Genomic DNA, 72,089 nt, shown 5'->3' on the forward strand with positions numbered 1-72,089 from the left:
ATAAAGATGTATTCATTTAAAGGATGGGAAGCTGTATAAAATATATAATTTTACAACAAATACAGTCAAAAGCAGGACAAAAGAACAATTTTCTTTCTTTCTCTTCCATGCCTTATAGGTAAATGTTAGCATGATAATTAGCTCTCTTCATGATGAATTATCTCCATTCTGGTATAGGAACAAAAGTGGGTTCTCTGGACTGTTAACTTGGAGAAACCAAGATAATCTCCATCTTCCCAACATCCAATTTACTGTAGTGGAAAAATTCTTCAAAAGAGACTCAAGTGAAATAAGTTCTAATGTAGTCTTTATAATTTACTTGCTACATGACCTAGGTTCACTTGATTTTGCATCCCCTTCAATAACTATAACATATTAACAGGATTTTTCCAAGTCAGCTTCTAACTTGAGAATGACAAAACAGCAAGCCAGAGAAAAAGTGCCAGTATTCAGGTAGATATTTAATGATTTCTTTTCACTATAAGGAGCAGATTTTCCAAACGGGAATACTCCTGAGAAGAATTCCACCTTAGTGAAGTGAAAACAGAGATTATGTACATAAATCACAAGTAAGAAGGGGATGGGGAAGAAGGATTACAAACAATTTTTCCCAGGGACAGAGTAACTTCTCATGACAAACCCACAGATGTAAGACAATACAACAATTCTGGAGTTCTGGGGGAACAATATTGCTCAAATTCTTTGTGGTCCTTATTTAGTGCATCACAGAACCAGAGTTCTGTGACAAGAACAAGTTCTACATTCTTTGATTCTTTTCAAGTCAGGTATGCCAGCAGAAAGATGCCAGTGATTGTGAATCTTGTCAAGTTTTGATTGATCAGTTCAAGCTGCATTGTAAGTCTGACTCATACGATAGTAAAGGCAATTCTGTAATATCTAATCTATTAATATGTTCATTATACATATCATATTGATTGTTATAAAAATAAGAATTCCCTCCATAACTACATATAATTTGATTTCCCTACACAAACCCCAGTCTCTCTCTACAAAAAGCATTTAAAGTATTTTAAAGATCACATAGAAGTTTGCTGTTATCGATTTATTAAACTTGAAATTAACTCCTTAGTTACTTTTCCTTCAGCCATTTCTTTTTCTGTCTGCTCTTTACTAATCTACTACACAATCATCACTACTACTACTACTCTTCTTTCTCTACTTTGTCTATTTCTTAATGAACTTTTGTTGCAAAGGATGAAAGGATCATATCTAGCATAGGCAGGAATTAGTTGGAAGATTTTAAACTCTATTTTCTGTTGATTCCATACTCTCTTATCTCTGGTTAGCCGCCTATGCAACCATTGTATGAATACAAAACGTTGCACTCCGGTCTCAAGTAATCAGACATGACTTTCCCATGCTGTAGGGCCTTATCATTGAAGTACATTACCCTTCCCTTGGGAGGCACGATTGCTTTGGATTTAATAAGCTCTATAAACTGAGAAACTGAGGTGGAAGGTCTGACAGGAAGAATGTGTGTCTTTCCTATCTCCACCTCACAGAAAACCACCTGGACCTCCTCATCACTTGGATGTACAAACTTCTGCTTGAGATGAATAGGACTGGGGCCCAAACACTTGTCAGACAACTTTGTTTCAGCATTTGGGGCCCTGTAGAGTGAAGGAAGCATCAGTGTTTTTACAGGATCTTTGGTTTTAGCGATAATCTTTTCATTAATCTTCTTTGTCCTGTCTTTCCGCTGGGCAGTGATTTTCGTTGACTCTTGTCCTTTAAAATGCACATTCACCTAGACAGAGAAAACAAAGGAGTAGATATTTTAAAAGCTCATAACTTGCTTCTTGCCACGTTTGAGGTCTTTGATCAGTTCAGCATTTGAGGCCTTCCACAATGCAACAGCATTTTCCAGGAACTGTGCCCTAACCAAACTGGGCTATTGGCAATCTCTGTTGTATCTGATCTCTTCTTTCTTTCCTCTATTCTTTTGCTTACCTCATTCTTTCTACATGAAATGCCCTTTCCCTATCTCTGACATTTGATATCTTGCCCATCATTTCAGATCCAACTCATATGACTCCAATCCTCCATGAGTACTTTCACCAGTCAGAAATTGTCTTTCCTTTCTCATACATTTTGTGTCTCTGAAGGAAATATTTTATAATTCTTGGATGCACCTACAATGATCTATTCTTCTTATCCTAATTTGTGGGTGTGTCTACTAGATTAGAAACTAACTTCAGTTTAGCACAGTACCTGCCCCAGAATATACACGTTCTTGATAAATGTGTATTGACTGACTAACCTTGAGGCAGAAATTATTCATTTTGCATTTCCCTCAGTGCTTAGCACAATGATGGGCTTAGAACAATTTTTTGAAATGTCTGTTAAGATTCTAATGCCATTTTCTCTCCCCGGATTGGCTTCTCTTCCCTTTCATTCAGAAAGCTTCATAAAGCTTTTAGTATGTGCCATCACTGGGGTTATGGCCAGAAAGACATCATTCTTGCCTTTGAAGAGCTCCTCTACTCTAATCAAAAATTCATAGTTTGTTAGAGCTCATTGTTAGGGTACCTCCATCCAAACCTGTCCCCCTTTCTAGCAAGCACTCCTTGAATGACATTCCATTTAGATTTTCCCATTGTCTCCATATTGCCCTTCTTTACACAAGGTTAGAGCTCCTCTTCTGGAATTGCCATCAGAGTCAGTTCACAAGCTTGATTGGCAGCCACACAAGATGGCTATGTACTGGTTTCACTGAAAATCAGATTGCTCGATTTGATTACTTGTTTTGTTTATCTGATTTGTCTCAGAATGTCTTCAAGAAGTTATCAAAAATCAAATCCATTCCCCAAAAGATGGAGATTTTCCACTATTGAGGCTCCTCCAAGGAACATGTGACTCTAAAAGCATCTCTAAAAGGAGAGCTCCAAAATGGCTTTGAGCAATGACAGCTTCATTGGAATACTTTTTATGCCTCCCTGAGTCCAGCTTTGAAGGACAATGCTTATCTGGATGAGCAGATTCTAATCTAACTAATTATGTTTTTTTCCGCTCTTCAGTGTCATTGGCACCATATTCAGCTACATTTCTTGGTGTACTGTTGGTCTAAGCTTCTCTGTCTATACCTGGTATAGTTAAGAAGCCACTTACACTCAGGAAGAATTGAGTTCCAATCCTGCCTTACACTGTCCTTACTGCATGACCCTGGGCAAATTGTTATATGTCTCTCATCTTCAGTTGCCTTATCAGCAGAATGAGGTTACCTAACCCACAGGAGTGTTGTCAGGATCAAAGGAAATGATATATTTAAGGTACCTTGTTAATCTTAAAGCAACATGCAGCTTTTTATAAACTAGCTAATGCTAGTCCTGAGAATTAAGCCTCTTACCACCTAGCAGCCTGTTCTTGGGTCTGCCTGCCTCAAATCTGTCTCCACTCCAATCTAACTTTCTGATTTCCCTTAAGCCCAGGCCCAACCATGTCATTCCCCTATCTATTGCCTCTCGGATCAAATGCAAAATACTCTGTTTGACATTCAAAGCTCTTCATAAACTCATCTCCTCCTACCTTTCCAGTCTTCTTACACCTTATTTCCTACACACACTCTGCAATCCAGTGACACTAACCTCCTCACAGTTTCAAAATCAAAACACTTCACTTCTCAGCTATGGACATTTCCTTTGGCTGTTTCTCATGCCTGGAATGATCTCTTTCTCCATATCCACTTAGTGCCTTCCCAGGATACCTTTAGTCCCAATCAAAATTCCATCTTCTATAGGAAGGCTTTCCTATCCCCTCTAACAACACGCAGATACCTAGGTACTTAGAAGATATATCCAGAGTAGAGTAAGGTCATCTGAAAGAGGAAAGCATTAGGAACTAGGCTGACTGGGAAAGGACCCCTCAAAATCCTGCAGCAAGATTGTGGAGAGACTGTTACCCCATCTGAGGTCTCTTGACTCTTTGGCCAGTGCTGCTTATCATCCTCCAGGCGTCTCTGTGCAAACGAGTACCCATACCTAGAAACAACAACCTGAATCTTCTTCATTTGAGAATTTGTGTTAGATGGCCGGGAGTCAGATTGCTGCTTATTTCCTCCATCCTCCATCTTCCGTAATACCTCCTGTTCCACAACACTTGGTTGCACTACCTTCTGCTTGAGGTGAATAGCTGGACTGGGGGCCAAACAGTTGTCAGTCAACTTCTTTTCTGGGTTTCCATCCTTGGAGCCTGGGAGGAATATTTGGCTTTTTACATTGCCCTTGATCTTAGTGCTCATCTCTTGGTTCATCTTCATGACCCCATCATACTTCTGGGAAGGGATTTCCCTTGACTCTTGCCCTTTGGATTGTACATTCACCTAGATAGCAAGAACAAAAGAGTAGATATATTAACAACTCATTATTTCCTTCTTGCCATCTTTGAGGGCACCAATCGCGTTACCATTGGAGGTGTTCCACAAGGTAACAGCATTGTTGCAAGGACAGCGCCCAAACCAGACAGGTCTACTGTCAAGTTGTGCTGTATCTGATCTCTCCTCTTTTTTCTCCATTCTTTTGCTTACCTCATTCTTTTCATCTGAAATGCCCTTCCCATATTTCTGACACTTGATATCTCTCCCATCATTTAAGATGCAACTCATAAGCCACCAGTCTTCCATGGGGCCTTCCATGATTCCCCCAGTCAGAAATTAACTTGCCTACTTTAGGGATTTTGAGTCTGAAGAGGACACACTTTATATCTCGTAGATACATTGGAAATGCTTTGTTTTTTATATCCTATTTTCTGGGTGTGTCTACAAACTTACAAACTACCGTGAAATTAGCCCACTACACAGGCTATTAGTAATTTGTATCCACTGACTTATTAATCTTGAAGCAGACATTATTCATTTTGCATTTCCCACGATGCTGAACCCAGTGCTGGCATTAGAACAGCCCCTTGAAAGGTCTCTTAAGTTTCTAATGCCATATTTTCATCCCAGGAATTGTTTCTCCTCCCTTTCATTCAAAAAGCTTTTAATACATGTCATCACATAGGTAAGCACAAACAAGACAAAGTTCCTGCCAAATCAAAGATTCCTAGATCGTTGGAACTGAAAGGACCTTTGGAAGGTGAATGGTAACACCAAACTCCCCCATTTTATATAGAAGAAATTTAAGTGCAAACAAGGCAAATTCAATGTCTTCATGATGAATTATCTCCATTGTGATATAGGAACAAAAAGGGGATATCTTGACTGCTAACTCGAAGAAACCAAGATAATCTCCCTTTCCTCAACAGTAGGGGCAGAATTCTTCAACAGAGAGTCAAGAGAATTAAGTTCTACTGTAGTCTTTATAATTTGCTTGCTACACAACCTAGGATTAATTCATTTTGTATGCCCTTAAATAACTACAACATGTTAACAGGATTTTTATGAACCAGTTTCTAATCAGGGAATGACAAAAGAGCAAGCAACAGGCAAAGTGCCAGTAATCAGGTAGCTGTTTCATTAATTAGCTTCACTATGAAGAGCAGATTTGCAAAACAAGGATTCTCCTGATCAGAATCAAACTTGCTGAAGTAAAATCAAAGATTATATACATAAATCACAAGTGGGAAGGAAGAGAGGGAGATGGACTAAAAACAATCTTTACCAGGGCCAGAGTGATTTCCCATGACAAACCTACAAGTATAGGACAAATACAATTCTGAAGTCCTGTGGGAGCAAAACTGCTCAAATCCTTGGTGGTCCTTACATGGTGAGACACAAGACCAGAGTTCTGTGATAAGAGCAGGTTCAATAGTCTTTGATTCACTTCACTTCAGGTATACAGGCAGAATGATGCCAGTGAAGGTGAACCTTGTCAAGGTTTGATTGATAACTTCAACCTGCATTGTGAGTCTGATTCACAAGCTAGTAAAGGTAATTATGTAATATCCAATCTATTAGTATATTCATTACATGTGTCATTGATTATTATAAAAATAAGAATTCCCTCCACATCTGAACGTATTTTACTTTACTTAGGCAAACACAGCTCTCTCTCTAAAAAAGGCATTTAAAGGATTTTAAACATAACATTAGAAATATACTGTCACAGAGTTATTAAGCTTGAAATGAATTCCTTAGTTATATTTCCTCCAGCCATATTTTTTCCTGCCTGCTCTTTACTACTGTACTATGCCACCACCACTACTACCACTAGTCTTCTTTCTCTACTTTGTCTATTTCTTTCTGAATTTTCGTTGCAAAGTATTAAAGGGCCATGTTTTTCATACATAGGAGTTAACTGAAAGATTTGGAATTGTATTTTCTGCTGGTGCTAGGCCCCCTTATCTCTGGGTTAGCCCCCTATACACTTCTTGGCTGAGAAAAAAGTGTTGACATTTGGGATCAAGTAATCAGTCATACTCTTCCCATACTCTAGCACCTTGCCATTGTAGGACACATTCTCTACCTTAGGCAGCAAAGTTGTTCTGGCTTTAATAACCTCTATAAACTGAAAAACTGAGATGAATGGTTTGATATGAAGAGTGTGTTTCTTTCCTTTATCTGCCTCAATCAAAAACATCTGCATCTCCTGCTACTCAACCTGCTGGTTGAGGTGAATAAGTAGACTGGCTTCCAGACAGTTGTTGAACAACTTTTTTTTGAGTTTTGGGCCTTGGAGCCCAAGAGGGACACTTGGTTTTCTACAGGGACCTTAGCTTTAGATCTCAGCTGTTAGTTAATCTTCTTGACCCCTTGATCATCGTTCTGGGCAATGATTTCCATTGGCTCTTGCCTTTGAGAAAGAACATTCACCTAGACACAAAGAACAAAGGAGTAGATATTTTAAAAGCTCATGACTTGCTTTTTGCCACTTTTGAGGTCATTGATCAGGTTTTTGAGGTCCCCTACAACGTAACAGCATTGTTACATGGACTGTGCCTTAACCAAACAGGACTACTGGCAATTCCTGCTGTATCTAATCTCTCCTTTTTTTCCTCCATTCTTTTGCTTACCTCATTCTTTTCATTTGAAATGCCCTTCCCCTGTCTCTGACAGTTGATATCTTTCCTATCATTTAAGATCCAACTCATATGCCACCAATCCTCTATGAATCCTTCCTTGATGCCCACAGTCAGAAATTGTCTTTCCTTCCTCAACATTTAGTGTCTCTGGGGGAAGTATTTTATATCTCTTGGATGTACTTGCAATGCTCTATTTTCATTATCTTAATTTGTGAATGTGTCTATGAGATTACAAACTATGCTGAGGTTAGCACAAAGCCTGCCCCAAAGTGCACAGGCTCTTAATAAATGTGTATTGTCTAACTAATCTTGAGGCAAACTTTATTCATTTTGCATTTCTCTCAGTGCCTAGGACATTGCTGGGCTTAGAATGCCTCCATAAAAGATTTGTCAAGTTCATAATGCCATTTCTCATTCTTGGACTGGTGTCTGCTCACTTTCATTAGAAAACCTAAAAAAGCTTTTAGTATGTGCCATCACTGAAGTTATGGCAAAAAAGACATAGTTACTGCTGTTCAGGAGCTCTTCTCTACTAAACAAAGATTCATAGATTATTAGGGCTGAAAGTACCTTTGGGAGGAGACTGGTAATGCCAACCTCCCTCACTTTATAGAGAAAAAAATTTAATTACAGACAAGGCAAATTCAGTCAATTAGACTTCCTATGTGAAAGGCAATGTGTTAAGGGTTGAGCTGGTATGGCAGGTAGGCACTGGAACTGGAGTCAAGAATGACCTCAGTTCAAGTCTAGCCTTAGATACTTACCAGTTTTGTGACCTTAGACAAGTCACTTGATTGCCTTCTGCCTCAATTTCCTCATCTGAAAAAGAGGACTGATAAAAGGACCTGCCTCTCACCATTACCATGATAAGGTGAGATAATATTTATAAAGCATTTTATGAATCTTCAAGGGCTCTATAAAAACTCACAATTATCATTGCTATTAGAAAGACAAGAAAATCAGTTCCTGGCCTCAAGGAGCAGACCTTCCAAGGGGGAAACAACATGCAAATAGCTAGGTACTTAGAAGATGTACACAGAGTAGATTAAGGTAATCTGAAAGAGGAAGGCATTAGAAACTAGGGGGACAAGGAAAGGCCCCTTCAAAATCTTACAGCAAGTTTGTGGCTAAGCTGTTACCCAAACTCAGGTTTCTTGTCTCCTTGGCCAGTATGGTATATATTCCACCAGACACCTCCATGCAAACCTATCCCCTTTTCTAGATAGTACTCCCAGAATGACACTCCATTCATATTGTCCCTTTGTCACCATAGGGCCCTTATTTAGATATTGTTAGAGTCTATCTTCTGGAATTGCTTTCAGAGCCATTTTACAAACCTGATTTGCAGCCATACAAGAAGGCCATAAGCTGGGTTTGACCAGATTCCTCAATTTGATCTCCTGCTTTGTTTATCTGATTTTTCTTTGAATGTCTTCAAAAAGTTTCCAAAAATCAAATCCATTCCCCAAAAGATGGAGATTTATCACTATTGAGGCTCCTCCAAGAAGCTTGTGGGTCTAAAAGCACTTCCAGGTGTGTGGCAGAGCCAAGATGGTGGAGTGAGAGCAACAACTCACCTAAGCTCTTAGACAAACTCCTTCAGATACTTCTAAAAAGAGAATTTGGCCAAATTTTATAGATGGATAATCTCATAGGAGACAGATTGTGGCAGATTCACAGCACAGGACAGACTGGAAGTTTGATGGGAAGGATCTGATCTGCGGGGGTGAGCCCACAGCACATAGTGCAGTGTATCCAGAGCAGCAGAGCAGGAGAAGTCCCTGGGAGACCTGAGGCAGCAGCAGGAGGAATGTGAGAGTGGCAGCCCAGGGCCAGAGACCAGCAGAGGCAAATGAGAAAAGGAGATGCAAAAGTTAACGGAAGAAAATAATTTGATAAAATTAGAATTGGGCAAGAAGAAACTAATGACTCTATGAGACATCAGGAATCAGTCACACAAGATCTAACGAATGAAGAGATAGAAGAAAATGTAAAATATCTAATTGGAAAAGCAACTGACCTGGAAAATAGATCCAGGAGAGAAAATTTAAGAATTATTGGCCTACCAGAAAGTCACAATGAAAAATAGAGCCTGAACAATATCTTCCAAGAAATAATCAAGGAAAACTGCCCAGAAGTGCTAGATCCAGAAGGCAAAATAGTCATGGAAATAATTCCCCGTTTACCTCCCAAAAGGGATCCCAAAATAAAAATTGGAAAAAACATTGCTGCCAAATTCCAGAACTATTAAGTGAAGGAGAAAATACTACAGGCAGCCAGAAAGAAACCATTCAAATATCGAGGAGCAACAGTCAAGATCACACAGGGCTTTGCAGCTTCAACACTAAAATATCAAAGGAATTGGAATATGATATTCTGTAAGGCAAAGGAGCTGGGACTAGAACCAAAGATCAATTACCCAGCAAAGTTCAGCATAACATTTCAGGAAAGGAAATGGACATTCAATGAAATTAGGAATTTCCATACCTTCCTGACAAAAGGGCCAGACAGAACTCAACAGAAAATTTAATCTTCAAATGCAGGTCTCAAGAGTGGTATAAAAAGATAAACAAAGGGAAAAGAAAAAACTTGTTACTCAATTTTGGCAAACTGTTTACCTCCCTATAAGGAAAGATGATCATTGTTAATCCTGAGAACTGTACATCTGTTATGAATATAAAAGGGGCATACATAGAAGGAACAAGTATAAAGCCAATGATGTGATGATAAAAATATGATTTAAGCATGTGAAAGGATAATAATAGGAGATGTGAAAAGGAGAAAGCAGAAAATGGTAAATTACTTCCCAAGAAGAAGTACAAAATTATAGTAGAGGGAAAGAGGGGAGAGAGATTAGCATTGTTTGAGAGGTAATCTCATCTGATTTGGTTCAAGGAAGGAATAATAAATGTAATTAAATATATAAATTCAGCTAGCTCTATAGGCAGTAGGACGGGAAGAGGGAAGAAAGGGGAGGGGAAGCTAAAAGGGAGGGAAGAAGTAGTAAAGGTAAAGGGGAGTAAGAGGGAGGGGGGATGAAAGAAGGAAGGGAAGACTGTGGGAGGTGGTGGGGAAAAGTAAAAACTCTATGGAGGATGGGGAGGAGGACAGGAGAATTAAAAGCACAAACAGTGGGAAAAAGGATAGAGGGAAAGACACAGATTGTAATCATAACTGTGAATGTGAATGGAATGAACTCTCCTATAAAATAGAGACAGATAGCAAATGGATTAAAAGCCATAATACAGCAATATGTTATTTAAAAGAAACACATTTGAAAAAGGGGGATACACACAGGGTAAAAGTGAAAGGTTGAAGCAGAACATATTGTGTGTCAGTTGATGTAAGAAAAGCAAGGGTAGCAATCCTAATCTCAGACAAAGCAAAGCAGAAATAGATCTAATCAAAAGAGATAAGGAAGCATAGACAATGAAGGAATATCATTACTAAACATGTATGCTCCAAGTGGTATAGCATCCAAATTCTTAAAGGAGATGTTGGGGGAGTTGAAGGAAGAAACTGACAACAAAACTATACTACTGGGGGAACTCATCCTCCCCCTCTCTGAACTTGATAAATCTAACCTCAAAATAAACAACAAAGAGGTTAAGGAGGTAAATAAAACTCTGAATAAGGTAGATATGATAGATCTCTGGAGAAAATTGAATGGAAATAGAAAGGAATATACCTTTTCTTCAGTGGTAAATGGCACATATAGAAAAATTGACCATGTTCTAGAGAATAAAAACCTCACAATCCAGTGCAGAAAAACAGAGATAGTCAATGTATCCTTCTCAGATCATAATGCAATAAAAATTATACGTAATCAAAGACCATGGAAAGATAAACCAAAAATTTATTGGAAATGGAATAATCTAATCCTGAAGGAGTGGGTTAAAGAACAAATCATAGAAACAATCAACAACTTCATTCAAGAGAATGACAATAATGAGACAACCTACCAAATCTTATGGGATACTGCAAAAGCAGTTCTTAGGGGAAATTTTATGTCTTTGAATGCCTATTTGAATAAAACAGAGAAAAAGGAGTTCAATGACTTGGGCACCCAGCTGAAAAAACTAGAAAAAGAACAAATGGAAAATCCCCAAGTAAATACCAAATTAGAAATATTGAAAACCAAAGGAAAGATTAATAAAATTTAAATTAAGAGAACTGTTGAACTAACAAATAAAACCAATAGTGGGTTTTATGAAGAAACTAATAACACTGATAAACATTGTTCAATTTGATTAAAAAAAGAGAAGAAAACCAAATTAGTAATGTCAAAAATGAAAGGGGTGAACTCACCTCAGGAGGAAATTAAAACAATAATTACAAATTACTTTGTCCAACTTTATGCTCATAAATTTGACAGTCTTAATGAGATGGTAGAGTATTTCAAAAAACATAAATTGCCCAGATTAACTGAAGAGGAAGTTGAATACTTAAACAACACCATTTCAGAAAATTGAAGAAGCCATCGATGAACTCCCTAGGAAAAATATCTCCAGGGCCAGATGGATTTACAAGTTAATTTTATCAAATTTAAAGAACAGTTAAATCCAATATTATACAGACTATTTGGGAAAATTGTGGAAGAAACAGTATTCCCAAGATCTTTCTGTGATACAAATATGGTTTTGATACCTAAACTAGGAAAAGACAAAACAGAGAAAGAAAATTATAGACCAATATCTCTAACGAATGTAGATGCAAAAATTTTAAATAAAATTTGAGCAAAAAGAATACATCAACTTACCACAAGAATAATATGTTATGATCAGATAGTATTCATACCGGGAATGCAGGGCCGGTTCCATATTAGGAGAACTATTAGCATTATTGATCATATCAGCAACAAAACTAACAGAAACCATATGATTATATCAATAGATGCAGAGAAAGCTTTTGACAAAAACCACACCCATTCCTATTAAAAACATTGGAGAGCATAGGAATAAAGAAAACTTTCCACAAAATAATGAGTAGTATCTAACTAAAACCTTCAGCAAGCATTATATGCAATGGAGATAAGCTAGATACATTTCCAACAAGATCAAGGGTGAAAAAAGGATGTCCATTATCACCACTATTATTTAATATGGTACTAAAAATGTGAGCTAGAACAATTCAACAAGATAAAGAAAATGAAGGAATTAAAATAGGCAAAGAAGAAACTAAGTTATTACTCCTTGCAGATGATATGATAATATACTCAGAAAATCCCACAGATTCAAGTAAAAAACTACTTGAAAAAATAAACAACTTTAGCAAAGTTGCAGGTTACAAAATAAACCCATACAAATCTGCATTTCTTTATAGTAGTAACGAAGCCCAACAGCAAGAGATAGAAAGAGAAATCCCATTTAAAGCTAGGGTAGACACTATAAAATATCTGGGAGGTTACCTGCCAAAAGAAACTCAGGGACTATATGAATGCAACTGCAAGACATTTTTCACACAAATAAAGTCAGATTTAAGTAAGTGCAAAATCATCAGTTGCTCGTAGGTAGGCAGAGCAAATATGATAAAAATGACAATTTTCCCTAAGTTAATTTACTTATTTAGTGCCATACCAATTAAACTATCAGGTAATTATATTCTAGAACTGGAAAAAATAGTATCAAAATTCATCTGGAAAAACAAAAGGTCCAGAATATCAAGGGAACTAAGGAAAAGAAATCTTAGGGAAGGTGGCCTAGCTCTACCAGATCTCAAATTTTATTATAAAGCACCAATTGTCAAAACCACTGGGTACTGCCTGAGAAACAGAAAGGTAGACAAAATCAATAGGCTAGGTCCTCAAGACAGAGTAGAGAATGAATATAGCAATCTACTATTTGATAACCCAAGGACCCCAGCTTCTGGAACAAGAACTCAGTGCTCAATAAAAATTTCTGGGAAAACTGGATAACAGTATGGTAGAAACTAGTAGACCAATGGCTGACACCATACACAAGAATAAAATCCAAATGTGTACATGATATAGGTATAAAGATTGATACTCTGGACAAATTGGTGGAGCAAGGAATAGTGTATCCATCAGATTCATGGAGAAGGAAAGAATTTTAGACTAAAGAAGCAATAGAAAGCATTATGAAGTACACTATGGATAATTTTTCTTACAAAAGTTTTTGTGAAAAGTTTTTGCACAACCAAACCCAATGCAACCAAAATTTGGGGAGATGTAGAAAACTGGGAAAGAATTATTACAGTTCATGTTAGGGAAAAAGGCCTCATTTCTAGAATATATAGAGAACTCAGTCAAATGTACAAAAATACAAATCATTCCTCAATTAATAAATGGTCAAAAGATATGAACAGGCAATTCTCAGAAGAAGAAATTAGAGTTATCTATAATCACATGAAAAAATGCTCTAAATCACTTTTGATTACAGAGATGCAAATCAAAACACCTCTGAGGTCCCACATCACACCTATCAGATTGCAAACATGACAGAACAGGAAGATGATAAATGTTGGTGAGGATGTGGGAGAGTTGGAACACTACTACACTGTTGGTGGAGCTGTGAGCTGATCCAACCATTCTGGAGAGCAATTTGGAACTATGCCCAAAGGGCTATAAAAATGTGCATGCCCACTGACCCAGCAATATTGCTTGTAGGACTGTATCCCCAAGAGATCATAAAAATGGGAAAGGGTCCCACATGTACAAAAATACTTATAGTAGCACTCTTTATGGTGGCCAAAAACTGGAAATTGAGGGGATGCCCATCAATTGGGGAATGGATGAATAATCCATGATATATGAATTATAGCACTATAATTATAGTGTTTCTTATACTACTATTGTGCTATAAGAAATGATGAACAGGAAGACTTCAGAGAGGCCTGGAAAGACTTCTATGATCTGATGGTGAGTGAAAGGAGCAGAACCAGGAGAACTTTGTGCACAGCAATGATCATAGTGTGTGAGAGTATTTTCTAGTGGACTTGGAAATTCATTACAATGCAAGGACTTAAAAAAAAAATTTCCCAGTTATCTTTTAAGGCAAAATGCCTTCCACATCCAGAGAAAGAATTATGAAATTCAATCACAGAATGTAGCAGATCATTTGTGCATGTGTGTGTTGTGTGTTGCTTTCTTAGATGATTTCTCCCACTCTTTTTAATTCTTCAACACAGCATGAATATATTGAAAATATATATAATAAGAATGTATGTATAGAACCTACACAAAATTGTATGCTGTCTAGGGAAGGGAAGGGGGACGAAGAGAGAGGGAGGGGAAAATAATAATCTTTGTTATATGGTACTGATTGTAGAACACTGAAAATAAATAAAATTAATTAATTAAAAAAAGAAAGAAAGAAAAGCATTTCCAAAAGAAGAGTTCCAAAATGGAAGTATCATTGTAGTACATTTTAAGCCTCCCTGGGTACAACTTTGAAGGACAATGCTTATCTGGATATCCAGGTTCTAGTTTAACCAGTGTTTTTTACCTCATCAGTGTCATTTGCACCATAATCAGCTATACTGCTTGGTCTATTATTTTTCTAAGCTCTTCTGTCTATACCTGGTGCAGTTGAGAGCCACTTGGAGTCAGAAAGAACTGAGTTCAAATCCTCTTTTACATTGTACTAGTTGTATGACCCTGTGCAAATGGTTTACCTTTTCTCATCGTCAGTTCTCTCATTAGCAGAATGAGGATAGCTAACTCACAGGGTTGTTGTCACCATCAGAAGAGATGACATATTTAAAGTACTTTATAAATCTTAAAGCATGATGTAACTTTTTATAAACTACATAATCCCAGTCCTGAGAATTATGTCTGTTTCCCCTAGTAGCATGATCTTGGTTCTGCCTGCCTCAAATCTGTCTCCACTCCATTCTAAACTTCTGATTTCCTTAAAGCACAAGTCCAACCATGTCATTCCCCTCCATGATAAACTCCAGTGGCTTCCTATTGCCTGTAAGATCAAATGCAAAATGACCCTCCTATCCTCTACCTTCTTACCACTGCAGTACTCGATCTCAGGCTTAGGGGGCATAGTTATTGTGGCTTTACTTACCTCCTTCACTTGAGACACTGAGCCTGATGGTTTGACATGAACTGGGTCCTTTTTTCTTTTATCCACCTTGATCTGAGGCACCATTTGCTCCTCATTACTTGGTTTCACCACCTTCAGGATCAGGTGAATAGTTGTACTGGGGTCAATCCCGTAGTCTGACAACTTTTTTTCAGGGTTTAGGGTCTCTGAGCCCAAGAACAGCTTCTGGTTTTCTATAGGCACCTTGATTTCTGACATAATCTGCTCCTTAATCTTCCATACCTTGTCATCCTTCCAGGCACTGAATTTCATTAATTCTCCTTCATGGCCTTGCACATTCACCTAGAGACAAAGAACAAAGGAGATAATGTTTTAAAAGTTCCTGGTTTCCTTCTTTCTACCTTTGAGGTAATAGATCAGGTTACATTTGAGGTCCTCCACCATATAAAAGCATTATTCCATAGACTGTGCCCTAACCAAACAGGACTACTGGCTATTCCTGCTGTATCTGATCTCTTCTTTCTTTCTTCCATTCATCTGCTCACCTCATTCTTTTCATCTGAAATGCCCTTTCCCTGCCTCTGACGGTTGATATCTTTCCCATCATTTAAGATGCAACTCACATGCCACCAATCCTCCTTCCTTGATACCACAGTCAAAAATTATCTTTTCTTCCTCAGATATTTTGCATCTTTGGAGGAAGCACTTTATATCTCTTGGATATACCTGAAATGCTCCATATATTTAATCCTAATTTGTGGGTATGTCTATAGATTACAAACTTCCTTGAGGTTAGCACAGGACCTGCCCCAAAGTACACAGGTTCTTAATAAATGTGTATGGATGGACTGACTAATCTTGAGGCAGAGATTTTCTATTTCCCTTGGTGCCTAGCACAATGTTGTGCTTAAAACAGGTCTCTGAAAGGTCTGTTATGTTCTTAAGGCCATTTCCTCTCCCTCGACTGGCTTCTGCTTCCTTTCATTGAGAAAAAGTTATAAAGTTTTCAGTATGTGCCATAACTGAGGTTATGGCAAAAGGACATCGCTCCTGACTTGGAGGAGCTCCTCTCCACTAGTCATAATTCAACAGATTGTTACGCCTGAAAGTACCTTTGGAATGAGATTGCTACTGCCTAACTCCCTCATTTTATAGAGAAGGAATTTAAGCGCAAGCAAGGCAAATTCATTCAATCAGAATTTATTAGACACTTACTATGTGCCAGGTAGTGTGCTAAGTGTTGAGAATAAAGAGGCAACTAGTTGGTGCTGTGGGTAGAGCCAAGGAACTGGAGTCAGGAGTGATCTCAGTTCAAGTCTAGCCTTAGATACTTACCAGTTGTGTTACCTTGGACAATTCACTTTACTGCTTCTTTCCTCAATTTCCTCATCTGTAAAATGGGAATCATCAAAGCACCTGCCTCTCATGATTATTGTGACAATAAAATGAGACATTTCTAAAGCTTTTTACAAACTTTAGAGTAGTATAGAAAAGTGATCAATTCTTGTTATTATAAAGATAAGAAAATCAGTCCCTGTCCTTAAGGAGCATACATTTCAGTGGGGGAAAGAACATGTAAATAGCTAAATATTTAGAAGATATATGCAGAGCAGATTAAGGTAAACTGAAAGAGGAAGGCATTAGGAACTAGTGGGACTAGGAAAGGCCACCTCAAAATCATGCACAAGTTTGTGGCTAGGCTGTTACTCAAACTCAGGTCTCTTGTCTCCTTGGTCATTGCTGTTTATCCTCCACCAGGCACCTCGATTCAAACCTGTTCCCTTTTCTAAGAAGAACTCCCTGAATGGTATTCCATTCATATTGTCCCTTTGTCCCAATATTGCCCTTGTTTGCACAGTATTAGAGTTCTTCTTCTGGAATTGCCTTCAGAGACAGGTTACAAACCTGATTGCAGCGACACAAGAGGGCCATAGGCTGATTTTTTTTATTGAAAATTGGATTCCTTGATTTGATCACCTACTTTGTTTATCTGATTTCTATTAGAATGTCTTCAGGAAGTTTCCAAAAGTCCATTTCATTCCCCAAAAGATGGAGATTCACGACTATTGACACTCTTCCAAGGAGTATGTGACTCTGGAAACATTTCCAAAAGAAGAGTTCCAAATTGACTTTCAGCAGTGACAGCACCTTTGGGGTACATTTTAAGCCTCCCTGGGTATAACTTTGAAGGACAATGGTTATCTGGATGACCAGGTTCTACTCTAACTAGTTTATGATTTTTTTTACCTCATCAGTGTCATTTACACTCTCCTCAACTATACTCCTTGGTCTACTGTTGGCCTGAGTTTTTATGTCTATACCTGATGGAGGTAAGAAACCACTTGATGTCAGGAGGAACTGAGGTCAAATCCTGCTTTACACTCTCCTAGCTGTATGACCCTGGGCAAATTGTATAACTTCTCTCATTCTCATTACCTAATCAGCAGAATGAAGTTATCTAACTCACAGTGTTATTGTCAGGATCCAAAGAGATAATAAATTTAAAGTACTTTGTAAATCTTAAAGAAAGATGCAGTTTTTTATAAACTAGCTAATACTAGTCCTCAGAATTATGCCTCAGTACCCTGTTCTTGGGTCTGCCTGCCTCAAATCTCTCTCCCCTCCAGCATAACCTTCTGATTTCCCTGAAGTACAGGTCCAACTATGTCATTCCCCTACTTGATAAACCCCAGTGGCTTCCTATTGCATCTAAGATCAAATGCAAAATCAAAATGGCATTCAAAACTTTTCATAAACTAGCCCCTCATACTTTTCAGTCTTCTTACACCTTGTTCTCTGCCACACACACTTCAATCCAGTGACACTGGCCTCCTTTCCATTTCAAAAACAAGACACTTCACTTCTCAGTTATGGGCATTTCCTCTGGCTGTTCCCCAGGCCTGAATTGATCTCTTTAGCCATCCCCACTTAGTGACTCCCCTGACTTCCTTTAAGCCTTAACTAAAATTCTGTCTTCTATAGGAAACCTTTCGCATCCCCTCTAATTCTAGTGCCTTCTCTCTCTCAGTCTCTCTCTCTCTCTCTCTCTCTCTCTCTCTCTCTCTCTCTCTCTCTCTCTCTCTCTGTGTGTGTGTGTGTGTGTGTGTGTGTGTGTCTCTGTCTCTGTGTCTCTGTCTCTCTCTCTCTGTCTCTCTCACTCTCTCTCTCTCTCTCTCTCTCTCTCTCTCTCTCTCTGTCTCTCTCTCTGTCTCTCTCTCATATTTACTTCATGTTTTTCCTATATACATATGTGCTTGTTGGCTTTCCCAATAGACTGTTCCTTTCCATCCCCAAAGCTTAGCACAGTGTCTTGAACATAGTAGGCACTTAATCAATGTCTGCTGAAGGACTGACTAGATTCTGTGACCACTTCCAATATCAGACTGCAACCTCCAAAAGGATAAATGAAATTCCACCATTTGAGTTTTCTTCCTGCTTTTCTTTTCCCCATTACCTTCTATTGAAAATACAAATACCCCTGAGAGGGTAAAAGCATCAAGCAGTTAACACTTTCTTTAAAATATCACTGAGAGTTAATATTTACAATATTACTTCAGGCTTTTAAAGTGCTTTGCCTATACTGGCTGATTTGATCCTCTCAAGGACTATATGGGATAAGTAGAACTTGATTTCCTCCTCTAATAGAGGAATGCCAGCCTGCTCTTGAGCCTAGAAAGCCTCTGAGAAGGGTAAGGAAAAAGAATGTTGGACTATTTTTCTAAACTCCTTAGAGGATTATAGGTTTTGAATCTGTATGGATCCTTAAAGGTAACCTAATTAAACCACTTCATGTAATAGATAAGGAAACTGAGGCCCATATGTGTTAAGGTCTCACGGATATTAACATACCTGGAATCTGAAAGCAGAGCTCTAACTACAAAGTCAGTTCTCTTTCCACTTCCCACAATTCCATTCTATTATAAGAAAAAACTTAATCTACTTCAAACATTACAAGTGAACCCTGAAGCAGACTTCTCTCCCCATGCCAGGGATTCTCAGTCTAAAGATATTAGAATATCTGATGCTTCTGTTTTAATCCTTGCCCATCTTCTCATCTGAAAACTCAGTTCAGAACTCTTCTACTCCAAAGAGTCTTCCCTACTAAATATCTTAAGTCTAGAACTTCATCATTACATCATTACCCTACCCCAGTTCATCAAGGTATCTCACCTTTTCTTAAGGCTTTGACACACACACAAAGATACACACACACACACACACACACACACACACATCCATTGACTTACACATAAAATAGCTCCATTGGGTGCCATTGCTGCAGGTGAGAAGGAATAGAATGAGAAATGACTCTCCCTCCCAGACTTTTATACTAAGTGGCTGGGGAGCTGGGGGTGGAGGCAGAGAATGGAAATTCCCTACTTTATTTGGCTTTATTACAATCTTTGGTCACCTGCTATTCTCATAAAATAACGTACTTTCAGTTTTTCTGGGAGGGGGTTGGGGAGAAAAATAGAGAGAGAAAGAAAGGGAAACAAAAAACAGTGATAAATAGGCATCATTGACTTAAAGGGCTAGCTTTGTCCACATTTTAAGTGTCTGAAGTTCTCTTCCCTAGAGTGGGGAGGAGATGAGCTTCATCAAAAGATTATCTACTGGCCCACATGGAAAAAGGCAGCCCCACATTCCTCCACTCTAGCTTTTACCCCCAAGGGCCAAACAATGAGGGCCTTTCTCTTAGACTTCTCTTTGCCAGTCACCCTCACCCCATCTTGTTTCCTTCCACATTGGTTCAAGTCTATCTCATCTGGAAAAGTTTCCCTGATTGATCTCACATGGCTCAGATATATGACTCTGCAATCCCTCAGCACTTAGAAAAATAGTATCATATTCATTTGAACTTGTTTTGATGCTTTTTAATATCTTCAGTGAGATTCATGTGACTTTCCTCTAATATTCTAGTATTTCCACTGAATCAGGATGTCTCTCTCCATTTTCCTTATATCTCTCATCATACCTTCAGGTGAAAACTGTACACAGAAGATGTACACAGTGGGATCATGAGATCCAAAGCTAAAAGGGACTGTAGCCATCTAGTGCAGCCACATCATTTTATAGACAAGGAAATGGAAGCCCAAGAAGGTTAATGGATTTGCATAAGGTCAAGCAATGGGTAAGTGGCAAACCCAGGTCCTCTTACTACAAATCTAGTGTTTTTCCCATCATTTTTTTCTATATGTTACTGAATGATTGATTGGAATGGATGACTGCAAGTATTGATTGCAATGTGGCAGAGCAGGATGATCTTGAAGCTCTAAAGTGGAAACAAGTCTTTAGAAAATGTCTTGAATATACTTGAGGTGTTCACCAAAACCACCACCACATTGAGTCTCTCAATCCATCCTATTCAGCTGTCATTTAGATGTCTCCTCAGTCCAGTAGAATGATTGACTCCCACACTTTCCCTACACATGCATGACTCAGTCCCTCTCCTTCTGCCTTCTTTTCTAACTCTCCTACTAATATCTAAGAGCTGAGAACTTCAGACCAGACAGAAGTTAACAAACTCATTTGGAAGTAATGCTGAGCAGAAGAGGAAGAAGTATGTACAATCTTCACCAACTCACTAAACCTCTTTGAATCTTGGTCTCTCCATCTGCCCATGAAAGGAATCATTATCATCCTTCTTAATCTACCAGAGCTGGGGTGGGAACAAAGATATGTATATACACATATATATGTGTGTGTTCTTGTGTGTGTGTGTGTACACACACACACATATACATATGTATTTGCATATATGTATATGTGTGTACATGTATATACACATACATAAATATGGTTGCTATGGGTGTTGTGTCACACAGCTTGCTGGATTTGGACTCAGATCTTCCTTACTCCAGGCACAGTACTCTATCCACTGTACCACCTAGCTGCCCCAAATGTAAAAATACTTTCTGATAAATTTTCAAATAAAAAGTGCTCTAAAAATATTTTGATTTTTTTTGAAAGACTTCTTCATTTTAGCTTCATTATTTTATTGTTGTTGAGCTCCTAGTCTTTGCTTATTTGTGTGATTTCCCTCTTGGATAAGGTCCCTGTTTTACCCTGAATAATGTTTCCAAGCCTGTAAAGCACCTTTCAGCTACACAACTTCATAGCCTTGGCCTTCCAATGAGATTTCAGGATTCTGTTACATCATCAGTGGCTAGGAGGAATTCCCTAGAACAGGTTGAAAGTGAAAATGAAAAAATAGCATTTCAAAACATTAAGGGTGGATACAAGAAACAATAGCACCCCAATGAAATACGATAAAAAGAAATCTTTACATTTGTTGAATGCTTTATACTCTTCCAAATAGTTTCATGGATATTAACTTTTTGAATCTTCACATGAACCTTTAAAAGAAAGATAAAGTGTCCAGGGTTAGCTCCCAAACAAAAGTTCTCTTTCTTTCTGATTCCAAAGGGGGTGAAGGAGGCAAAGACCAGAGGACATATGGCTGACAAGTATGAAAAAGGGGAGCTAGCCATCAGTATGCATGTATTAAGTACTTACTGTCTGTCAAACACTGTGTTCAGCAAAAGGCCAAACCAGGTCCCTTCCCTCCCTCAAGGAGTTCCCAATCTACTGGGGGAGACAAGTCCAAATTTCTCCATACATATTTACACTTACATACACATTGACATACTGTAAATAAAAAGTAATCTTAGAGGGAAGGCATGGGAAGATAGAGAGGGGTAGGGAAAAAGGCCTCTTGTCATGGGTGAGATTTGAGCTGAAGCATAGGAAACCAGTGAATATGAAATCAGGAAACTGAGTGTTATGTACAAGAAAGAGTCAGAAGGACTATGTTATTGTATGAGGGTGGGGATGAGGAAGGGACAAGAAGACTGGAAGCGATGTGGATACAAACGTACCCTAAGAGTTAATATTAAGGGTTGCTTTTTTAGTACCTTGTGAGGCTCCTCCTCAGCTTGAATGTATCCTAAAGTCTGTCCCCCTTACCTTGAAACATCATAAAACTTCCCCCTTATCCTGGACCATAAAATTCCTTGTCTCCCTCATCCTGGGTTGTAATGTTTCTTGGGTCATCCATCTTCCTCATCCTGTCCCTAAATTTCCAATCCCCCTTAGAAACCCTAAAAGTTATACCATCATCCTATAGGCTGTGTTAGCCTTTTGCCTACATAAGTCTGGTTCTTTTCCAATATCAATGACCTTGTGTAGCAACTTGCTAAATCTCAGGCCCACTGCGTTTGTATCAATAAATTGAAATTGCTACAGAGAAAGTGCAAGTGAATTCTTTCAAATTTGAACCAGCTCCCCTATCTCTCTCCTCAACAAAAGGGTAGGAAGGGGCCAGATTGTGAAGGGCTTTAAATGACAAAGTATTTTGTAATTGAATCTAGAGGTAATAGAGAAATACAGGAACTTATTGAATAGGCATTTGACATGGTCAGGCCTGAATTTTTGGAAAACGACTTTGCCCACTGATTGGAAGATAATTACAGTAATTCACAATCTTCTTGTTAATAATCAATTGTTACTGTTACAGTCCCGGCTTATGCCAGGTGATGGGAGCCTATATCAGGGTAGTGCTGAAGAGTGGGGAGGAAGGGACATGCATGAGAAATGTTTCATGTTGAAATAATAATAATAATAGTGTTCAATAATGTTGTTCAGTCCTGTCTGTCTCTTTGTGACTCTGCTTGGGATTTTCATGGCAAAGGTGTTTGGAAGGATTTGCCATTTACTTCTCCAGCACATTTTACAGATGAGGAAACTGAGGGAAACAGGGTTAAATGACTTGCCCAGGATCACACATCTAGTAATGTCTAAGGCTAGATTTGAACTCAGAAAGGTGACTTTTCTGGATTCCAGGCCCAGCACCTCCTCTGTTTTGCCATGGAGCTGCTATCATCATCATCATCATCATCATCATCATCATCATCATCATCATCATCATCATCTCCAGTACTTTTATAGAACTTTAAGGTTTGCAAAGTAGTTTCCAAACATTATCTCATTTTATTCTCACAATAACCCTGAGAGTTAGGTACAACACTTATACCCATTTTACAGATGAGGAAACTGAGGCAGAGGCTAAATGGCTTGCTCAAAGCTACAAACGTAGTAAGTACATAAGGTAGTATTTAAACTCAGGATTTTCCTACTCCAGGTCCAAAGTTCTTTGCACCACAGTGGCAAAGAATTCTTTAGAGAAAACAGATGGCGATCTGGGAGTTAAGACGCAGCAGAGAAACTATGCAGAGGACATATATTACTATGAGGGTTGTTGAAGGAACAAATCTAAAAATATCAGAGAGAATGGGAACAGAGTTAAGTTCCACCAGGTGATTTCCAAAGTTCAAAATTCCAAAGATCCAAAGTGTGCTCAGCTTCTGATAACACTCACCACTTCTAGGAAAACGAAAGTGCTTTTCCACCCAGCCCCTTGCTGTGTGACACACTGCTTTCCCTAACTAGCTCTACTGAGATTTTCCCGGTGAAGAGGTGCCCTAGTTCTCTTGCTCCTCCTCTATTTAAGCTGATACTCACACTGAAGTTTTCATTACCACTGCAATATTACTTATTCTATATTCTCTAATAAAATCATTCAGGGATAGGGTCATTTTTTGGAGTTAGAAGGCATTTTAGAGCCACCAGTTTTATAAATGAAATGACTTCCCAAGCAGTCACCCAGGTAATAAGCAGCAGAATCAGGATTTGAATCCAAGTCTTCTGACTTTACATACAGCACTCTGTTGTGCATCATTCTGGCCCCAAACATGAGAGGCACTTAATAGATGCTGGTTTGCTTCATTTCCCTCCCCCTTCACCTCCCATTTCTCAGTTACCCATCAACCAACTCCAGTAAGGAAGCAGAGAAAAAGAAGGGGTGAGTGGGAAGAAGAGACCTAAAGGGAGGGACAGGGACTGATGGTAGCTGTCTGTAAATATTTGTAGGAATGTCACCCAGAAGAGACATTAGAATCATGTGTCTAGTTTCAAAGGAGAGCAAGGTGGAAAGCAAAGAACCATTCAATACCAGTAGTTGTAGCTATTCGATTCCCCCTCCCAGAATGACTTCTCTCTCTGCTACAGAGGCCTTCTCACAGTGCTGGTATCCACCCCTTGGCCTCCTCCTCCCACTGAGTTTCTCCCCATCTGAGGAAGTACCCACACCAGCCACTCTCTCTATAGACCCAGGGTAGCCCCTGATTCTGCCCACTACTTTTCCACCTTCTTCTCTCCTCACCCCCCTCCTTTTTAAGCTCCCTGTTATCTATTGTATTTTCCCATTAGAATATACATAATGGGACAGACCTTGCTTGGGGAGGGGTTGCTTTTCTGGACAGGGGTTGCTTCTATTTCTATTCCTAGTGCTTCATGCAGTGTGTAGAACAGAATAAGAACTTAGTAAATACTTATCTAGCTAGCTAGCTATCTGTGGCAGCTAGGTGGCACAGTGGATACTAGCTTGGCCCTGGACTCAGGAATCCTTGAGTTTAACTCAGAACTCAAATGCAGACTAAGTGACCCTGGGAAAGTCTTTTAACCTCTGTCTACCTCAGTTTCCTCAAGTGTAAAGTGAGGGTGATAGTAATAATAATACCTACCTCACAGGGTTATTGTGAGGATCAAATCAGTTCATATCTGTAACGTGTTTAGCTCAATAGACACTTGATAAATATTCTTTCCATTCCCTATCTATTGACTTCTTCCATGTGTTTCTAATGCTATTTTATGGTTTTCTTCAGTAATGAAGGATGAACGCACACACAAAACACTATTTTACATTACTATTAAAGTACATTAACTATGTAACACTACCTAAAGTACACTATGATTTCTGTCCAATTCTATGAATGTTTATGTGGGGATTGAGAAAGGGAAAGCTATCCCAGAGGGAGAAGAGAATTTGACCAGGAGACTGGGGTGGACTTGTGCTGATTAGAGGTTTCTGCACTAAGGGATAATTTCTGAGCACATCCCAGAGTAAGCCTTAGATTGACTTTATGAACCCAGAGCAAAAAAAGTTAGGAAGGAATTTGAGCCTATGAGCAGAGCAGATAGAAGATTAGTGATGTTTCATCAGGTGCATCTTTGACACTCCTGGTTTGTGATGCTCTCAGAGTGAACCTGGAAGTTCTGTTTCAGTCACAACAAGACTGGATTAAGCTAACTGAGAGGATTCTCCTGTTCATGACTCATAAAGACCAGAGGCCTTGAACCAGACATTATCTTAATTAATGACTTTCTCTTGTTATCTTGGTTCTTTATGGCCCTTTGTTGTAAAGATACTATCTTATGATTGACTCAGTTTAGGGGTACTCAGACCCACGAAATGTCAGGGTACAGGGTGGCATCACCTGGAAGACATTCATGCATTTAAACCATCCTCCAGTCAAGTGCCAAACTTTATTGTGAGGCCTATAGAAACAGGGGAAGTTTCTTAGGGAACTTTCAAGCCAATGAGGATGATGCTAAAGCTTCTATGGAAAAGGGCAGGCAAAGGAATGCCAAGTATGCTAATTAGCTACCAGCAGTTTGGGTTGGCCAAGTACCTCCACTAATGAAGTCAGTGATCTGGGTTTCTGGATTGAATGGGAAAATTCAGGAAGTTCACAGAGATAACTTTATTGAGGGGACATAATAGTTCTGTTTATACAGAGGTTTGCCACAGGCATGGTCCATGGGGGTCTGGTGCCAGGGAAAGAGCCAGTACCCTGGCTCTTGAGCCATCACCCCTGTGTCTGTACCAATAGCCTTTATCAATGGAATTACACAGTCAAACTCTGTGTGTGCCTGTTAAGAAGAGAATTTTCTCAAGGGGAACTAATGAGATTAGGGGTGCTTCCAGGGTAGTGCTCTTTGTCTTTTGGGGTACAGGTCCCACTACTCCATCATTATGACAACTTTTGTTTTATGGCATTTCCTTGTTTATGATTAAAAGAAATCAGACGTGGATAACAAAAGACCAGACATCCTGAGTCAGGGGTACTTTCCTGCTTATTGGGAACTGTAAGTTCAGCTGACAAAAGACAAAGGCATCCTGAGGCAGGGGGAAGGGAGGCGGGAAGACTTCTTCACTCTATGGGTATAGAATCTCCTTCAACTAGTCTGCACCAAACTACCCAGACCAAGGAGAATTTGGTGAGTTAGAACATCCTAAGGTCTATCTAAAGTATATTCCCCATTGCCTCTGAAACAGGGGCTTATAGTAGTTTTACCTTTATTCTTTTTTTCTTTTCTCATCTTAACGGGTTAATATTGGAGCTAGCCAGTAAGCTGAGAGCTCTATGGCATAGTGGAGCTCCAAAAGTAAGACACCTAGGAGATTGTTGTCATTGATTCAGAGTAAGTGAAAAACTTGATCTCTGGTTGTCACAGGGAGGTAGGTTTGGCAGTTAGCAAAAAGGAGGTTTTGTCTTCTGTTTATAAAACAGACAAGAATCTCTGGACGAGATGGTTTGTGAGGAGCTGTAGACAGATTGGTAGGGAAAAAACAAAAACAAAAGATAGAAGAGAGGGAGGAGAGAAAATGAATCACATAAGACAACACACGCTCATGTACCATAGACAGAGTTTTGTTAAATGAGAGAGGCAGAGGGAGAAGGTTAAAGAGAAACAAATCACATAGAGAAAGAGACAACCTAAAGAGAGACAGAGATAAACAGGTCTGAATAGAAAGATTGAGAGAAATAAGAAGAGAAGAGAAAAAGTGAAAGAGGTATGCGGAGAGATAATTCAATAGCTAGATAATGAGGATTCTGTCATGTTAGCAACGAAGGGAGACAGAGGAAAAAACAACAGTTAGATCAAACAAGTAAAGGGCTTGCAAGCAAATGATGGACTGTGATTAGTCAAAGAAGAATTCATTGTAAAGCTTCCTAGAGGCAAGATTATGACCCGGATGGCCACTCAGGGCCACTTGATCCTACTCTTGATCCCACTATTGACTGTTGTCTGTTGAATTCTGAACTCTCCACCTCAAAACTGACCTAATGAATGATCTCAATCCTTAGCTCAGAGACTTGGCATAAGCAGTCTTTCTGCTGCCTCTGTCATGTCCCAAGTATTCCCACCTTTATTCCAAAGACCTAGGCTACCTCCCCCAAGATCTGCCCTGATTCCATGTGTGCTAATACTAATTCTGTGTGTCTTACTACTCCTTTAGGGTGACGTTACTTCTTGTATCCACCTTTAATTTCTTTTTTTGTGATAATTTAAAATGTTTAATAGCCACTAAGAATTATTATTAAATTATTATTATCATTTTCTTGAAAAATATTTTCAGTCTATAACTTGGGAGGAATAAGTGAGGGTCATGATAAAGAATTTTTGTTCACAAGTGATTCAGTGAGATGACAATATATTCCACCTACGTTTTCAATGTATCCAGTTAAACTAATAGTTGTAGTGATAGGATAAGCTTTATTTTTTATTATTAATTCATTTATTTTTAGTTTTCAACATTCACTTCCATAAGGTTTTTTCTCTTTTTTAAAATATGTTAATTTATTTTTAGTTTTCAACATTCATTTCCACAAGATTTTGAGTTCCAAATTTTCTCCCCATCTCTCCCCTCCTTGCACTCCAACACATCATGCATTCTGATTATCCCTTCCCCCAATCTGCCTTCCTTTCTTTCACACCCCTGCTTTCCCTTTTCCCCATCTTCTCTCTTTTTTTGTAGGGCAAGATAGATTTCTATACCCCATTGCCTGTATTTCTTATATCCCAGTTGCATGCAAGAACAATTCAAAACATTTTTTCCTATAACTTTGAGTTCCAACTTTTCTCCCTTCCTCCCTCCCCACCCATCCCCACTGAGAAGGCAAGCAATTCAGCATAGGCTATACTTGTGTAGTTATGTAAGACACTTCCGTAATAGTCATGTTGTGAAAGACTAACTATATTTCCCTCTATCCTATCCTGCCCCTCATTAATTCTATTCTTTCTATGGCCTTGTCCCTCCTCAAAAATATTTACTTCTAATTACTCCCTCTTCCCAATCGCCCTCCCTTCTATCATCCCCCACACCCCATTTCTCCTCTTCTCCTCTACTTTCCTGAAGAGTAAGATAGATTTTCACATCCAGTTGAGTGAGTATGTTATTCCCTCCTTCAGCTAAATGTGATGAAAGTAAGTTTCAGTTTTTCCCCTCTCATCTCCTCGCTTTTTCCTTCCATTGCAAAAGCTTTTTCTTACCTCTTTTATGAGAGATAGTTTGCCCCCTTCCATTTTCTTGAGAAAGGGAGCTTTCTTCTTCCAATATATTCCTCTCTCATCCTTTAATTTTATTTTTTCAGATATCATCCCTTCTTATTCAACTCACCCTGTACCTTTTATCTATTTGCCTCTCTCTCTCTCTCTGTCTCTCTGTCTCTGTCTCTGTCTCTGTCTCTCTCTCTGTCTCTCTGTCTCTGTCTCTCTCTCTCTCTCTCTCTCTCTCTCTCTCTCTCTTTCTCTCTCTATCATCTATCTATCCATCTATATGTGCTAGTAAGTGTGTGTGTGTGTGTGTGTGTGTGTGTGTGTGTGTGTGTGTAATCCCTCCAACTACCCAAATATTTAGAAAAGGATAAAGAGTTACAAATATGATCTTTCCATATAGGAATATAAGCAGTTCAGCTTTAATAACTCCCTTAGGATTTCTCTTTCCTGTTTACCTTCTCATGTTTCTCTTGACTTGTGTTTGAAAATCAAATTTTCTATTCAGTTCTGATCTTCTCATCAAGCATACTTGAAAGTCCTCTCTTTCACTGAATGACCATTTTTTCCCCTGAAGTATTATACTCACTTTTGCTGGGTAAGTGATTCTTGGTTTTAATCCTAGTTCCTTTGACTTCTGGAATATCATATTCCAAGCTCCTCATTCCCTTAATGTAAAAGCTGCTAGATCTTTTCTTATCCTGATTGTATTTTCACAATACTCGAATTGTTTCTATATGGATGCTTGCAATATTTTCTCCTTGACCTGGGAACTGTGGAATTTGGCTACAATATTCTCAGAAGTTGTTCTTTTTGGATCTCTTTTAGACAATGATTTGTGGATTCTTTCAATATTTATTTTACCCTCTACCTCTAGAATATAAGGGCAGTTTCCCTGATAATTTCTTGAAAGATGATGTCTAGACTCTTTTTATGATTATGGCTTTCAGGTAGTCTCATAAATTTTACATTGTCTCTCCTGGATCTATTTTCCAGGTCAGTTGTTTTTTCAATGAGATATTTCATCTTGTCTTCTACTTTTTTATTCTTTTGGTTTTATTTTGTAATTTCTTGGTTTCTCATGAACTCATTAGGTTCCATCTACTCCATTCTAATTTTTAAAGAACTATTTTCTTCAGTGAGTTTTTGAACCTCATTTTCCATTTGGCTGATTGTGCTTTGTAAAGCATTCTTCACCTCGTTGAGTTTTTGGACCACTTTTGCCATTTGAGTTAGTCTATTTTTAAGGGTGCTATTTTCTTCATCATTTTCTTCGGTCTCCTGCTAAAGGAGCTCAAGCTGTTGACTTGCTTTTCATGGTTTTCTTCCATTGCTCTCATTTCTCTTCCCTATTTTTCCTCCACCTTTCTTTCTTGATTTTCAAAATCCTTTTTGAGCTTGTCCATCACCTCAGACCACTGCATATTTATTTTGGACGTTTTGGATGCAGAAGCCTTGATTTTTATGTCTTCCTCTAATGATATGCATTGTTCTTCCTCATCTAAAGGATGGAAGAAAATACCTGTTCACCAAGAAAGTAAACTTCCATAGTCTAATTTTTTTCCCCTTTTTGGGGCATTTTCCCAGCCATTTACTTGACTTTTGAGTCCTTGGTCAAGTGGAGGGTATACTCTAGGGACGTGTAAGTTCTCAGTTCCTCAAAGGTGGAACAATCAAGGGAGAGGAGTTTACCCCTCTCCTGGCCTGTACTCTGGTCTGGGACCTACCCCAAGCTTTTCTATCCAATATCTGTGAGGAGAATTCCCTGTCTACAGCCTCCACCAGCTCCACCACATCAGCACTCTTCCTCATCCCAGGACCAACACTCAGTGCTGAGATCTAGATCAGTGCCTCAATTCCCCCAAGGTCTTTAGGTGGAGGGCTAAAAAAATGGCCATTGTTGCTGCTGTGGCTGCTACCGGGGGGGGGGGGGGGGGGGAGGAGGGGCCAAATCCCATTCCCTGCTCACCTAAGTGAAAGAGTTTTCTCACTGACTTTGAAGCAGACTTTGACTTTGTGGGTTGAGAAATCTTGGAACCACAGCTGCTGCCAGGGATTGAGTCCCCTGAGGCTTGCTCTCATCTTATCTCTGCCATGCTGCACTGCTGAGGCTAGGCTGCACTCTGCTCCCTGCCCCATGCTATAGACATTTCCTGTTGGTCTTTCAGCCTGTCATGGGCTGGAAATCTCTTTCACTCTGTCGTTTTGTGGCTTCTGCTGCTCTAGAATTTGTTTCGAGTCATTTTTACAGGTATTTTATGGGTTATAGGGGAGAGCTTTTACAAGTTAGTCCTTCTCCTCTATCATCTTGGCTCCACACACACACACCCCCCCCAATCACTTTCTTAATTCTTCACTCTATTTCCAAATAGTATCCCGGTATATCGTGAGAACTAGTGTCCTTTACTCCAGTGAATCTCGTCTTTTCAAATTAGCACAAGTCGTTATACAATTGAAATTCATTGCAAAATTTTTGCTTTTCCCTGATTAAAATGGAAATCATTTAACATATTTCCCTTACTTCCTTCACCCTCCAAAAAATGATAGGGTTGAAATAGATGACTTTTGAAAAGCCTATCACACTCGATTATCAAGGCCCTCCCAGCAAAACTATATTTGGACCCAGTAAAGTAGGTAAGCCCCTCTCAGACAGTGGTGGGGGGGAATCATTCAACTTCTAGCAAATGCTTTCAGGCTTTGCACATCTCATTTGTACATGTGGAGATTAGTAGAACTCTTGACCCTAAAGCATGGACTGCTTCTGGACTTTTTCCTCAACCACTCCTTAGTACAGACCAATAAGAGAACTCTCGAGTTCAAAAAATTAAAAATTCAGATAAGACCCAGCTAAGAGAGAAATAAGAACTACATGAAACATACAGGAGTCTGAGGACAGGAGCAGAGAATAGACAAGGGACTAACACCTCCTCCTTCTTTCCCCCACCCACCATCAGGACAAGTACTTCAAGAAAATAAATCCCTGTGATGCCAAGACATGGCATTGCCAGGGAGGAAATGTCCAATCTCTGGTCCCTGTCCTGCAGGAGGCATAGCACCAGAATGTTAACCTCCAGAATTCAATGCAAGATAGTCAAACAGGATTAGGATACATGTATGTTTATTTCTCTCAAAGTGGAAGAGCGTGCATACAAATGCATGGGAGTTACAATCATCTTACACCACAGGACAAAAAAAAGTTAAAATGTGTGCATGATTTAGACAATGAAGGATGATACTATAAGCAAATTAGGAGAGCAAGGATTAGCTTGCCTGTGAGATCTATGTAGAAGGGAAGAATTTATGACTAAACAAGGCATAGAGAACATTATGAAAGGTAAAATTGGTAAGTTTGATTACATTAAATTGAAAAGTTTTTGCACAAAGTCAAGATTAGAAGAAAAGCAGAAAGCTGGGAATCAATTTTCACAGCCTGTGTCTCTGATAAAGGTCTCATTTCTAAAATATATGGAGAAGTGAGTCAAACTGGTAAGAATACAAGTCATTTATCAGTTCATAAATGGTCAAATGATATGAGCAGGCAGTTTTCAGAAGAAATTAAATCTATCTATAGTCATATGGAAAAAAGCTCTAAATCACTACTTATTGGAGAAATGCCAATTAAAACAACTCTGAGGTACCACATCACATCTGTTACATTGGCTAATGTAACAGAAAATGAAAATGGTAAAATTTAGAGGTGTGGGAACACTGAAACACTAATGCATTGTTGGTGGAATTCTGAACTGATCCCACTACTCTGGAGAGCACTTGTAACCCAAAGGGCTATAAAACTGTGCATATTTTTGATGTGGCAATACCACTAGTAGATCTGCATTTCAGAGGTAATAAAAAATGGGAAAGGACCCACATGTATGAAAATATTTACAGCAACTCATTCAGTGGTAGTCAAGAATTGGAAATTGAGTAGATGCCCATTGTGAACCCCTTCCCAAACCATTTTGAACTTCCTAGTCCTGAGAAAGGCCTAAAACCTAGATTGGCCACTCAGGAGAGACATTTTGGTCCACTCTGAACTTAGCCCACCGTACTGCTTTGCATGCTCTGGCATAACAGATATGTTTTGCTTTGCTCCCTGAGCGAACTCAAAATGCTCCTTCCTGTATTAGCAACTACAAGAATGAATGAAGCTGACTAGGAGCATTCTTCTGCGAAGGACAAGGTGCCTTGACCTAGACATTATCTTGAATAATGGGATTTTTCTTATCTTGTTATTATATAGAAACGTATTATATTATATTGTGTCATGTTAATGATAATAGAAACACAGGCATCTTGGGTCTATAATTTATTTCAATGGGCATTTTGACACTTCTCCTACCTTATTGGATTTACAACCTATCCAATTAAGAAATTCCTTCTCATATTATACATATAGAGACTATAATTCTGGCTGACATGTGTATCCTGAACAAGGAAGGGAAGGAGAGGTGAGAGGGAATTTCTCTGAAGACATAAAATCCCCTTTGTCTATCTGTCCTTGGGCTCATTTACACAATGAGTTCCAATGCATATCTCCTTATGCATGATCCACAAGATTTGAGAGAAATAAGCATGCACATGCAGTTTAATTTTGTTTGTCTTTCTCAGACAAATTGACACCATCAATTGGGGAATGGCTGAACAAGGTGTGGTATATGAATGCAAGGTAATACTGTTGTTCTTTAAGAAATGATGAGCAGGTAGAATTCAGAAAAACATGGAAAGATTTGCATGAACTGATGCACAGTGAAGTAAGCAGAACCGGAAGAACATTGTACACAGTAGCAGCAACATTGTTCTATGACCAACTTTGGGAGCTCTTCTCAGCAAAGCAATGACCTAAGACAATTCAAATACTATGGATGAAAAATGCCATCCACATCCAGAGAAAGAAGAATGGATCTGAATGCAGATCAAAGCATACTATTTTCTCTCCTTTTTTATTCTGTTTTTTTCTTTCTTGTGCTTGTTTCCTTTGGTTATGATTCTTCTTTACAACATGACTAATGTGGACATGTTTGATACGATTGCACATTTATGTATAACTTATATCAGACTGCATGCTCTCTTAGAGAAGAGGAAAGGGAGAAAGGAGGAAGAATTCAGAACTCAAAATCATATAAAAGTGAATGTTGAAAACTAAAAATACATAAGATATTAAAAAAAAAGAAAAACATAAACAAAAACAAGATAATAAGAGAAACGTCATTAATGAAGTTAGTATGTGGTTGGAGGTGCCTGATCTTTATCAGTCATAAGTAGGAGAATACTCTGATGAGGGCTAGCAGAGGGGTGTGAGATCCTCACAAAGACCAGGAACAGATCATCTGGAGAAGAATTCACCAACTCAAGCTTTGTTGAGGTCAAGGTAAATATTTATTACATTTTTCAGTGGGTAAGAGTTCTTAGGGAACCTGTGATTTGAATGGGATAAAGGGAAAGTTTATATAAGATATTCTCTAGGAAGCATGTCCCCAAATATACCTAACTAGGTATTTTGGGGTGGGATTAGGCATGGTTAAGGAATGGTTAGTTCTTAAAGCAACATGCACTTTTGGCATCTACTGCACAGGTATTTTACCCAAAATTCATCAGGAAATAGCCCAAGTGGGGGGCTACCTGGAGGTGTGGTTTTAGGCCTGAAATATCGCTAAGTCAACTAGCAGTTGGGGTTGACTCAGAAATACCAGGATACTCTCATCAACATCTTGTTAGACAAAATAAATGTAAGGGGGTATACATATGTCTAATGTAGGATACATATGATTGATCAGTGAGTACTAAATGTCATTATGACCAACCTACACATCCTGTTGAGCCAGTAAACAGTTGGTTGAAACTAATGAGTTCCATAGGTACAGCTGGCTTCTATAGCAGGAAGGGAGATAGCAGTTGTTGCTAGGGCAGGTACTGTCCTTGGGCTGAGGGTAAACTGCCTGGAATAGTGTTTTGAGGCTAGGAAGAAAAGTGATTTTAAAGAGAAATGTGATTTTAGAATTGGGGCCCAAGCACATGCACCCAAACACCCCATCAATTCCATATGCATAACATATCAAATTGCTTGATTTCTCAATGAGGACAGAGGGAAGGGAAGGAGAAACTCCAAATTTTTTAAATTGATGTCAAAATTTGTTTTTACATGTAATTGACCCAGCAATACAACTACCGGATCTGTATACCAAAGAAATCAAAGAAAAAGGAAAAAAACCTATACATACAAAAGTATTTATTTACAGCAGCTTGTTTCATGATAATAAACAATTGGGAAGTGAGGGGAGACCCACCAATTGGGGAATTTCTAAGTTATAGTATATGATTGTGATGTATATATAAGTGATGCATGTAACTGTGCTATAAAAAATGATAAACAAAATGGTTTCAGAAAAAACCTGGGAAGACTTCTATCAACTGATGCAAAGGGAATTGGACAGAACCAGGAGAATATTATGCACAGGAACATGAATATTGCAGGGCTGATCAACTGTGGAAGATTTAGATGCTCTGATCAATAAAATCATCAAAGACAATTCCAAAGATGAAAAATTCCATGCAACTCCAGAGAAGGAACTGAGGAAGTCTAAGCAATAAAGGAAGAATATTTATTTCACTTTCTTTTCCTTTTCTTTTCTTTGTATAACATGACTAATTTGGACCTATATTTTGCATTATTTCACATGTATAATTAATATCACATTACTTTCCTTCTCAATAGGTGGCAGAGCAATGGGAAGGAGAGACAGAATTCAGAAGATGAAATTTGAAGGAAGAACTTATTGATTTATTTAGAAAGGTGAAAAGATAGGGGAGGAAATTCCCAGGGGAGGACAGCAGGTGAGGAGAAATCAGTGATTGCAATGATGACAGGAATTTAAACAGAGGTCAACATTTTCACAGGTTCTGCCTGGGTCTTTTCAGGTCAAATTGGTTTGAAAGGTAAATGAGGACATTGCTAGAGATTGAAAAAAAATCTCACCTGCCAACTCCCCTAAAACTACCATTTGGAAATTTTGATAAGCAGAATTCTCAGGATACAAACTAAATGACTGGGAAATATGAGGAGACTTAAAAGCAATTTTCTAACCCTAAATTGTATGGGAAACTGAGAACAAAGAATTCAAATCCAGTAACAGAAAATTCAATTCTAAGGTCATACTTAATCTAAGCCTAAGGACTTCTGCTGAGTTTTCCTAACTGCCTGACCAAGTATGACTAAAAATGCCTGAATCTCAACTCTGTAGAGACAGCAACTTAGTCAATGACCTTACCAGAGGACATTAGTGACTCACATATAAATAGTTAATAAACATGTATTAAGCACCTAATACCAGGTACTGCACCCTCCATGAAAATTTCTGACTAAGTCCTTGTTGTATGGTAGATAGACTTTGCATTTTGTGGGTCTTTCTTATCATTTATTTTGCTATGTTTAAATATTTGCTTAAATATCTTTTCCTTTGAACTCTGTTCTCCATTTTAGTAGAAGAAACCAGTCAGAGTTCATTAAGTTGAACCCACAATGTGCTTTTTAATATAGTGAAGTTTTCTGGGGTCCCATGTATGAGAAGAGCTCCAGGTATTGTACAGGCAAAGCCACAAAGGAGGAGATGATCAGTCTATTTAAAGAACAAGGAATAGGATGGCTCAATGGAGCAGATGGATTCTGTTAAGACTGATAATTATTTAATGTCAATTTTGGATTTCAATAAAGGCCAGAGCTTGGACCTATCAGCCTCTTTGTTCTTTGAAGTAACTCAGAGAACACCTCTTCAGGTCAGATGGGGCTGATATTAGAGCAATCTTTATGAGACCTTTAATCCAGGACACTATTTTGAATAATGGGACTTTTTCCAAATCTTATTATTTTCAATTGAAGCTTTGTCAACTCTCTTATCTTAATGAACTTATCACTTATTCAATTATGAAAATTGCTTTCTCATGATGTAGTTAAACATATATAGAGACCATAAATCTGAGGGACACAGAAATCCATGGATTTTCCTAAAACAGATTTAAGCCTGGTCATCCTTGTATCAGACAGTCAGAAGTTTCCTTCTGGATCCGTGATCATGTATCTGGTAGCCTTAAGGGAATAAACAACATGAATTTAGCCTGTTTGCCTCTTTTAACCAAACTTTCAGGTCATCATGGTGCTGTGACAGATGTGAAGAACTGGTGGACTAGTAGAAAACAGCTCCCCATCTCACCAATGCCAAAGACCCAGGCACCTCAGTATTCATTTTTTCTAGAATTCTCACCTTGACAGGGTTGGATAAGTTCCTATATTCTCAGCTTCCTAAGGACTTCCACTAGGTTCACTGCAGTCTGAAATTTCCCTTTAAAGCTAGCTCAGGGGCTAGGAATCAAGTCTGCAGTTAAATGCTCTGATTAGATCCCCTGGAAATAAGAATCAATCTAGGAAAATTAGCTATGGGTCAATCAGACACTAAAGTTAGAAATCCAGCTGACAAGACCCCTCCCTCTTATATGTCAAGTTGTTATGAATCTGCTGATCACAGGTGTTGCCAACACTAGTGCCAGTTAACTAAAGATAGCCCAAAATTATGTTAGCCATGATAGGGTTCTTTTGGACCTGTCAAAGTTACTTTATCTTAAAACCAAATTATGTTTAAAAGCCAACAAAACATAAAGCCAGGAGTGGAAATATTTTCATCTTGGGCTTGCTGAAATGGCTGAGGGAGAAAAAAAGGCAGGAGCCTCTTCCCTTAAGGCCCAAAAAACTGCTTTAGCCATAACCCTCAGTACTGCCTCTGCTGCAAGGGCCCCAGCATGTCCTTCCCCTTCAGTCCCTCTGTTCTATTCCTAACCTCCTTCCTCCCTCCCTTCCCTTAAAAGCTCTGATCATCGGAACAATGACTACACTTTGTGGTTACTCACTCCCGACTTGCCTTCTCTTACCTGCTGTAGCTCTGAAAAGGCTAACTGTTCTGCTTCTGTTGCCTCCTTCTCCCATCTCCCCACACACCCAAAGAGGCTGACTTGTTATGACAAAGAATTCAACCTTATCTTTAGTGGAGTCTATTTCAGGAAGCAGTTGGGGAAAATCTGAATCCATCTAAATAAGTATTTTTAGAATATCCCCTTGAGGAAGAGAGAAATTTTGCCATACCTTCCTTGATGTCAAGCAGAATCCTTTGACTTGCTTTTAACCTAAAGAAGGAAGTGATAATCATTTCTGAATTTTAATAAAGGCCAGAATCTGAATTAATCAGTCAGAAGAAGAGCTTCTTTGTTCTCTTAAGTTAACTCAGTGAATACCTCTTCCTATGTCAACAAGGCCAGATGAGGTTGACTTAGCATTCTTTATGAGACCCTTAACCTGAGACTATCTTAAATAATGGAACTGTTCCCATACTTTAATATTTGGTAGACATATACGATGTTATGACATGTAAATAGTAAAGAAAACACAGATATCCTGGGTCATAATTTCAATTGAAACTTTGTCAACTCTCTTATCTTATTGTATTTACAACTTATTCAATTAAGAGAATTTCTTTAGCATGGTATTTAGTTAAACACATATAGAGACCGTAAATCCGAGGGACACAGACATCCTTGGATTGTTCTAAAACAGATGTAAACCAGGTCATCCTTGTATCACACAGAATATTCCTTCTGTCTCCATGATCATATATTTGCTAGCTTTAAAGGAGTAAACAATGTGAATTTTTAACCAAACTTTCAGGTTGACAAGACCAGTGAAAAATGAGTCTAAAAAGTTTGATGTTCCTGATTCTAGTATATTCTGGTATGTTTTCCATATCAGGACAAAGGTTTTCACTAATACCCTATCTTATCTTTCTTGGTTAGAAGGAATTTTTAAATTGCAGGGGGGTACAGAGATGGATTTTAAAGAAGGATGGATTGTGTAGAACTCCTACGAGGACTTGTAAAAGGTAGGAGATAAGGGAAATAACAGTGACATAGACAAAAAAAGTAGACAGTATTATGCAAATAAATAGCCACATTGTATATTCTATAATATATCAATAATGGTAAGTAAGATAGTAAATTCTGGGTCTTTCCTAACAGACACAGGGGTCACGTTTCTCAATTGTGTGTCTTTGCTCAAGTTTTCTTCCTTCCTCTCTGTGTACCTAAATTTTATCTGTCCTTCAGCCTTTACATGAAGGTCAACTATTGCCCCATATTTATGAAGCCCTCCTAGGTTAGTAGAGCCCTTCTGATCTCTCTGAAAACTTCTCTAATGTCTTGATTCTATCATGCCACAAATTTTATATTTAACACCTATTGCCTTGTATTGTTACTGAGAAAAGATAGCTGTCCTTAGCATTAGAAAGAGCTGGGTTCCAGGTCTACATCTGATACATACTATCTGTGTCACCCTGTTCAAATCAAATAACCTACAGTTCTACTCTAGAAAGTTGCCAATGTGCATTTGTAGAGGGAGTTTCTACATTAGGAAGACCTCATGTTGATATATGTAATAAACATTTCCACTAAAGCATATTGGGATACCTCTCTTACTAAGTGTCACGCCCACACCAAGATTAACTTCCCCAGCTACTATGTACTCTCTGGATCTGGACCCATTCAAAACTCTACTTCCAATTAAGAGGCAGCTAGATGACACAATGGATAAATCACTAGACCTGAGTAAGGAAGACTTGAATTCAAATCTTGTGTCACATACTTACTAGCTATGTCACCTGGAGTAAGTCACTTAAGCTCTGTAGCTCCCTCAGTCTCCTCAGCTATAAAATGGCTATCATAAGAGCACCTACCTCACAGAGTGATTGTGAGCATAGAATGAGATAGTGTTTGTGAAGAGTTTCACACGGGGCCTAGCACATGGTAGGACCTTAACAAATTCTTATCATCTTCGCTTTTCACAATGCATGGAAATCTTTTACTTTTACCAGTCTGCTAAAGGACACAATTAGTTGAAAGCAAAGGAATTCAATGAAATATCATAGGAATAAAAGTAGGAATAGAATATTTCCCTCATAAACCTAGGACATTCCCTCCAATAAATGCACATTATCAGTGGGAAGATTGGATGATCATGGGGGCACACATGAGGAGACAGAAAAGAGGTGACAGATTAAGATCTTCCTATGTTTCAGGCACTGTGCTAAGTGCTTGACAAATATCTCATTTGATCTTCACAACTCTGTGAGGTAGGTGCCATTATGATTCCTATTTTGCCTTTGAGAAACTTGAGGCAGGCAGCATTTCAGTGACTTGCCCAGGGCTGCACAGCTAGGAAATGACTACAGTAGGATTGTTAACTCAGGTATTGCTTATTCTTGGCACAGAGCTACCTAGAGAACAGCTATGGCCAAGGGACATTGGAGGGAAGTTTACTCACATCTCCAATACTTCAGTGCCACTGATGTCTTTTGGTAATGTGATTGTGCTGCTGCACCTGCCTGAGCTCATCTTTACTGATCTCCTGTATTATATAATCTCTACCTGGTGAAGCTCAGTTGGTCTTTCCCAGGTGATGTTCCTCTGGTCTCACCATCATTGCTAAGTGTGGCTCCACTAGAGGTGAAGTTGTGGAGGTTAACTCTGTTTCCCAACTTTACCCAGAGCTGGACTCCTCAGTGAAAATTCTATCACATAGGGAGTGCACTAGGCCTGTACACCAGAAGAGTTGAGTTCAAATGAAACCTCAGAGATCAAGTCACTATATAAATGCTAATTTTCCATCTCTTCTCTGTAAAAGGAAAAGTGAACTTTATCATTTCTTGCCTAGCTTAGGACCCAATGGCTTAACCTTCTCTTTTCCAGACAAGATCCTTCCCAAACCCAGGATCAGGCTAGTGAAAATCCCTATACACAATATCAATGCAGGGAGCATGGCCATCCCCAAGCCTTCTCTTCCTCAGGCCTCCCCACAAGCAAGCTCCCTATCTCTCACTAATACTAGTTTCTTTGCTCTGCACTTTCCCAACTCTGCCTCATTCTCACAGCTCTACCCTTCATGCTTCACCCATAGTGCAAGTTCCTCCCACTACTGGCTCCATGTGACTCAGGCAGTGGGTTGGGCCAAAGCTCAAAGGAGGTCACATGGGCCTATTAAGGGTCAGGGAAGGTGTTCAAATTCCCTTAACATTACAGGAACCAACGTACATCAATTATCTTCACTTACATACAAATCTATTTCACCAATTAGTATGTGACTTCTTTATAGGCAGGGACCATATTTTAAACTCAAAGAATCTAAAAGTTAAAGAGGCCCTTAAAGGTAATTTAATCTAACCCTACCCAAAGAAAGAATTCCCTCTGAAAGAGCCCTGGAAAGTGGGCAGCTGAGCTCTCCCCAGTAATGAAAGACATAACCTCTCAAAATAGTCCATTTCATATTATCTCTGAAAAGACTAATATAATTCCAGCACAGCGTTTTGTACATAATAGGTACTTGATAAATGGTAGTTGATGATAACAATGCTTGGAGGAATAGAGAGAATGTAATCTAATTTGATCCGTTTCAATAAAGTTGGTTCTAAGTAAATGTAATTTCTAGCCTCCTTATGCCCCCTTTCATCCTGGTCTCCTATGGGGCTGTGGGCCAGGTCATGTGGAATATGAAATCCCAGGCAGGAAGGAGAAAAGCAAGGGTGACCTATGTTTCCCACCTCATGGCTATCTGTCTGTTCTATGGTTCTGCAACCTATACATGCCTGCAGGGCACACACAGTCACTCCCAGGGCAGGGCAAGTTCATCACATTATTCTACACTGTAGACACCCCTTCTCTCAACCCCATCATCTTCACCTTGAGAAACAAGGAGATGAAGGAGGCAGTGAAAAGAATTCTGGGCACAGTAAAGTGAAAAGAGAGATGAGGGTGAAGGGAAGAGCTTCTCTAATCAACACAATGGTCACATTATTTGTCAGTGGGTCAGTCCCTCACACTGAGTCCTCATGAACTATAGATTAGTGAACTCAAAGAAATGGCTCTCAAGAAGTTTCAGAACCAATGGCATGAATAAATATTCCCCACTGAATGCTCTGTCCCCAGAATGATGAAGGCAAACACATCCCCAGCATCCAAGTCCACAGTGGATAAGAGACAAACATTTCTCACCTTAGATTTTCTCCAGGGAGATAGAGCTGCTGTTCTAAAGAAGCATACAGTTTGAAAAAGAACATATGGACACTGCCTTTGAGGAACTGTAAGAGAAGACTAGACCAATAAATAAGAAGCAGACATACCACATAGATTAGGATGGTCTATGCAATCAACAGATTTCAGTACTTAGATGGGCAAGGAGGGGATACAAAAGGGATTGGGATGAAAAATATGCGATGGGAAAAGTCAATTTAGTCCTGGAAGAGGAAGGACTTTTTGAGATATTGAAAACAACAAAGGATGGGGCAGAGCCAAAGTGGCAGAGTAGAAGGACAGGTCTGTGGAAGCTCTCCCCCACAGCCCATAAAACACCTGTAAAAAATAACTCTAAATACATTCTACAGCAGCAGAAGCCACAAAACGCCAGAGTGAAAGAGAATTCTATCCCAAGACAGTCTGGAGGACTGACAGGAAAGGTCTACTACACCAGGCCAGGAGCAGAGAGCAGCCCAGCCTTGGATAAGCATAGTGCTCTAAAAGGATTTTGAAAATCCAGTAAGAGAGGTGGAAAGAGAAATGAGAGCAATGTAAAAAAATCATAAAAAAGGAGTCAACAGTTTGCTAATGGAGACCCAAAAAAATGCTGAAGAAAATAACACCTTTAAAAATAGACTAAACCAAATGGCAAAAGAGGTCCCAAAAGCCAATGAGGAGAAGAATGCTTTAAAAAGCAAAATTAGCCAAATGGAAAGAGGTTCAAAATCTCATTAAAGTAAATATTGTTTTAAAAATTAGAAGGGAGCATATGGAAGGTAATGATTTTATGAGAAGCTTCAGGAATTATAAAACAAACCAAAAGAATGAAAAAATAGAAGACAATGTGAAATATCTCATTGCAAAAACAACTGAACTGGAAAACAGATCCAGGAGAGACAATTTAAAAATCATGGGGCTACCTGAAAGCCATGATCAAAAAAAGAGCCTAGACATCATCTTGCATGAAATTATCAAGGAAAACTGCCCTGATATTCTAGAACCAGAGGGTAAAATAAATATTGAAAGAATCCACTGCTCAACTCCTGAAAGAGATCCAATAAGAAAAACTTCTAGGAATAGTCAAATTCCAGAGTTCCCAGGCCAAGGAGAAAATATTGCAAGCAGCCAGAAAGAAACAATTCTAGTATTGTGTAAGTACAATCAGGAATAAAACAGGATCTGGTAGCTTCTACATTAAGGGATCAAAGGGCTTAGAATATGATATTCCAGAAGTCAAAGGAACTAGGATTGAAACCAAGAATGACCTACCCAGTAACACTGAGTATAACACTTCAGGGGCAAAAATGGTCATTTAATGAAATAGAGGACTTTCAAGCATTCTTGGTGAAAAGACCAGAGGTGAAAAGAAAATTTGACTTTCCAACACATAAATCAACAGAAGCATGAAGATGTAAAGAGGAAAGAGAAATCAGAAGGGACGTACTAAAGTTGAACTGTTTACATTCCTACTTGGAAAGATAATACTTGTAACTCTTGAGATGTTTCTTAGTATTTGGGTAGTTAGAGGGAATACACACACACACACACACACACTCACACACACACACACACACACACACACACACATATATATATATATATATATATATATATATGTATATATATATATATATATATATATATATATATATACATATATATATATATATATATATATATATACATATATAAACAGAGGGCATGGGATGAATGGAATAAGAAGGGATGATATCTAAAAAAATAAAATTAATGGGTGAGAGAGGAATATATTTGGAGGAAAAAGAGAGAAATGGAATGGGGCAAATGATCTCTCATAAAAGAGGGAAGAAAAAGCTTTTTCAACGGGATGAGAAAAAGCGGGGAGATAAGAGGCAAAAATGGGGGAGGTGAGAGGCAAAAAGGAAAGCTTACTCATCACATTTGCCTTAAGAAGTGAACAAAATGCACACTCAATTTGGCATGAAAATCTATCTTACACTATAGGACAGTAGGGGAGAAGGGGATAGGACAAGTGGGGGGATGATAGAAGGGAGGGCAAATGGGAGGAGGGAGTAATTAGAAGTAAACACTTTAGGGGAGGGAAAAGGTCAAAAGAGAGAACAGAATAAATAAGAGACAGGATAGGATGGAAGGAAATATAGTCAGTCTTTCACAACATGACTGTTATGCAAAACTACACATATATAACCTATACTGGACTGCTTGCCTTCCAGGTGGGGATGGGTGGGGAGGGAGAAAGGGAGAGAAGTTGGACCTCAACGTTTTAGGAAAGAATGTTGAGAATTGTTTTCTCATGCACCTGGGAAATAAGAAATACAGGTAATGGGGTATAAAATCTATCTTGCCCTACAAGAAAACAGAGAATATGGGGATGAGGGAAGGGAGGGATATGATAAAAGGGAAGGTAGGTTGGGGAAAGGGGTTATCAGAATGAATGGTGTTTTGGAGTGGGGGAGGGGAGAGATGGAGAGAAAATTTGGAACTCAAAATCTTGTAGAAATGAATGTTGAGAACTAAAAATAAATTAATTATTTTCTTTAAAAAAGAAAACACCAAAGGATTTAAGTAGTGGATAGAAAGCACAGGGGTATCTAAGAGAAAAAACATGACCCATATGTAAAATGTATGAATGCTAAATTCTTTTTATATCCTCAAGTAAACGAAAATTTGAGAAGAAAAGAAAGGGGTGGAATGGGATGCAATGAAACTTAAAAGCCCCACTAGAGCTTTTGGGTGTTGTTAAAGGAGGGAAGTTTAATAGGAATGACAACAGATAAGTGTTTCCACTTCTTTTCTAAACTCTTCTCGTTAGCAGGAGAATAATCCCCTAATACTGTTTCCTGGAAGACTTCATTTCCCTTATGGCACCAATCACTCTTACTGGAGAGAAAAACAGAAGGACGTCTTTCTTTGTTTCCCCCATTTCTCAGAACAAATAAAGAAATATTCATTTAAAGGATGGGAAGAAATATAAAATACATAATTTTGCAACAGATACAGTCAAAAGCGGGACAAAAGAATAATTTTCTTTCTTTCTCTTCCATGCCTTCTAGGTAAATGTTAGAGTGAAAATTAGCTCTCTTCATGATGAACTATCTCCATTCTGGCATAGGAACAAAATTGGGTTCTCTTGACTGTTACCTTGGAGAAACCAAGATAATCTCCCTCTTCCCAACATCCAATTTACTGTAGTGGAAGAATTTTTCAAAAGAGACTCAAGAGAAACAAATTCTAATGTAGTCTTTCTAATTTACTTGCTATATGACCTAGGTTCACTTCATTTTGCATCCCCTTCAATAACTATAATATATTAACAAGATTTTTTGAGCCAGTTTCTAACCTGAGAATGACAAAACAGCAAGCCAGAGACAAAGTGCCAATAATCAGGTAGCTGTTTAATTAATTCTTTTCACTATAAGGAGCAGATTTTCCTAACAGGAATACTCGTGAGAAGAATTCCACCTTAGTGATGTGAAAACAGAGATTATATACATAAATCACAAGGAAGAAGGGGATGGGGAAGAAGGATTACAAACAATTTTTTCCAGGGACAGAGTGACTTCTCATGACAAATTCAAAAATGTAAGACAGTACAACAATTCTGGAGTTCTGGGGGAACAATATTGCTCAAATCCTTTGTGGTCCTTAGTGCATGACAGGACCAGAGTTCTGTGACAAGAACAAGTTCTACAATCTTTGATTCATTTCAAGTCAGGTATGCCAGCAGAAAGATGACAGTGATTGTAAATCTTGTCAAGGTCTGATTGATCAATTCAAGCTGCATTGTAAGTCTGACTCACATGCTAGTAAAAGCAATTTTGTAATATCTGATCTATTAATATGTTCATTATACATATCATATTGATTATTATAAAAATAAGAATTCCTTCCATACCTGTATGTAATTTGATTTCCCTACACAAACCCTAGTCTCTCACTTCAAAAAGCATTTAAAGGATTTTAAAGATCATATTAGAAGTTTAATGTTATAGAATTATTAAACATGAAATTAACTCCTTAGTTACTTTTCCTCCAGTCATTTCTTTTTCTGTCTGCTCTTTACTAATCTACTACACCACCAACACTACTACCACTACTCTTCTTTTTCTACTTTGCCTATTTCTTAATGAATTTTTGTTGCAAAGGATGAAAAGATCATATTTGGCATAGGCAGGAATTAGTTGTAAGATTTGAAACTATATTTCCTGTTGATTCCATGCTTTCATATCTCCGGGTAGCCTCCTATCCAACCATTGTATGAATACAAAACGTTGCACTCTGGTCTCAAGTAATCAGACATGACTTTCCCATGCTGTAGGGCCTTATCATTGAAGTACATTACCCTACCCTTGGGAGGCACGATTGCTTTGGATTTAATAAGCTCTATAAACTGAGAAACTGAGGTGGAAGGTCTGACAGGAAGAATGTGTGTCTCTCCTATATCTACCTCATAGAAAACCACCAGGACCTCCTCATCACTTGGATACACAAACTTCTTCTTGAGGTGAATAGAACTGGGGTCCAAACAGTTGTCAGACACCTTTGTTTCAGGGTTTAGGACCCTATAGAGCAAACATAGCATCTTTTTTTCTAAAGAAACTTTGGTTTTAGCGATAATCTCCTCAGTAATCTTCCATATCCTGTCTTCCTGCTGGGCAGTGATTTTCATTGACTCTTGTCCTTGGAAATACACATTCACCTAGACAGAGAAAACAAAGGAGTAGATATTTTAAAAGCTCATAACTTGCTTCTTGCCACCTATGAGGTCTTTGATCAGTTTAGCATTTGAGGCCCTCCACAAGGCAAGAGCATTTTTCCATGGACTGTGCCCTAACCAAACTGGGCTATTGGCAATCCCTGTTGTGTCTAATCTCTCCTTTCTTTCTTCTATTCTTTTGCTTACTTCATTCTTTTTATCTGAAATGCCCTTTCCCTATTTCTGACAGTTGATATTTTTCCCATAATTTCAGATCCAACTCATATGCCACCAATCCTTCATGAGTCCTTCCTTTATACCCCCAGCTAGAAATTATCTTTCCTTTCTCATACATTTTGTGTCTCTGAAGGAGGCATTTTATAATTCTTGGATACACTACAATGATCTATTTTTCTTATCCTAATTTGTGGGTGTGTCTACTAGATTAGAAACTACCTTCAGTTTAGCACAGTGCCTGCCCCAGAGTATACACGTTCTTGATAAATATGTATTGACTGACTAACCTTGAGGCAGATATTATTCATCTTGCATTTCCCTCAGTGCTTAGCACAATGATGGGCTTAGAACAATTCTTTCAAAGATCTGTTAAGTTTCTAATGCCATTTTCTCTCCCTGGATTGGCTTCTCTTCCCTTTCATTCAGAAAGCTTCATAAAGCTTTTAGTATATGCCATCACAGGGGTTATGGCCAGAAAGACATCATTCTTGCCTTTGAAGAGCTCCTCTACTCTAATCAAAAATTCATAGTTTGTTAGAGCTCATCATTACGGTATCTCTGTCCAAACCCGTCCCTTTTTCTAGAAAGCACTCCCTGAATGACATTCCCTTTATCCTGTCCCGTGTCTCCATACTGCCCTTCCTTACACAATGTTAGAGCTCCTCTTCTGGAATTGCCATCAGAGTCAGTTCACAAGCTTGATTTGCAGGCACACAAGATGGCCATATACTGGTTTCATTGAAAATCAGATTGCTCGATTTGATTACTTGTTTTGTTTATCTGATTTGTCTCAGAATGTCTTCAAGAAGTTATCAAAAATCAAATCCATTCCCCAAAAGATGGAGATTTTCCACTATTGAGGCTCCTCCAAGGAACATGTGACTCTAAAAGCATTTCTAAAAGGAGAGCTCCAAAATGGCTTTGAGCAATGACAGCTTCATTGGAATACTTTTTATGCCTCCCTGAGTCCACCTTTGAAGGACAATACTTATCTGGATGAGCAGGTTCTAATCTAAGTAATTATGTTTCTTTCCCCTCCTCAGTGTCATTGGCACCATATTCGGCTATATTACTTGGTCTATTGTTGGTCTAAGCTTCTCTGTCTATACCTGGTACAGTTAAGAAACCACTTACACTCAGGAAGAATTGAGTTCCAATCCTGCCTTACACTGTCCTTACTGCATGACCCTGGGCAAATTGTTATATGTCTCTCATCTTCAGTTGCCTTATCAGCAGAAGGAGGTTACCTAACCCACAGGAGTGTTGTCAGGATCAAAGGAAATGATATTTTTAAGGTACTTTGTTAATCTTAAAGCAACATGCAGCTTTTTATAAACTAGCTAATGCTAGTCCTGAGAATTAAACCTCTTACCACCTAGCAGCCTGTTCTTGGGTCTGCCTGCCTCAAATCTGTCTCCCCTCCAATCTAACTTTCTGATTTCCCTTAAGCCCAGGCCCAACCATGTCATTCCCTTACCTATTGCCTCTAGGATCAAATGCAAAATACTCTGTTTGGCATTCAAAGCTCTTCATAAACTCATCCCTTCCTACCTTTCCAGTCTTCTTACACCTTATTTCCTACCACACACTCTGCAATCCAGTGACACTGACCTCCTCACAGTTTCAAAATCAAGACACTTCACTTCTCAGCTATGGACATTTCCTTTGGCTGTTTCTCATGCCTGGAATGATCTCTTTCTCCATATCCACTTAGTGCCTTCCCAGGATACCTTTAGTCCCAATCAAAATTCCATCTTCTATAGGAAGGCTTTCCTATCCCCTCTAACAACATGCAGATACCTAGGTACTTAGAAGATATATCCAGAGTAGAGTAAGGTCATCTGAAAGAGGAAAGCATTAGGAACTAGGCTGACTGGGAAAGGACCCCTCAAAATCCTGCAGCAAGATTGTGGAGAGACTGTTACCCCATCTGAGGTCTCTTGACTCCTTGGCCAGTGCTGCTTATCATCCTCCAGGCGTCTCAGTGCAAACGAGTACCCATACCTAGAAACAACAACCTGAATCTTCTTCATTTGAGAATTTGTGTTAGATGGCCGGGAGTCAGATTGCTGCTTATTTCCTCCATCCTCCATCTTCCGTAATACCTCCTGTTCCACAACACTTGGTTGCACCACCTTCTGCTTGAGGTGAATACTGGACTTGGGGCCAAACAGTTGCCAGTCAACTTCTTTTCTGGGTTTCCATCCTTGGAGCCTGGGAGGAATATTTGGCTTTTTACATTGCGCTTGATCTTAGTGCTCATCTCTTGGTTCATCTTCATGACCCCATCATCCTTCTGGGCAGGGATTTCCATTGACTCTTGCCCTTTGGATTGTACATTCACCTAGATAGCAAGAACAAAAGAATAGATATGTTAACAACTCATTATTTCCTTCTTGCCATCTTTGAGGGCACCGATTGGGTTACCATTGGAGGTGTTCCACAAGGTAACAGCATTGTTTCAAGGACAGTGACCAAACCAGACGGGTCTACTGTCAAGTTGTGCTGTATCTGATCTCTCTTCTTTTTTCTCCATTCTTTTGCTTACCTCATTCTTTTCATCTGAAATGCCCTTCCCATATTTCTGACACTTGATATCTCTCCCATCATTTAAGATGCAACTCATAAGCCACCAGTCCTCCATGGGTTCTTCCATGGAGGTCCCCCAGTCAGAAATTAACTTGCCTACTTTAAGGATTTTGAGTCTTAGGAGGACACACTTTACATCTCATGTATGCATTGGAAATGTTCTGGTTTTTATATCCTATTTTCTTAGTGTGTCTACAAAATTACAAACTACCTTGAAATTAGCCCACTACACAAGCTATTAATAATTTGTATCCCCTGACTTATTAATCTTGAAGCAGACATTATTGATTTTACATTTCCCACAGTGCTGAACCCACTGCTGGCATTAGAACAGTTCCTTGAAAGGTCTCTTAAGTTCCTAATGCCATATTTTCAACCCAGGAATTGCTTCTCCTCCCTTTCATTCAAAAAGCCTAATAAAGCTTTTAATACATGTCATCACATAGGGAAGCACAAACAAGACAAAGTTCCTGACAAATCAAAGATTCCTAGACCGTTGGAACTGAAAGGACCTTTGGAAGGAGAATGGTAACACCAAACTCCCCCATTTTATATAGAAGAAATTTAAGTGCAAACAAGGCAAATTCAATGTCTTCATGATGAATTATCTCCATTGTGATATAGGAACAAAAAGGGGATATCTTGACTGCTAACTCGAAGAAACCAAGATAATCTCCCTTTCCTCTGTAGGGGCAGAATTCTTCAACAGAGAGTCAAGAGAATTAAGTTCTACTGTAGTCTTTATAATTTGCTTGCTACACAACCTAGGATTAATTCATTTTGTATGCCCTTAAATAACTACAACATGTTAACAGAATTTTTATGAACCAGTTTCTAATCAGGGAATGACAAAAGAGCAAGCAACAGGCAAAGTGCCAGTAATCAGGTAGCTGTTTCATTAATTAGCTTCACTATGAAGATCAGATTTGGAAAACAAGGATTCTCCTGATCAGAATCAAACTTGCTGAAGTAAAATCAAAGATTATATACATAAATCACAAGTGGGAAGGAAGAGAGAAAGGTGGATTAAAAACAATCTTTACCAGGGTCAGAGTGATTTCCCATGACAAACCTACAAGTATAGGATAAATACAATTCTGAAGTCCTGTGGGAGCAAAACTGCTCAAATCCTTGGTGGTCCTTACATAGTGAGACACAAGACCAGAGTTCTGTGATAAGAACAGGTTTGACACTATTTGATTCACTTCACTTCAGATATACAGGCAGAAGTATGCCAGTGATTGTGAACCTTGTCAAGGTTTGATTGATAACTTCAGCCTGCATTATGACTCTGACTCACAAGCTAGTAAAGGTAATTATGTGATATTCAATCTACTAGTATATTCATTACATGTGTCATTGATTATTATACAAATAAGAATTCCCCCCACATGTGAGTGTATTTTATTTTACTTAGGCAAACACAGTTCTCTCTCTGCAAAAGGCATTTAAATGATTTTAAACATAACATTAGAAACATACTGTCATAGAGTTATTAAGCTTGAAATGAATTCCTTAGTTACATTTCCTCCAGCCATATTTTTTTCTGCCTGCTCTTTACCACTCTACTATGCCACCACCACTACTACCACTACTCTTCTTTCTCTACCTTGTCTACTTCTTTCTGAACTTCTGTTGCAAAGTATTAAAGGGTCATGTTTTTCATACATAGGAGTTAACTGAAAGATTTGGAATTGTATTTTCTGCTGGTGCTAGGCCCCCTTATCTCTGGGTTAGCCCCCTATACACTTCTTGGCTGAGAAAAAAGTGTTGACATTTGGGATCAAGTAATCAGTCATACTCTTCCCATACTCTAGCACCTTGCCATTGTAGGACACATTCTCTACCTTAGGAAGGAAAGTTGTTCTGGCTTTAATAACCTCTATAAACTGAAAAACTGAGGTGAATGGTTTCATATGAAGAGTGTGTTTCTTTCCTTTATCTGCCTCAATCAAAAACATCTGCACCTCCTGCTACGCAACCTGCTGGTTGAGGTGAATAAGTAGACTGGCTTCCAGACAGTTGTTGAACAACTTTTTTTGAGTTTTGGCCCTTGGAGCCCAAGAGGAACACTTGGTTTTCTACAGGGACCTTAGCTTTAGATCTCAGCTGTTAGTTAATCTTCTTGACCCCTTGATCATCCTTCCGGGAAGTGATTTCCATTGTCTCTTGCCTTTGAGAAAGTACATTCACCTAGATACAAAGAACAAAGGAATAGATATTTTAAAAGTTCATGACTTGCTTCTTGTCACTTTTGAGGTCATTGATCAGGTTTTTGAGGTGCCCCACAATGTAACAGCATTGTTACATGGACTGTGCCTTAACCAAACAGGACTACTGGCAATTCCTGCTGTATCTAATCTCTCCTTTCTTTCCTCCATTCTTTTGCTTACCTCATTCTTTTCATTTGAAATGCCGTTCCCCTGTCTCTGACAGTTGATATCTTTCCTATCATTTAAGATCCAACTCATATGCCACCAATCCTCCATGAATCCTTCCTTGATGCCCACAGTCAGAAATTGTCTTTCCTTCCTCAACATTTAGTGTCTCTGGGGGAAGTATTTTATATCTCTTGGATGTACTTGCAATGCTCTATTTTCATTATCTTAATTTGTGGATGTGTCTACTAGATTACAAACTATGCTGAGGTTAGCACAAAGCCTGCCCCAAAGTGCACAGGCTCTTAATAAATGTGTATTGTCTAACTAATCTTGAGGCAAACTTTATTCATTTTGCATTTCTCTCAGTGCCTGGGACATTGCTGGGCTTAGAATGCTTCCATAAAAGATTTGTCAAGTTCATAATGCCATTTCTCATCCTTGGACTGGTGTCTGCTCACTTTCATTAGAAAACCTAAAAAAGCTTTTAGTATGTGCCATCACTGAGGTTATGGCAAAAAAGACATAGAAACTGATGTTCAAGAGCTCTTCTCTACTAAACAAAGATTCATAGATTATTAGGGCTGAAAGTACCTTTGGGAAGAGACTGGTAATGCCAACCTCCCTCACTTTATAGAGAAAAAAATTTAATTACAGACAAGGCAAATTCAGTCAATTAGACTTCCTATGTGAAAGGCAATGTGTTAAGGGTTGAGCTGGTACAGCAGGTAGGCACTGGAACTGGAGTCAAGAATGACCTCAGTTCAAGTCTAGCCTTAGATACTTACCAGTTTTGTGACCTTAGACAAGTCACTTGATTGCCTTCTGCCTCAATTTCCTCATCTGAAAAAGAGGACTGATAAAAGGACCTGCCTCTCACCATTACCATGATAAGATGAGATAATATTTATAAAGCATTTTATGAATCTTCAAGGGCTCTATACAAACTCACAATTATCATTGCTATTAGAAAGACAAGAAAATCAGTTCCTGGCCTCAAGGAGCAGACCTTCCAAGGGGGAAACAACATGCAAATAGCTAGGTACTTAGAAGATGTATAGAGAGTAGATTAAGGTAATCTGAAAGAGGAAGGCATTAGAAACTAGGGGGACAAGGAAAGGCCCCTTCAAAATCTTACAGCAAGTTTGTGGCTAAGCTGTTACCCCAACTCAGGTATCTTGTCTCCTTGGCCAGTATTGTATATATTCCACCAGACACCTCTATGCAAACCTATCCCCTTTTCTAGATAGTACTCCCAGAATGACACTCCATTCATATTGTCCCTTTGTCACCATAGGGCCCTTATTTAGATATTGTTAGAGCCTATCTTCTGGAATTGCTTTCAGAGCCATTTTACAAACCTGATTTGCAGCCATTCAAGAAGGCCATAAGCTGGGCTTTGATCACATTTCTCAATTTGATCTCCAGCTTTGTTTATCTGATTTGTCTTTGAATGTCTTCAAAAAGTTTCCAAAAATCAAATCCATTCCCCAAAAGATAGAGATTTATCACTATTGAGGTTCCTCCAAGAAGCTTGTGGATCTAAAAGCACTTCCAGGTGTGTGGCAGAGCCAAGATGGGAGAGAGAGAGCAATGATACACCTAAGCTCTTAGACAAACTTCTTCAGATACCTCTAAAAAGAGAATCTGACCAAATTTTATAGATGCATAATCGATGGAGACAGACTCTGGCAGCTTCACAGCACAGGACAGACTGGAATTTTGATGGGAAGGATCTGATCTGCGGGGGTGAGCCCACAGCACATAATGCAGTGCATCCAGTGCAGCAGAGCAGGAGAAGTCCCTGGGAGACCTGAGGCAGCAGCAGGAGGAATGTGAGAGTGGAAGCCCAGGGCCAGAGACCAGCGGAGACAAATGAGAAAAGGAGATGCAAAAGTTAAGGGAAGAAAATAATTTGATAAAATTAGAATTGGGCAAGTAGAAATTAATGACTCTATGAGACATCAGGAATCAGTCACACAAGATCTAACGAATGAAGAGATAGAAGAAAATGTAAAATATCTAATTGGAAAAGCAACTGACCTGGAAAATAGATCCAGGAGAGAAAATTTAAGAATTATTGGCCTACCAGAAAGTCACAATGAAAAATAGAGCCTGAACAATATCTTCCAAGAAATCATCAAGGAAAACTGCCCAGAAGTGCTAGATCCAGAAGGCAAAATAGTCATGGAAATAATCCACCATTTACTTCCCAAAAGGGATCCCAAAATAAAAACTGGAAGAAATATTGCTGCTAAATTCCAGAACTATTAAGTGAAGGAAGAAATACTACAGGCAGCCAGAAAGAAACCATTCAAACATCGAGGAGCAACAGTCAGGATCACCCAGGGCCTTGCAGATTCTACACTAAAGTATCAAAGGAATTGGGATATGATATTCTGTAAGGCAAAGGAGCTGGGACTAGAACCAAAGATCAATTACCCAGCAAAGTTCAGCATAACATTTCAGGAAAGGAGATGGACATTCAATGAAATTAGGAATTTCCATACGTTCCGGACAAAAAAGCCAGACAAAACTCAACAGAAAATTCAATCTTCAAATGCAGGTCTCAAGAGTGGTATAAAAAGATAAACAAAGGGAAAAGAAAAAACTTGTTACTCAATTTTGGCAAACTGTTTACCTCCCTATAAGGAAAGATGATCATTGTTAATCCTGAGAACTGTACATCTGTTATGAAATATAAAAGGGATATACATAGAAGGAACAAGTATAAAGCCAATGATGTGATGATAAAAATATGATTTAAGCATGTGAAAGGATTATAACAGTAGATGTGAAAAGGAGAAAGCAGAAAATGGTAAATTACTTCCCAAGAAGAAGTACAAAATTATAGTAGAGGGAAAGAGGGGAGAGAGATTAGCATTGTTTGAGAGGTAATCTCATCTGATTTGGTTCAAGGAAGGAATAATAAATGTAATTAAGTATATAAATTCAGCTAGCTCTATAGGCAGTAGGACGGGAAGAGGGAAGAAAGGGGAGGGGAAGCTAAAAGAGAGGGAAGAAGTAGTAAAGGTAAAGGGGAGTAAAAGGGAGGGGGGATGAAAGAAGGAAGGGAAGACTGTGGGAGGTGGTGATGAAAAGTAAAAACTATATTGAGGATGGGGAGGAGGACAGGAGAATTAAAAGCACAAACAGTGGGAAAAAGGATAGAGGGAAAGACACAGATTGTAATCATAACTGTGAATGTGAATGGAATGAACTCTCCTATAAAACAGAGACAGATAGCAAATGGATTAAAAGCCATAATACAGCAATATGTTATTTAAAAGAAACACATTTAAAAAGGGGGATACACACAGGGTAAAAGTGAAAGGTTGAAGCAGAACATATTGTGTGTCAGTTGATGTAAGAAAAGCAAGGGTAGCAATCCTAATCTCAGACAAAGCAAAGCAGAAATAGATCTAATCAAATGAGATAAGGAAGGAAAGTATATCCTGCTAAAAGGCACAATAGACAGTGAAGGAATATCATTACTAAACATGTATGCTCCAAGTGGTATAGCATCCAAATTTTTAGAGGAGATGTTGGGGGAGCTGAAGGAAGAAATTAACAACAAAACTATACTACTGGGGGACCTCATCCTCCCCCTCTCTGAACTTGATAAATCTAACCTCAAAATAAACAACAAAGAGGTTAAGGAGGTAAATAAAACTCTGAATAAGGTACATATGATAGATCTCTGGAGAAAACTGAATGGAAATAGAAAGGAATATACCTTTTCTTCAGCGGTAAATGGCACATATACAAAAATTGACCATGTTCTAGAGAATAAAAACCTCACAATCCAGTGCAGAAAAACAGAGATAGTCAATGTATCCTTCTGAGATCATAATGCAATATAAATTATATGTAATAAAAGACCATGGAAAGATAAACCAAAAATTTATTGGAAATGAAATAATCTAATCCTGAAGGAGTGGGTTAAAGAACAAATCATAGAAACAATCAACAACTTCATTCAAGAGAATGACAATAATGAGACAACCTACCAAATCTTATGGGATACTGCAAAAGCAGTTCTTAGGGGAAATTTTATGTCTTTGAATGCCTATTTGAATAAAACAGAGAAAAAGGAGTTCAATGACTTGGGCACCCAGCTGAAAAAACTAGAAAAAGAACAAATGGAAAATCCCCAAGTAAATACCAAATTAGAAATATTGAAAACCAAAGGAAAGATTAATGAAATTGAAATTAAGTGAACTGTTGAACTAACAAATAAAACCAATAGTGGGTTTTATGAAGAAACTAATAAAACTGATAAAAATTGTTCAATTTGATTAAAAAAAGAGAAGAAAACCAAATTAGTAATGTCAAAAATGAAAGGGGTGAACTCACCTCAGGAGGAAATTAAAACAATAATTACAAATTACTTTGTCCAACTTTATGCTCATAAATTTGACAGCCTTAATGAGATGGTAGAGTATTTCAAAAAACATAAAGTGCCCAGATTAACTGAAGAGGAAGTTGAATACTTAAACAACACCATTTCAGAAAATTGAAGAAGCCATCAATGAACTCCCTAGGAAAAATATCTCCAGGGCCAGAATGATTTACAAGTTAATTTTATCAAATTTAAATAACAGTTAATTCCAATATTATATAATTTGGGAAAATTGGGGAAGAAACAGTATTCCCAAGATCTTTCTGTGATACAAATATGGTTTTGATACCTAAACTAGGAAAAGACAAAACAGAGAAAGAAAATTATAGACCAATATCTCTAACGAATGTAGATGCAAAAATTTTAAATAAAATTTGAGCAAAAAGAAAACATCAACTTACCACAAGAATATTATGTTATGATCAGATAGTATTCATACCAGCAATGCAGGGCTGGTTCCATATTAAGAAAACTATTAGCATTATTGATCATATCAGCAACAAAACTAACAGAAACCATATGATTATATCAATAGATGCAGAGAAAGCTTTTGACAAAAACCACACCCATTCCTATTAAAAACATTGGAGAGCATAGGAATAAAGAAAACTTTCCACAAAATAATGAGTAGTATCTAACTAAAACCTTCAGCAAGCATTATATGCAATGGAGATAAGCTAGATACATTTCCAACAAGATCAAGGGTGAAAAAAGGATGTCCATTATCACCACTATTATTTAATATGGTACTAAAAATGTGAGCTAGAACAATTCAACAAGATAAAGAAAATGAAGGAATTAAAATAGGCAAAGAAGAAACTAAGTTATTACTCCTTGCAGATGATATGATAATATACTCAGAAAATCCCACAGATTCAAGTAAAAAACTACTTGAAAAAATAAACAACTTTAGCAAAGTTGCAGGTTACAAAATAAACCCATACAAATCTTATGCATTTCTTTACAGTAGTAACGAAGCCCAACAGCAAGAGATAGAAAGAGAAATCCCATTTAAAGCTAGGGTAGACACTATAAAATATCTGGGAGGTTACCTGCCAAAAGAAACTCAGGGCCTATATGAATGCAACTGCAAGACACTTTTCACACAAATAAAGTCAGATTTAAGTAAGTGGAAAATCATCAGTTGCTCATACGTAGGCAGAGCAAATATGATAAAAATGACAATTTTCCCTAAGTTAATTTACTTATTTAGTGCCATACCAATTAAACTATCAGATAATTATATTCTAGAACTGGAAAAAATAGTATCAAAATTCATCTCGAAAAACAAAAGGTCCAGAATATCAAGGGAACTAAGGAAAAGAAATCTTAGGGAAGGTGGCCTAGCTCTACCAGATCTCAGATTTTATTATAAAGCACCAATTGTCAAAACCACTGGATACTGCCAGAGAAACAGAAAGGTACACAAAGTGAATAGGCTAGGTCTTCAAGACAGAGTAGAGAATGAATATAGCAATCTACTGTTTGATAAACCCAAGGACCTCAGCTTCTGGAATAAGAACTCAGTGTTCAATAAAAATTTCTAGGAAAACTGGATAACAGTATGGCAGAAACTAGGCATAGACCAATGTCTGACACTATACACAAGAATAAAATCCAAATGGGTACATGATATAGGTATAAAGATTGATACTCTGGACAAATTGGTGGAGCAAGGAATAGTATATTCATCAGATTTATGGAGGAGGAAAGAATTTTTGACTAAAGAAGCAATAGAAAGCATTATGAAGTACGAAATGGATAATTTTTATTACAAAAGTTTTTGTGAAAAGTTTTTGCACAACCAAACCCAATGCAACCAAAATTTGGGGAGATGTAGAAAACTGGGAAAGAATTATTACAGTTCATGTTAGGGAAAAAGGCCTCATTTCTAGAATATATAGAGAACTCAGTCAAATGTACAAAAATACAAATCATTCCTCAGTTAATAAATGGTCAAAAGGTATGAACAGGCAATTCTCAGAGGAAGAAAATAGAGTTATCTATAATCACATGAAAAAATGCTCTAAATCACTTTTGATTACAGAGATGCAAATCAAAACACCTCTGAGGTCCCACATCACACCTATCAGATTGCAAACATGACAGAACAGGAAGATGATAAATGTTGGTGAGGATGTGGGAGAGTTGGAACACTACTACACTGTTGGTGGAGCTGTGAGCTGATCCAACCATTCTGGAGAGCAATTTGGAACTATGCCCAAAGGGCTATAAAAATGTGCATGCCCACTGACCCAGCAATATTGCTTGTAGGACTGTATCCCCAAGAGATCATAAAAATGAGAATGGGTCCCACACGTACAAAAATATTTATAGCAGCACTCTTTGTGGTGGCCAAAAAGTGGAAATTGAGGGGATGCCCATCAATTGGGGAATGGACGAATAAACTATGGTATATACATTATAGCACTATAATTATAGTGCTTCTTGTAGCACTGTTGTGCTATAAGAAATGATGAACAGGAAGACTTCAGAGAGGCCTGGAAAGACTTCTATGATCTGATGCTGAGCGAAAGGAGCAGAACCAGGAGATCTTTGTGCACAGCAATGATCACAGTGTGTGAGAGTATTTTCTAGCGGACTTGGAAATTCATTACAATGCAAGGACTTAAAAAAAAATTTCCCAGTGATCTTCTAAGGCAAAATGCCTTCCGCATCCAGAGAAAGAATTATGAAATTCAATCACAGAATGTAGCAGATCATTTGTGTGTGTGTGTGTTGTGTGTTGCTTTGTTAGATGATTTCTCCCACTCTTTTTAATTCTTCAACACAGCATGAATATATTGAAAATATATATATAATAACAATGTATGTATAGAACCTACACAAAATTGTATGCTGTCTAGGGAAGGGAAGGGGGACGAAGAGGGAGGGAGGGGAAAATAATAACTTTTGTTATATGGTACTGATTGTAGAACACTGAAAATAAATAAAATTAATTAATTAAAAAAAGAAAGAAAGAAAAGCATTTCCAAAAGAAGAGTTCCAAAATGGAAGTATCATTGTAGTACATTTTAAGCCTCCCTGGGTACAACTTTGAAGGACAATGCTTATCTGGATATCCAGGTTCTAGTTTAACCAGTGTTTTTTACCTCATCAGTGTCATCTGCACCATAATCAGCTATACTGCTTGGTCTATTATTTTTCTAAGCTCTTCTGTCTATACCTGGTGCAGTTGAGAGCCACTTGGAGTCAGAAAGAACTGAGTTCAAATCCTCTTTTACATTGTACTACTTGTATGACCCTGTGCAAATGGTTTACCTTTTCTCATCGTCAGTTCTCTCATTAGCAGAATGAGGATAGCTAACTCACAGGGTTGTTGTCACCATCAGAAGAGATGACATATTTAAAGTACTTTTTAAACCTTAAAGCATGATGTAACTTTTTATAAACTACATAATCCTAGTCCTGAGAATTATGTCTGTTTCCCCTAGTAGCATGATCTTGGTTCTGCCTGCCTCAAATCTGTCTCCACTCCATTCTAAACTTCTGATTTCCCTAAAGCACAAGTCCAACCATGTCATTCCCCTCCATGATAAACTCCAGTGGCTTCCTATTGCCTCTAAGATCAAATGCAAAATGATCCTCCTATCCTCTACCTTCTTACCACTCCAGTACCCAATCTCAGACTTAGGGGGCACAGTTATTGTGGCTTTACTTACCTCCTTCACTTGAGACACTGAGCCTGATGGTTTGACATGAACTGGGTCCTTTTTTCTTTTATCCACCTTGATCTGAGGCACCATCTGCTCCTCATTACTTGGTTTCACCACCTTCAGGATCAGGTGAATAGTTGTACTGGGGTCAATCCCGTAGTCTGACAACTTTTTTTCAGGGTTTAGGGTCTCTGAGCCCAAGAACAGCTTCTGGTTTTCTACAGTCACCTTGATTTCTGACATAATCTGCTCCTTAATCTTCCATACCTTGTCATCCTTCCAGGCACTGAATTTCATTAATTCTCCTTCATGGCCTTGCACATTCACCTACAGTCAAAGAACAAAGGAGATAATGTTTTAAAAGTTCCTGGTTTCCTTCTTTCTGCCTTTGAGGTAATAGATCAGGTTACATTTGAGGTCCTCCACCATATAAAAGCATTATTCCATAGACTGTGCCCTAACCAAACAGGACCACTGGCAGTTCCTGCTGTATCTGATCTCTTCTTTCTTTCCTCCATTCATCTGCTCACCTCAGTCTTTTCATCTGAAATGCCCTCCCCTATCTCTGACAGTTGATATCTTTCCCATCATTTAAGGTCCAACTCATACGTCACCAATCCTCCTTCCTTGATAACACAGTCAGAAATTGCTTTGCTTCCTCAGACATTTTGCATCTTTGGAGGAAGCATTTTATATCTCTTGGATGCACTTGAAATGCTCTATATGTTTTATCCTAATTTGTGGGGGTGTCTATAAATTACCAATTATGTTGAGGTTAGCCCTAAAGCACACAGGCTCTTAAAAAATTTATATCGACTGATTGACTGACTAATCTTGAGGCAAAGATTTTCTATTTCCCTTGGTGCCTAGCATAATGCTATGCTGAAAACAGGTCTCTGAAAGGTCTGTTATGTTCCTAGTGCCATTTCCTCTCCCTGGACTGGCTTCTGCTTCCTTTCATTCAGAAAACGTTATAAAGCTTTTAGTATGTCCCTTAACTGAGATCATGGCAAAAAAGACATAACCCCTGACTTGGAGGAGCTCCTCCCCACTAGTCATAAATCAATAAATTGTTAGGCCTGAAAGTACCGTTGGAAGGAGATTGCTACTACCTACCTCCTTCATTTTATAGAGAAAAAATTTCAAGTGCAGGCAAGGCAAATTCATTCCATCAGAATTTACTAGATACTTACCATGTACCAGGCAGTGTGCTAAGCATTGAGAATAAAGAGGCAACTAGCTGATACAGTGGGTAGAGCAATGGAGCTGGAGTCAGGAATGACCTCAGTTCAAGTCCAGCCTTAGATACTTGCCAGTTGTGTGACCTTGGACAATTCACTTGACTACCTCTTTCCTAATCTGTAAAATGGGAATTATCAAAGCACCTGCCTCTCATGATTATTGTGACAATAAAATGAGACATTTCTAAAGCTTTTTCCAAACTTTAAAGTACTGTAGAAAAGTGAGCAATTCTTATTATTATAAAGACAAGAAAATCAGTCCCTGTCCTCAAGGAGCATACATTTCAGTAGGGGAAGCAACATGTAAATAGTTAAATATTTAGAAGACATATGCAGAGTAGATTAAGGTAAACTGAAAGAGGAAGGCATTAGGAACTAGTGGGACTAGGAAAGGCCACCTCAAAATCATGCACAAGTTTGTGGCTAGGCTGTTACTCAAACTCAGATCTCTTGTCTCCTTGGTCATTGCTATTTATCCTCCACCAGGCACCTGGATTCAAACCTGTTCCCTTTTCTAGGAAGAACTCCCTGAATGACATTCCATTCATATTGTCCCTTTGTTCCAATACTGCCCTTGTTTGCACAATATTAGAGTTCTTCTTCTGGAATTGCCTTCAGAGCCAGTTTACAAACCTGATTGCAGCCACACAAGATGGTCATAGGCTGATTTTTTTTATTGAAAATTGGATCCCTTGATTTGATCACCTACTTTGTTTATCTGATTTCTATTAGAATGTCTTCAGGAAGTTTCCAAAAGTCCATTTCATTCCCCAAAAGATGGAGATTCACCACTATTGACACTCTTTCAAGGAGTATGTGACTCTAAAAACATTTCCAAAAGAGTTCCAAATTGACTTTCAGCAGTGACAGCACCGTTGGGGTACATTTTAAGCCTCCCTGGGTATAACTTTGAAGGACAATGGTTATCTGGATGACCAGGTTCTACTCTAACTAGTTTACGATTTTTTTACCTCATCAGTGTCATTTACACTATCCTCAACTATACTTCTTGGTCTACTGTTGGCCTGAGTTTTTATGTCTATACCTGATGGAGTTAAGAAACCACTTGATGTCAGGAGGAACTGGGGTCAAATCCTGCTTTACACTCTCCTAGCTGTACGACCCTGGGCAAATTGTATAACTTCTCTCATTCTCATTACCTAATCAGCAGAATGAAGTTATCTAACTCACAGTGTTATTGTCAGGATCCAAAGAGATAATAAATTTAAAGTACTTTGTAAATCTTAAAGAAAGATGCAGTTTTTTATAAACTAGCTAATACTAGTCCTCAGAATTATGCCTCAGTACCCTGTTCTTGGGTCTGCCTGCCTCAAATCTCTCTCCCCTCCAGCATAACCTTCTGATTTCCCTGAAGTACAGGTCCAACTATGTCATTCCCCTGCTTGGTAAACCCCAGTGGCTTCCTATTGCATCTAAGATCAAATGCAAAATCAAAATGGCATTCAAAACTTTTCATAAACTAGCCCCTCATACTTTTCAGTCTTCTTACACCTTGTTCCCTGCCACACACACTTCAATCCAGTGACACTGGCCTTCTTTCCATTTCAAAAACAAGACACTTCACTTCTCAGTTATGGGCATTTCCTCTGGCTGTTCCCCAGGCCTGGATTGATCTCTTTAGCCATCCCCACTTAGTGACTCCCCTGACTTCCTTTAAGCCTCAACTAAAATTCTATCTTCTATAGGAAACCTTTCCCATCCCCTCTAATTCTAGTGCCTTCTCTCTTAGTCTCTCTCTCTCTTAGTCTCTCTCTTAGTCTCTCTCTCTCTCTCTCTCTCTCTCTCTCTCTCTCTCTCTCTCTCTCTCTCTCTCTCTCTCTCTCTCTCTGTCTCTGTGTCTCTGTCTCTGTGTCTCTGTCTCTGTCTCTGTCTCTCTCTCTCTCTCTCTCTCTCTGTCTCTCTCTCTCTCTCTCATATTTACTTGATGTTTTTCTTATATACATATGTGCTTGTGTATTGTGATTTGAAAAGGGGTTTGGATTCGTCCAATTATGTATGATAAAGGAAATTTATGGTTCAGATTCGCACCTACAATAAGACACATTTGAGAAGAAGAAGCTGGATATTTTATTGATTTACAGAAAAGGCAAATGCATGAACAGTTTAGAGCTACAGCAGAAATAATTAATATAGCCTAATACTAATACAATTATAGCAATATTAATATAGATATAAGAGGAAATAGAAAAACATCACCAATTCGGGGAGCACCAACACCTGAATTTCATCAGCTGGGGAATCCCGGGATACAGTGTTCAGGGTCCGAATTGGGAGCAAAGAGGTCCCAGGCAGAGCGTCCTCTCCATGGGTGAGATTCCGAGGACTTGCACTAAGCAAGGGGAGTTTATAGGGACCTAGACAAAGAAGGCTTTTTGCCAACGGCTCCGCACACTGTTCCAAGCTGGTCAGGCACATGGCCATGGGAATACAGGTGTTTGTTCATCAAGGACATATCACACGGGGGCCACAAGATATAAGCTAATTAATCATATACTGGGAGGACTAGCCAGATCCTCCAAGTATTATCTATGTGTTCCGGGAGTGACTAGTTCCCAAAACATTAATACATGGCCAACTCGCGCATGTTATGTTCCTTGAGAGGTCACCAAAAGGACAGAGTGAACTTACTTTATTCAAGGGATATGAAATATTCCTTCATTTGGCCTTAAGGTCACGAAGGACTTAAGGTGACTGAATCAAGGGAGTAAAATTAGTATATATCCGTTTCATTTGAGTATACATATAACAATTACAACAAAACAAAAACAGTAATAATAGGAATAATAACAAAATAGGAATAGCAAGGCTATTAAAGTATTAAATCATACCAATGATGATTAGTATCAGAGGTTACTAAGTGTGAGGCCTCAACTAGTTGTCCTGCAACTATAAGTGTTTGTATATGATGTTTATTGAGCGCTCCTTGGTTATTGGCCAACATATGCTGTAGAACTTGGGACTGGGTCAACACATGGATAAGGGGTTCAAGGGATAGGTAAGCATCAGGTAAAGGTAGAGATTTGGGTACCCGAGAGAAAATAACATCATCCACTATCAGGGGAAACATAGAAATCATCACCCTGCCAATGGAGAAAACTCACATGTTGTATACAGCCAGCAAACGGGGCTACTTGCCCTACAGAATACAAGTCAGTTTGATTGTTAGAGACGATAGTTTTTCAGACAGATTGAACAGATACTTCATGTAACATAGAGAAATTGGACATAGGATATAGAGTAAGATCACGTAGCTTAGAGGAGTGTGAGAGAAGACAGGGCTCCAACTGTCTGATCATCATCCCACACACCATTCCACTGTTAGTTAAAGTACAGTCTTCTAAAGTATGAGTTACATTAGCTTGATCGATGTAATTTCCATATAAATGTGGCAAAGCAAAGTAATGATGCAATATAAAAGGAATTACATAATACTGACACATGGTAGTGCAATGTTGTACATTATAGTAATACATAGTCTCAATACACCACATAGAGGTGCACTTAGCTTAAGTTTGCTGCTGAGATTTCCAATAATTATAGGAAGGGAATTAAGTTTTCCAAAGATTAGGGTCTCCACTCAACAATAAATGCTGTGCATTCTCTTTTTGTATTAGAGTATACATATTTTGTAAAGAACATCGAATCCAATTAAATAGTGCTGTAACATTAGTGTTAAAAGTTATTGAAGCCAAAGTTGAGTCATTAAAAACCTGTAGAAGTTGGCCTTGGTATTCTAAAGTATGTTGATGGGGCAGGATCGTTGTGGGCAACCATTTGGCATTAACAGTAAGTGCTTGAGCTACATCCTGCCCAGCACTGTGCAGTCTGCTGGCCAAGGTCTCAAGATCTATAGAATTTACTATAACCAAACCAGTTCCTGTCCCGCCAAGCAATGTATCATACCAGGCTCTTTTTATTCTGGCACAATTTGGTAATACAAGGAAGGATATGTTATTATTAACATTAATACACTGGGTCGTGTTGTTAATGCCCCAGGTGGTACAATTACTGTTCTTCAACTGATCCTTCATCACTTGAAAACGCCTATCAGGGGTCGTAGAATTTCTCCACTGTAAGGTTATTTGAGAGCCACCTGCATGCAGTCATGCTCCTGGAATCCAGGCAAAATTTTCTGAGATGGTGTACAGCAATAGCCATATCCCTAAAAAACACTTTATTCACATAAAAACACATGTATTAATGGAACATCATACAAGGTATCATCTCCTGAGTAACAAACCAGCACTGTATTATTTTTTCCTTCAGCTATGATTTCCATGACCTTAGGCCAGTCTGTAGGTTTATTTTTAACCCATGCCTTTGAGTCAATTGTCATATTGGTAGTACCAAATCCTCCCCTTCTGGCATCAGAAGATTCTGGTGTATGAACTTTGGCCCATTCAGGATTCAGGCAAGGGATAATAACTAGTTGGGCAACTCTCCTTCTGTTGTATGATAAGGTTCAGTATCCAAATTTTGCAAAATTATTTTAATTTCTCCAACATAGTCAGAGTCAATTACTCCTCCTAGTACACCTACTCCTAAAACAGCTAAACTTGATCAGGATAGTATCTGCCTATAATGGCAGTATTTTGAGGCTAGGGAGAAATGTGATTACAGAATTGGGACCCAAGTACATGCACCCAAGCACCCCATCATTCCCCCTTAAACAGATGGGACCCAAAATCTTTCTGGGGTAAGGGACGAAGGTCTCAGATTCTGAAACTGCTTCATGCTGAGATTGGAGGTAGAGCTGTCCCTGCCTTGAAAGGTCCCATTCAGGGGGTTGGTTCTTCAGTCAGTGTCAGGAACATGATCCAGGTCCAGACAGTGATGTGTAATGGTCTCAGACAGAGGGTGATATACAGCCAGAACGGTCATCTGCAAGTGGAAGAAACTAAACCTGGAGGAGACAAAACTGGCAAGGAAATTAAGCAAACAAAGGCCAAAAAATGACCAGAAGGGGTTAAATATGGTTTGGTATCCTTTAGGTAGAGCCATCTCAAATCTGGTAGGGTATTAATTATCAAATCAAGTTACAACACTTTTCTGTCTTCTGAAAATACTTCCCCACACTCAACATACTTAAAGCATCTGAGACTGGTACAAAGGTATCCAGAGCAACTGTCTGGAGACAGGAGAGGCTTGGATGACCCCCATTTGTCCCAAACCTTATCTGCCTTCTGTATTTTCAATCAAACCTTTATTTATCTTTCAAAATCTCTTGAGCCCATTATTCAGACTGCTTCACTCTCCTTTATATTTCTACCATAGACAAGATAGCTCACAAGTTATTACTCTTCACTAGTATAGCTGTATTGCCTTAAACAAAAGAGGTTTCTGACTTGAACCTCACAACTGAGTAGATGTACATTGTTGTTTCACAGGCTTGTTTATCTCTTTCTGATTATTCACTCTGGAAGGGAAACTTCAGAAATTAAGTTGTTGTTGTTGCTTACATATGATAAGTTCAAACACTAATTTTAACTCTTGCTTAGGCCATGGGATGACTACAAATTTAGATCAAAATACCAAAATCTTTTCTGCTTTGTAGATCATTACATATTAATTTAGCAATACATTATCTTGAAAATGAAAATTTAGTAGGCCTTACATGAGAGATTTCTTCTTTTTTTTAAAAAAAAATTCTTCTAAAAGCATTTCCTTTCCTTTTTTTTTAAAAAAACAGTTTAAATTTTATCCTGATGTTGAGTCACTAAACTTTTATAAAGAAAATTAGTTAAAACCTTTTGAAATGATAACTCTTTTCACTTTGAAGCAAAAATAAAACTTTAAAATTGAAGTTCATTAAAGCTGAGTTGTTATAAAGATGTCCTTAAGTAATATGAATTCCCAAAGCATTACAAACTAAATTCTTAGTTACTGCAGAATTCCTAGATATTACAAAATGTTTTAGTCAAAAAGGTGTTGTGATGGAATCTCACATTGGTAGCAGGAAGAGACTGATCACAGAAAAACATGACTGCTTTTAAAATCCTTTTAAACAATGGGAACATCTTAAGATAAGTCTTGAGTAGTTTACATAAGTTTTTCCACACGTTCTAATTTTAGATAAGAAATAATATTTGATTTTCCAGTAAGATTACACAAAAGGGCTCACACATTTACTAACTACTTGTTCTGTTCATAGAAATTTGCTATAGAAGGAAAAAAGCAGGGACATGTGACATACCAAATAGGACAGGATAAAACATCCTTTATTCTGTTTGAATTCAGATAAGAGTGAAATTTTCCAATCATGCAGTATCTGTTTCATAGCCAGACTCAGGAATAGTCAGGTGAGAAACATTCCTTTTTAAAGGAACACAATGGGGAAACTGAGCCAGGGGGATCCCATCCTAGATTGAGGCTAGAATTGTCTCCTTGGCCTTTCCTCTCCAAATACAAACTTCACCTGTTAACAGTACAGGATCACATTCTGTCTGAGTAACTTGCGGCATTTCTCTCAGACACTGGTTTAATGCGAACAACTATACCCAAATTCAAACTCAAAACAAAAATAGTTATGGTCCCAAATGCCTTTTATCTTAAATAGCAAATTTCACTAATCACAGTTTAGAGCCAGATACAGTTATGTTTTGTTTCTTATGGAGCTGCAATAAGTAATTAAGATCTACCAGGACTCACATACACCAGGGATTCCACTTAACATCTTTCCTTCTCAAATTTAGAACTTGTCCTGATGTAAAAGCCAATTGTTAAAAATCCTTTCTATCTATTACAACTTCTGAGAAAGTCATATTCATTGTTTAGGAACTACATAAACCAAACACAAGTTCTTTTCTTTCCATACACAGTAATCAACTAACAATTTTAGGCTTAGCATTAGAACAGTAACTCCAAGTAACTTAGCTAACAGTCTTACAACTTTTATACATGATAGCCAAATTGTTATTGTTTTAGCTATAACCTTTATCAGGCAAAGGTGAAAATACCTGGTTTTCTAAATGGCAATTACAAAACATTATAAGGCAAGGTTAGCAGGACTCATAAAGTAACATAGCTGGTTTTACACAATTTTCCCAACATCTTTTAGTTTCAACAAAATTCAGGTTAAAAATCACTTTGTCTAACACTATTTCTGAGTTAGAGTGGCCACTCAATTTTTACAATCTAAGAGATATTCAGAAATGCAATCTAGAAATACAGCTTTAGCACAACAATAACTTCAGGTGGTATTATTTACATTTCCATAAATTATCGATCTTATTACTTTTAGTAATTAAAACCACTTCAAAGTTAACAATTTTACACCAGTTATTATGTTAAGAATCTTATTATCATTTTATCATTTTGATCTCATAATAACAACCATCATTATCTTTACTTTTACAAATCAGAAAACAGGTCAAACAGAGATAAAATACATTTTTGCCACCGAACAGAGAAGTGAAGTTTACCAAGAGCAGAGAAGGTAATGATTCTTGTAGGCAAGCAGTCACCTGTAAGGGCTCTGCAGTTTTAAGTCTACTACCCCAGTCTTCACAGGGTCCTGTCCTTTTGCCACTGAGGAGTAGGGCAAATCTTCCCACCCCACAATATCTTTTTCAAATACTTTATTTGTCAAATTCTTCTTCAAAAATGGCATATTGTACTGCGAGTCCTGTTCGTGACACCATTTATGTATTGTGATTTCAACAGGGGTTCGGATTCGTCCAATTATGTATGATTAAGGAAATTTATGGTTCAGATTCGCACCTACAATAAGACACATTTGAGAAGAAGAAGCTGGATATTTTATTGATTTACAGAAAAGGCAAATGCATGAACAGTTTAGAGCTACAGCAGAAATAATTAATATAGCCTAATACTAATACAATTATAGCAATATTAATATAGATATAAGAGGAAATAGAAAAACATCACCAATTCGGGGAGCACCAACACCTGAATTTCATCAGCTGGGGAATCCCGGGATACAGTGTTCAGGGTCCGAATTGGGAGCAAAGAGGTCCCAGGCAGAGCGTCCTCTCCATGGGTGAGATTCCGAGGACTTGCACTAAGCAAGGGGAGTTTATAGGGACCTAGACAAAGAAGGCTTTTTGCCAACGGCTCCGCACACTGTTCCAAGCTGGTCAGGCACATGGCCATGGGAATACAGGTGTTTGTTCATCAAGGACATATCACACGGGGGCCACAAGATATAAGCTAATTAATCATATACTGGGAGGACTAGCCAGATCCTCCAAGTATTATCTATGTGTTCCGGGAGTGACTAGTTCCCAAAACATTAATACATGGCCAACTCGCGCATGTTATGTTCCTTGAGAGGTCACCAAAAGGACAGAGTGAACTTACTTTATTCAAGGGATATGAAATATTCCTTCAGCTTGTTGGCTTTCCCAATAGACTGTTTTTTGCCATCCCCAAAGCTTAGCACAGTGTCTTGAACATAGTAGGCACTGAATCAATGTCTACTCAAAGACTAACTAGATTCTGTGACCACTTCCAACATCAGACTGCAAGCTCCAATAGGATAAATGAAATTCCACCATTTGAGTTTTCTTTCTGCTTTTCTTTTCCCCATTACCTTCTATTGAAAACACAAATACCCCTGAGAGGGTAAAAGCATCAAGCAGTTAACACTTTCTTTAAAATATCACTGATAATTGATATTTACAATATTACTTAAGGCTTTCAAAGTGCTTTGCCTATATTGTCTGATTTGATCCTCTCAAGGACTATATGGAATAAGTAGAACTTGATTTCCTCCTCTAATAGAGGAATGCCAGCCTGCTCTTGAGCCTAGAAAGCCTCTGAGAAGGGTAAGGAAAAAGAATGTTGGACTATTTCTCTAAACTCCTTAGAGGATTATAGGTTTTGAATCTGTATGGATCCTTAAAGGTAACCTAATTAAACCACATCATGTAATAGATAAGGAAACTGAGGTCCGTATGTGTTAAGGTCTCACAGATATTAACATACCTGGAATCTGAAAGCAGAGCTCTGACTACAAAGTCAGTTCTCTTTCCACTTCCCGCAATTCCATTCTATTACAAGAAAAAACTTAATCTACTTCAAACATTACAAGTGAACCCTGAAGCAGACTTCTCTCCCCATGCCAGGGATTCCCAGTCTAAAGATATCAGAATACCTGATGCTTCTATTTTAATCCTTGCCCATCTTCTCATCCGAAAACTCAGTTCAGAACTCTTCTACTGCAGGGAGTCTTCCCTACTAAATATCTTAAGTCTAGAACTTCATCATTACATCATTACCCTACCCCAGTTCATCAAGGTATCTCACCTTTTCTTAAGGCTTTGACACAGAAAGAAATAAACACATACACACAAGCAGACACACACACACACACACCGTTTCACTTACATGTAAAATAACTCCATAGAGTGCCATTGCTGCAGGTGAGAAGGAATAGAATGAGAAATGACTCTCCCTCCCAGACTTTTATACTAAGTGGCTGGGGAATTTAGGGTGGAGGCAGAGAATGGAAATTCCCTACTTTATTTGGCTTTATTACAATCTTTGGTCAGCTGCTATTCTCATAAAATAGCTTACTTTCAGTTTTTCTGGGAGGGGGTTGGGGAGAAAAATAGAGAGAGAAAGAAAAGGAAACAAAAAACAGTGATAAATAGGCATCATTGACTTAAAGGGCTAGCTTTGTCCACATTTTAAGTCTCTGAAGTTCTCTTCCCTAGAGTGGGGAGGAGATGAGCTTCATCAAAAGATTATCTACTGGCCCACATGGAAAAAGGCAGCCCCACATTCCTCCACTCTAGCTTTTACCCCCAAGGGCCAAACGATGAGGGCCTTTCTCTTAGACTTCTCTTTGCCAGTCACCCTCACCCCATCTTGTTTCCTTCCACATTGGTTCAAGTCTATCTCATCTGGAAAAGTTTCCCTGATTGATCTCACGTGGCTCAGATATATGACTCTGCAATCCCTCAGCACTTAGAAAAATAGTATCATATTCATTTGAACTTGTTTTGATGCTTTTTAATATCTTCAGTGAGATTCACGTGACTTTCCTCTAATATTCTAGTATTTCCACTGAATCAGGGTGTCTATCTCCATTTTCCTTCTATCTCTCATCATACCTTCAGGTTAAAACTGTACACAGAAAATGTACACAGTGGGATCATGAGATCCAAAGCTGAAAGGGACTGTAGCCATCTAGTCCAGCCACATCATTTTATAGACAAGGAAATGGAAGCCCAAGAAGATTAATGGATTTGCATAAGGTCAAGCAATGGGTAAGTGGCAAACCCAGGTCCTCTTGCTACAAATCTAGTGTTTTTCCCATCATTTTTTTCTATATGTTACTGAATGATTGATTGGAATGGATGACTTCAAGTATTGATTGCAATGTGGCAGAGGAGGGTGATCTTCAGTCTCTAAAGTGCAAACAAGTCTTTAGAAAATGTCTTGAATATACTTGAGGTGTTCACCAAAACCACCACCACCTTGAGTCTCTCAATTCATCCTACTCAGCTGTCATTTAGATGTCTCCTCAGTCTGGTAGAATGATTGACTCCCACACTTTCCCTACACATGCATGACCCAGTCCCTCTCCTTCTGCCTTCTTCTCTAACTCTCCTACTAACATCTAAGAGCTGAGAACTTCAGACCAGACAGAGACTCATTTGGAAGTGATTCTGAGCAGAAGAGGAAGAAGTATGTACAATATTCACCAACTCACTAAACCTCTTTGAATCTTGGTCTCTCCATCTGCCCATGAAAGGAATCATTATCATCCTTCTTAATCTACCAGAGCTGAGGTGGGAACAAAGATATGTATATACACATATATATGTGTCTGTTCCTGTGTGTGTGTGTACACATACACATATACACATGTATATACATACATGTATATGTGTGTACATATATATACACATACATAAATATGGTTGCTATGGGTGTTGTGTCACACAGCTTGCTGGATTTGGACTCAGATCTTCCTTACTCCAGGCACCATACTCTATCCACTGTACCACCTAGCTGCCCCAAATGTAAAAATACTTTCTGATAAATTTTCAAATAAAAAGTGCTCTAAAAATATTTTGATTTTTTTTGAAAGACTTCTTCATTTTAGCTTCATTATTTTATTGTTGTTGAGCTCCTAGTCTTTGCTTATTTGTGTGATTTCCCTCTTGGATAAGGTCCCTGTTTTACCCTGAATTATGTTTCCAAGCCTGTAAAGCACCTTTCAGCTACACAACTGCATAGCCTTGGCCTTCCAATGAGATTTCAGGATTCTGACACATCATCAGTGGCTAGGAGGAATTCCCTAGAACAGGTTGAAAGTGATAATGAAACAAATAGCATTTCAAAACATTAAGGGTGGGTACAAGAAATAACAGCACCCCAATGAAATACGATAAAAAGAAATCTTTACATTTGTTGAATGCTTTATACTCTTCCAAATAGTTTCATGGATATTAACTTTTTGAATCTTCACATGAACCTTTAAAAGAAAGGTAAAGTGTCCAGGGTTAGCTCCCAAACAAAAGTTCTCTTTCTTTCTGATTCCAAAGGGGGAGAAGGAGGCAAAGACCAGAGGACATATGGCTGACAAGTATGAAAAAGGGGAGCTAGCCAT

The 72,089-nt window shown here is 38.4% G+C and overlaps 2 protein-coding genes across 5 annotated transcripts; both read right to left on the minus strand.

Annotated features, from left to right (window-relative positions):
• Positions 1-440: 440 nt before the first annotated feature.
• LOC140525806 (uncharacterized) lies at positions 441-19,288 on the minus strand. The gene is made up of 4 exons (XM_072641498.1): positions 19,238-19,288; positions 15,012-15,332; positions 3,920-4,339; positions 441-1,768 (listed from the first exon to the last, which is right to left on the minus strand). The coding sequence occupies exons 1-4, from the start codon at positions 19,262-19,264 to the stop codon at positions 1,304-1,306; spliced, it is 1,233 nt and encodes a 410-aa protein (XP_072497599.1). The 5' UTR covers positions 19,265-19,288; the 3' UTR covers positions 441-1,303.
• Positions 19,289-44,641: 25,353 nt separating this feature from the next.
• Positions 44,642-70,532, minus strand: LOC140525807 (ubiquitin D-like). 4 transcript variants are annotated; one of them, XR_011974114.1, is made up of 5 exons: positions 69,857-70,532; positions 59,253-59,573; positions 50,881-50,982; positions 48,126-48,544; positions 44,642-45,966 (listed from the first exon to the last, which is right to left on the minus strand). XR_011974114.1 is itself a non-coding variant. In XM_072641500.1 (5 exons), the coding sequence occupies exons 4-5, from the start codon at positions 48,291-48,293 to the stop codon at positions 45,490-45,492; spliced, it is 645 nt and encodes a 214-aa protein (XP_072497601.1). In that variant the 5' UTR covers positions 48,294-48,544; positions 50,881-50,982; positions 59,253-59,573; positions 69,857-70,508; the 3' UTR covers positions 44,642-45,489. The 4 variants fall into 4 exon arrangements, 2 of the variants coding, with proteins under 2 accessions (XP_072497601.1, XP_072497600.1); XM_072641500.1 differs by having other exon boundaries at positions 69,857-70,508; XR_011974113.1 differs by lacking the exon at positions 50,881-50,982 and having other exon boundaries at positions 69,857-70,513.
• Positions 70,533-72,089: the final 1,557 nt, after the last annotated feature.

This window comes from Notamacropus eugenii, chromosome 2 (genome assembly GCF_028372415.1).
Source record: "Notamacropus eugenii isolate mMacEug1 chromosome 2, mMacEug1.pri_v2, whole genome shotgun sequence".
Classification (NCBI taxonomy): Eukaryota; Metazoa; Chordata; class Mammalia; order Diprotodontia; family Macropodidae; genus Notamacropus; species Notamacropus eugenii.

Coding starts and splice junctions, on each gene's coding strand:
- LOC140525807 (XM_072641499.1), bottom strand. CDS start 69,883: ATGGCACTCTATGGAGTTATTTTACAT. Junction 59,574..69,856: donor TCTATGGAGTTATTTTACAT/GTAAGTGAAACG, acceptor CTTTGACTGTAG/GTGAATGTGCAAGGCCATGA. Junction 48,545..59,252: donor CAGTGTCTCAAGTGAAGGAG/GTAAGTAAAGCC, acceptor CTTGCTATCTAG/GTGAATGTACAATCCAAAGG.
- LOC140525806 (XM_072641498.1), bottom strand. CDS start 19,264: ATGGCACCCAATGGAGCTATTTTATGT. Junction 15,333..19,237: donor CCAATGGAGCTATTTTATGT/GTAAGTCAATGG, acceptor CTTTGTCTCTAG/GTGAATGTGCAAGGCCATGA. Junction 1,769..3,919: donor GTCAAGAGACCTCAGATGGG/GTAACAGTCTCT, acceptor TTCTCTGTCTAG/GTGAATGTGCATTTTAAAGG.